Here is a 72,089-nt window from a genome sequence, read left to right as displayed (position 1 = left end):
ATATGTGGTTAGCATGGTGACAGACAATGGTATAAGACCGTGCAAGGTTGGTCATTGAATGGGAACTCACCGTTCCCACCGGAGAAGGCATCGGCGGAGGGGGCAACAAACCTTGCTTCTCACACATAGCCAGCAAATTAGTTTTCGAGGAGTCAAAGAAATAGCCTTGTTGCGTCTCACACATAGCCTTGCTTCTCACACAACTGACTTATCGCAACGAAGTCGTGCATGGCCTTCGCATGGGCATTATTGTGTGCCCTCTCCTCCTCAAGCAACCTCTACGTATTCCGGTCCCTCTCCTCCAACAAGAGCCTGGTGGCCTCCCTCTCCTTCATAAGTGCGGCCTGCAACCACTCCTCAAAAGGAATTTTCATCAACAAAAGAAATAATGAAGAAAACTAACCTCGATGGCAAGATCAACTGGCCTCGCGCATTGCCGTATTACAAGAGCGGAGCTCGTTTGCCTCGCCTTGATCTGAGATAGAGTCTCAGTGATAGGGACGAAGCCATCACACATGGCCAGCGTGCCATGACTCTTACCACCACCAGAGATCATCAACGCCTCTGGATCGATAGGATTCTGGCTCGGGTCGAAGTCAGGCCCGCGCAGCTGTTTGACCACCTCAGAATAAGACGTCATCTTGTTGTAGGCGGACAGGCTTGTGTACGCCGACGGCCCGTCCCCCTCAGAATATGCCTTCGCCGTCTTGTACGAGGCCTTATGGGCCATGCTAAACGCGGCGTATCCCTGAGGCTCGGGCTGGTTATTGTGTTTGGCCTACACGAAAAGACAAAGAATTAGTACGACAAAAATCATGAACGAATGAATTATTGATGAAACAAAACAAGGCACACATATCCATTTTTTTGGCGTATTGCTTGATGTTCGCATTGCCTTGGTGGTGTGGCACACCAACCAATTGGGCACGACAGTCCTTGGCCATAGTGTGGGTGCTCAACCAAGCCTCTGTGCACCACCTGTCCACTATCATCTCCCAACAATCCATCTTATCGGCCAACCATCTCGGGGGCACCTATGACTGTAAGTTAATGAAGAATGAAACTAAGTATTATAACTAAATAGACCTAACTAGCCCTAAGAATTGATCTTTGGAATGTACATACCTCCATGTACTCGGTCTTATCAAGGTAAATCCTTTGACATTCAGTCTTTGTCTTCGGCTCCCCTTGCTTGGCGTACCAATCTCGAACAGCCTGAACACGCAGCTCGTGCCTCGTGTTATTCAATAAACTCTTGCACTCTTTCACGAGGTTCTTCTTGGCCGCCTCCTCCGTCCCCTCCTCGACCCTAAAGTAACTCTGCAATTATGCCAAGTAGATGCACAGATGAATAGTGAAATGATTTGGAAGGAAATAACAATATATAACATTGTATACTTTTTATTGGGTAAAATAATAGTTACCCAAAAATCAGCCAACACCTTGTCGGCCACGCTCACGCAAACAAAACCATTGACATGTGTGTTTTCCGGGAGCAGAGCGGCTTGGTAGTGCTCCCACTTGAGTCCTGGCTCGGGAACCATACCCGCACCGGGCAACTGCACTATCCCGGGGAAGTGCTCCCTAAGTAAAGCACCAAGGAGGCAGTTTGGATTCTGGGTATTCTTCGGGTAATCCCACCCCCTACATAATGATAAGGCAAAGTCATTAGCTACTTGGTGAAATATAATGATATAAGGTACACAATATATATCAACTTACTTCTGGCCATCTGGCTTAATGAACGCCCTGTGCTGCAACTCCAATCGGTCTGGAACTCGTGTCATACCACGTTGGTAGACCGACTTGCTAGCAGCCCCCTCAGCCTCCGCCTTAGCCCCCTCCGCCTCAGCCTCCACCTCAGCACCGTCCGCCTCAGCCTCCTCCTCAGCCTCCGCCTCAGCCTTCGCCTTAGCCTCCGCCTCAGCCCCCTGCATCGGTGTTTGCTCCTGGATGGGAGGATCCCGCACTGGTGACACCCTCGTCTGCAAGGGTGAAGTGGCTGAAACAGAAGTAGCCGAGGGTGGTGGCGACTGGCTCCTATCATGCAGCCTCCCTCTCCCACGACCACGTCCTCTGCCTCTCTTCTTTCCTCCGCCTCTCCCACGGGGCTCCTCGGCAAAGTTCTGCAACAAAGTTCTCCGTAGCTACCGAGGTCCTATCCTCAACTTATCCCCGCCTGCCATGTCTCACCACCTGTAACGATAAATAGTTAAATAATTAGTACAAATTCAAGGACAATAATTAAATGAACAATAATAAATACATGAATAATTCAACTAATAATTGAATAATTAAACAACAATGTTTGGATGCATACAAAGTACTAATAGTCTGGATCATCTGTCTCTTCTCCATGGTCAATTGAAGCAAAATCATCATCAGTATCACACGTGTCGTCATAACTGATATCGTCATCGGGTTCAGGGACATCATGTGGAAGGCCTTTTTGTAACTGATCAAGCATTGATAGCTCATCGGCATTGGTAACTTCTTCTACTTCCACTTCTTCCTCATCATCACGCGAGTCTTGTTCCTCCGTGTTCAGGGTGGACGTAGAGCAGTTTCGGGTACGACGTCTCACGCCACGTGATTCTTGGAAGAATTCTCCATCATATGTTATTGGGTCAATTTGAGGTTCATAATCGTCTTCATTTGGGGGAGGTGGTCTAAGATGTGGCGGCACATCGAACACGACATACCAACCTTCCAGGTTCTTAACACTTAGACGACAGTATGGCAGATAGAAAACTTGGGTGGCCTGTTGAGCCACAATATAGACATCGGCACCACTTAATTGTCTGTCTTGTCGAATTTCGACAATCCCAAGATGTTCATGAGTCCGTCTTGTCTTAGTAGGATCGAACCAATGACATTTGAACACAACAACGTTCGGAGGATTTTCACCATAATAATGAAGTTCGTAGACTTCTTCAAGTCTTCCATAATACTCGACACCTCCCTCGCCTATAGCAGAGACACCGGAATTGTTTGTTTTTCGACCGGGCATTGAAAGCTCTTTGCTAGCAGTACGAAAGCGATACCCGTTGATGTCGTACTTCTGAAATGTACGGACCTTAAAGTCAAAACCATTAGCTATTTGTCTCAATTCATCGTCGACTTGCTCATCTGAATTAGCCTAGAAGTTAAGAAAAGATAGAATTTGGTGTGTTACTCATGAGTAATAGCAACAAAGGAAATCACCTATTATATATAAGGGAGGTACCATTTTTTTTGAACCAAGAGATGAAACCGGGATAGCCGCCTCATGTCTTTTCAAGAGGTTCATACTCGAGAATGGATTCTTTTTCGATTGCAACACCATTCGAGAATTGTTCGACGTATCGACTGTATCAATTAATAATAGTTGTTAGACACAAAACTTGCTAAAAGTTGTGAAACAATGTACAGAGCACTTACTCGATGTATGGCCGAACTTCTGTTAAGTTGTTCAATATATACATCGTTAGTGTGCGCCACTCCTCGACGCACAACAACGTTGGTTTTCCCACACCAGAAGGTGCGAGCTTCCCTTTGAAGAGGCTGAGATTGGATTCACGTCGTTTGGGGTCGCCCAGATTGTACCGAAGCTTTGGATTATGCAAGCTGTGCATAGTGGCATCATAGTGTGCTGTTACGAAGTTTGCCGCCTCCTCGGTAATGAACGCCTCGGCCATCGATGCTTCAATTCTACGTTTATTTTTACATTTTCCTCGAAGTGTCTTCTGCATTCTTTCAGTTGCGTAGCACCAACGATTTTGCACAGGGCCACCCAATCTTGCCTCGGTTGGGAGATGCAAAATCATGTGTTGCACAGATTAAAGAAGGCCGGTGGAAAAATCTTCTCTAACTTGCAGAGCAACTCAGGCGCCAACTCTTCCATGTCATCTATCAAGGCATGTGACAACTCTTTAGCACAAAGAACACGGAAGAAATAGCTCAACTCGGCCAATACTAGCCATTCAGCCTCGGGGATATAGCCGCGCAACATCACCGGCATTATCTGCTCAAGCCATATGTGCCAATCATGACTCTTGAGCCCAAAATTTTTCATTTTTTCAATGCTCGCTGCCCTCGCTAGATTCGCAGCATACCCATCGGGGAACAACAACTTTTTTTGCACCCACAAGAGGATTTCCCTTATTGCTCCCTTCTCAAGATTGTACCAGGTAGGTGGTTTGGACCAATTTTTTCTTCCTTTCGGTTCTCGCATGTTTAGTGATGGCCTATCACAAAGAGTCTCCTGGTCAACTCTAGCCTTTGTATTATCTTTGCCCTTATTAGTGCCGAAAAATGTGCCAAGAAGGGCCTCGGCGATATTCTTTTCAGTGTGCATCATGTCAATGTTGTGTGGAAATAAGAGGTCTTTGAAGTAGGGGAGATCCCAGTTGCATGGCCTGTGGGTCTAGGCGTGTTCCTCATTATAACCCAACAAATACCCTGGACGGTTTGGATCTGGCTCCATAGATTTTAACTGTTCATTAATTTGTGCCCTCGTCAATGGAGGTGGTGTCGAGTGTTTGACAACTTTACCTTTCATGAAATTCTTCTTTTCTTTTCCGAATGGATGGTCCATAGGCAAGAACTGTCTATGCAAGTCAAAGCAGGAATACTTCCCACCCACCGGCAACCAATGAAACTTAAGAGCTGCCTTGCATTGTGGGCATGGGAACCTTCCATGCACACACCAGGCAACGAAAAGCGCAAATGCCGGCAGATCATGCAACGAGTATTGGTACCAAACATACATTTGAAAGTTCTCTTTCTTAGCTGCATCGTATGTGTTGACCCCATTCACCCAAGCTTCTTTCAAGTCATCCATCAGCGGTTGCATGTACACACTCATATTCTTCCCCGGGTAGTTTGGCCCTGGAACTATCAACGTCAGAAATATGTGCTTTCTTTGCATAATGGATGATGGTGGAAGATTGAGGGGAATGACAAATACATGCCAGCAACTATATTGGGTAGCCGTCATACCAAAAGGATTGAACCCATCGAGGCTGATGGCGATTCGACAATTCCTTGGTTCTTTAGCTTTTTTCCTTATGTATACTATCGAATGCCTTCCATGCGTCACCATATGAAGGGTGTACCAACATCGGAACTCCGTGTTCATCTAATTCTTTCCTAATTCCATGTTTGTGCCATGTCATCTGTTTTGCTGTTTCTTCGAGCACGTAAAGTCGTTGAAGTCTTGGTAGGATCGACAGATACCGTAGGACACTCACGGGGATTTTGCTCTGCTTCTTCTCACCTTCACCGTTTTCTACCTCAACATATTTGGAGGACTTGCAATATGGACAATATGTTTCGTCCGCATACTCTTTCCTAAATAAGGCACATCCTTTCTCACAAGCATGTATCTGCTCATGCGGCATCTTGAGTGCACTAAGGATTTTGTCTGACTCATATAGGTTTGAAGGCATAATATGACCTTCTGGTAGAAAGCGCCCAAATAGGGTCATCACTGAGTCAAACAGGTCTCTTCCAATGTTGAATTGGGCTTTCAGAGCCATTACTTGTGCGATGGCATCTAGCTGAGAAATCTTAGTGTTCTCGTGAAGAGGACGTTTTGAAGACTCCAACATGGCATAGAAGGCTTTCGTGGATTCCTTCATCTCTTCGTCCTTGTTCCGAGCATCATCAAAGTCATTCACCATGTCTTCAATCCCTGTACCATAATCATCGGTGCGCCGACGCAACACCTCGTCTCTGTTACGTTGGGCCGACTCACCATGAAATGTCCACAAGGTATAGCCGGGAGTAAAACCACGCATCTGCAGGTGTTTACCCATTACATCCTTTGTCTGTCGCGAATAATTCTTGCACTTAGTGCAGGGGCACCATGTTTTTGGCTGGCCTTTAGAAAATGTCGTTTCCACGAATTCGTAGGTTTTGCTCAACCATTCATCGGTCATATCTCTCTGACTATGGTGATCGGTGTACATCCATTCACAATCAGTCATTCTGGCAAGCTAGCTACATAGTATCCACATATAAAACAATATGAATTATCAGTTCATCAAGTATGTTAAATTAACTATGGCCATTTTTTAATCATGATTAATACATTGGGATGCACGACATGCACACCTACCAGCTACTAGGTAAAGATGGGTCCTAATCCCACCCGAGTATGTGTAGATTGGGTCATTTCCCCATGCTCTGCTCCCGACCCAACACAAAATTTCGTCAGCACCTCCCCGTTGTTCTCCTGATACACGTCTCGGCAACTAACCGAGAGGATGTGTACCCGGAGAACAACAAGGAGGAGCTGTCGAAACTCCGCATGGGATCCGGAGCAAAGCGTGGAAAACTACCCAATCTACACATACCCGGGCTGTCCATGGATAAGTTGGACAATTCGAAAGAATCACCGTTATAAATATGCAAATGCATGCATATTTATGACAGGAACCCTTTCGAATGGGAGACGCATATTGGTTACGCAACAACTTTGCATTTTAATACTAAAAATACCTAGCTAGATAGTGTCATCAGCACGAAGGCCGGAACAGAGCAAAATAAAGGGGGTGGAGGAGGAGTTAACAAATGTGCTCACTTTCGAATGTAGGGGAGGTCGTCAAAAACCAAACCCTCACGGAGAAGCTACTGCACATTTAAATGCACTCAATCAACACAAATACGCACTCGCGGTAATTAAATAATTGCTAACTAAATTTAACTTGTCCCCCTTCTACTTTCTCTTTTTTCCTTTTCTTCTTCTTCTTTCTCTTTTTCTACTCGCAGTAATTAAATAATTGCTAACTAAATAATTCCCCCCCTTCTTCTTTCTCTTTTTCCTTTTCTTCTTCTTCTTCTTTTCTTAATCTCCTTCCAATTGTTAACTAAATTTAACTAAAAATCTACCATTAAGTAATTGCTAACTAAATTTAACTAAAAATATACTACTAACAAATCTAACTAACATAGAAAAATAAACTAAAAAAGAAAAAAAAGGGGAGGAGGAGCTCACCAGCGAGTCGGGCGGGGCTGGCGCGGGGTAGCGGCGGGGCGGGGTTGGTGCGGGGTGGGGCTTGGCTGGGCTGGCGCGGGGCGGCGCGGCGGGGCTGGCACGGGGCGATGCGGGGCGGCGGCGCGGCGGGGCGGGGCTGGCACGGGGTGGCGCGGCGCGGGGCGGTGCTGGCGTGGGGCAAAGCTGGCGTGGGGCAGAGGCGGGGTGGGTCAGGGTGGGCGGCGCGGGGCAGAGGTGGGCAGGGCGGGGCGACGGCGGGTGGTCGGGGCGGGGCTGGCGCGCGGCGGCGCCGGCGAGTAGGGGCTGGCATGGGGCGGGCGTGGGTCGACGATGGCGGTGGGTCGGGAGAGCAGGGAGAGAGAAGAGGATAGGGCATGCAATTAGGTCGTGTGTACGGGGGAAAACACCGAGCTATGCCGTCAGCTAGCTGTCGGCAAAGACAACCGTTAGGCTTTGCTGTCAGCTGGCTGTCGGCAAAGCGGTGCCCCGTTAAGCCATGGTCAGACGTGGGACCGGGGAGCTCCCTATGCCGTCAGCCTCCCTATGCCGTCAGTGTTTTTCTCCTTTGCTGTTAGCTGGCTGACGGCTTAGACAAAGCGGACGGCATAGATTAGCTATGCCGTCAGCCTCTCCTATGCCGTTAGCATTTATTTTGGCTGAGGGCAACCGTTAGCATTTATTTTGGCTGAGGGCAAAGTCTCTTTGCCGTCAGCCCCGTGAAATTGCTGACGGCAAAGCTGAAAGCTCTCGGCAAATTATGTTTTTCCAGTAGTGTCTCTTAAAGTTTTTAGGTGTGGAATCCCTCAAGGTGTGTCTTCCTCTTTCTATGGCTTTTCTCAGTCACCTTGGGACTTCCCCACCATACTCCCTTGCCTGCTCTTTGTCAAACCATCTCCATTCCCTTGTACGCTTTGTTTCTCTATGGTGGAGACTCAGGGAGGGTGGTACAACCGGTGGCTCAAGCGGTACACCCGCTAATCCCCGTTGCCTCCCTACAAACGTGACATTTAGCGGTTCTACCGCTCACCTCCAGGCTGTACTGAACCGGTACAACCGCTCCTCGGAGCGGTACAACCGGTGCGGCAACCGACGCTTAAAAGGAAGAGTCAGACCGAAGGGGTATTCAGTCTCCCCTTCGTGCCCAACCTCTCCCCTCGGTGCCCTCGTCGCCTGCCGCCGTATCCACCACCCCGGTCTGTCTCCGGCGCCCCGGATCTGATGCCCCTGGATTCACTCCGTGGAGGCCCTCCCTTCCCTAATCTCCTCCAGTCGATGCCGGTAATGCCCTTCCTCCTTCTGGTTTTTGCATCCTCCTCATTGGATCCCCTTCTTCTTAGGGCATTGCTAGGTTCCCGCGTTTGTGATGGATAGACTATTGGTAGGAGGAGATCATCTACATAATTCCTATTAGTTATGCTATTTGAACCTAGAATCACTGGCATTGGTCACAGATCCGAATGAACCGGTCTCCCTCAGCCAACGGTACAACCACCTTCATTAGAGGTACAATCGCTGCCGCGGTCCAACCGCCCCTGTGACTGGTACAACCAGCGTGCCTGGTTCCAATGCCACTACTTGTTTGTTTTACTTTGCATACCTAATATATTCTTGCTTTTGCGTACAATCCTCTCCTCTTTTCTGGGTTTCTTTGTGTGTGTTTTTCTGGTATGTGTTTGCAGAAGGCTCTGGTTCTCGCTCTGCTCCTCAGAAGAACATCAAGAAGCGTGCTCGCAGGTGTAGGCTCGCGGATGACTCTGAGCAAGAGGATTTGGTGATACCTACCAATCCCTCTCACCGTGCAAAAGCCCTGGCCACCAAGCAGAAATCTGCCAAGCCAATTAACAAATGGAAGCTAGCTGAGTGGGAGCAGGTTCACTTTCCGAATCCAAATGTGGTTCCCATTGTTCCCTCTTGGACAACCCCCCAGTTCCGGAATGCACTTAGGATGTGCATTGTGCGTGAGCTCTATGACTATCACAAGAACAAGTTTGTCAAGCAGTGGACTATTGACATTGAGCACTGGAAGAACAAGATGGAATACTTTGGAGATGCTTATACTCTATGTGAGGAATTTGACCTGATCAAGCTCATGAAACTCAATTGTCCCTTTGAAGTGCAGCTAATTCACTAGTTCTATGACACTTTTCACTTTGGCACTGATGATGCTCGCACCCTTACCTTCATGTGATGTGATGAGCTTTTCGAGGTCCCATGGCGTGCCTTCTGCAATGCTCTTGGGTATGATGATACTGGTCTCATTGGAGATGGTGGCATTCGGCCTCATGATCGGCCTCATCCAATGGCTAAGGTCATGCTTGCCCCCTTATACATTCCCGAGCGTGGGATTGCTGGCTCCTATAAGGACCTATTGCCAGTATATGATATTTTGCACCGTGTTTTCCGGAATGTTCTCCTACCCAAGGTGGGCAACCAAGATGAGATTCATGGTTACTTTGTGGATCTGCTTGTTGCTATGAAGGAGATGGCTGGCACTTGTGCCACATTTGATGCTTCAAAATGGTTACGGGAGGAGCTCTACTCCACAGTTCAATACAAATTGGTCCCCAAGTATGCTCTGTTCATTATGTGCTTCCTCAACTCTATGTGGGCAGTTCGGAGGCCTGGCGAGCCTCTCTCTTCTCCTGAGAATCTCACTGAGCATGAGGTCAAGCAACTCTGGAGGAAGAAGCATGTTGTTCCTTGTTTCCCCGATGATGCTCCTTAGGATGTCTCTACTTCCAGTGACAATGACTTTGAGCTTCCTGCGGTTGCCAAGCCCTCTTGGGTATCCAAGTTCTCAGATAAGTTGAAGAAGATCTTCTGCCTCCAAGCTCATGTTCAGCAGAAGCTATATGAATCCATGTCAACGAGAAGCTTGCTCGACGCCGACAGATTCAGATTATGAGGGCTCTCAAGCTTGAGGCTGCCAGCGGTTCCGAGAAGTCCATCACCCCTGAGGAGAAGTGGATCTATGATCATAGCTCTTGGACAGATGATGACGTCTCGAGTCAGCCTGCTACCTCCTCTGCTACTCTATTCCAGAGGAGTTTGATAGTGATGATGGTGCTGATGAGGAGTCTGCTAGTGGTGATAATGATGATGATTCCGAGGAGTCTGACTGATCTGATGAGCTTTACTGAGCACTGGGGCGCTAGCATCACCCTAGGTAAGTACCCGAACATCATCTTTCCCATGACGATACTAGCAAAGAGTCCACTCATAGGTGATGATCCCTCGCGATGTACATCACACGTATCATCCATGAGGGCATGCAACGGTGTGCTCGGTGTCTGTGAAAACAGACCATGGTCGCCCTTTTCTTGGCACGAGCCCGTATCGAGAGTGAGTACATCACTCCCGCCACCAGTAATGTGGGCACTCTACTAGCACCGACCATAGTAATCAGCAAAGCCCCGTCCCATAAGGGGTATTGTGGTCGTACATGTAAGGTTGGGACGGTCGACAAATCTTAAATCTAATCTGGTTTTCGAAAACCACTCACACAACTGGCCTCAATATACCACCCCCTCATCAAGTGGTTACCTAGCTCAACACATCACCCTCGGGCATTAGTGGCACCCGACGGGGTTTTCGTACAACATTTGAAGTCATCTTCTTTACCGATTCCATGCATGTGCCCAATCCCATGCGTAGCACTACTAGCAACCTAACTACATCACACCCATACAACCCTCATAGGTAGCTAGGGTTATGCCCAAGTGCAAGTGTCATCGAGGAACTATTGGGAACACCTAACCGAGGTAGTTACCGATTCAACATGGCCTTATGCATCGGAGTAAAATGCTAAATATGGCATGCATGAAAGTATTCTCTTAGACATGGTCAAAGGGATGCTTACCTTGCTCAATGAAGTCTCCGGGGTCTACAAAGTCTTCTGGTCCAAGTCCCTCGTCAGCGACTCAATCTATTGTAAAAAATAATTACTCAACCAAAAACAAAGAAAATAATCTACTCAGAAAAATGTCACATCATTTTTGTAAAATACTAGGATGAGTATAGGTTATGTAAAAATTATTGGATCTTGTCTTTGGACGGTAAAAAGTTGCAGAAACCATTTTAACAGAGTGTTAAAATGCTTAGAATAGCGTTTTAAAATAAAGCAGTGCATGCAACCTTTTGTAAAAGTTGCACAAGTGGCACCCTAAAATACTACATATTACGACAAGATTTATGGTGGAGGAATATTTGAATTTGGATAAATATTCACTCATGTGGGATTTTTGCAAAACAGAAGTAAAAATAAAAAGAAAAAGGCCACAATTCCTGGGCCAGAAGCTGCTGGCCGAATCGGCCCACCAGCGGACCAGCTTAGACGGGCCATGCGCGCACACCTACCAGGGTTTAAATCTTACAGGCGGGGCCCAGCCGCTAGTGGTAGCGAGGGGAGGCAAGGGAGAGGTGAGGATGACACGTGGCCCCCACCTGTCATCTTCAACCTCAGGACAGGGAGGACGGCGAGCTCACCGACGACAGAAAGGGCACAGTGAGGGCTGCTAGGGGTGGAAAGGGGTCCAGGGGCGAGTCGCCAGTGGAGAAAGGAGCCAGGGTGCAGGGAGTCATCGGCGACGAGGTCCCATGGCGGAGGCGCTTCAGGACGATGGTTGCCCGGGTCGAATCTTGCACTAAAAGAACATGGGAGAGAGGGGGAGTATCAGGAAGCTGTTGCGGTTCCAACAGAAAAGAAATGAGGGCCAAAACATCTTTTACCCGGGGATTGCAAGAATCCCGATGCGGCGGATCTGGAGCTCAATCACGGGCTCGTGGGCTTCCGGTGATGCGAGGGTGGCTCACGGGTGCGATTAGGAGTAGCAGGACGTCAAAGGGAGGGAGAGGAAGGCCCGGGGTGGCGTTATATAGAGGGGGCATGGTTCATCGAAAGCATGTGTCCGTGGTGATGGCCAGGGGAGGAGAGGGGACTTGGGGGGTGCGTGTGCGGTCTTCATGGATGCGGTTTGGGGTAGGAAAGGGAACGAGGAGGAGCGAGAGCTAGCTCTTGGCGTGCAGCGGTGGCGGACGCCATCTGACCGAATCGACCGGCCGGGGGCATGCGTCATAGGGGGTAGGAGTAGGGGAGAAAGGAGGGGCACAACGTGGCACAGGGTTCCTGCCGTCGAGCGGCCCTCGAGGGATAGCCAGAGGGGTCCAAAGCTGGCCGGGGCCGGCCTCCGATAGTGCGGGTGCACACTTTCGTGCATCTAGAGCATAGTTTTGGCATGCCACGACATGCTGGCGCGTTCTGGCGCATACCACCTTGTCCTCTAGTGTCTCAGGTATATGGGGATGCCCCTTGGATGCTTTGGAGCTGAGGAGGGAGGGTGTGGTCAAAGGAAGAGGGGGAAAAGGCTTCTGCCAGGGTGGACCAAAGGGGTAATTAGGGTTTTTGTCTATCTCCACGGTTGAACCAGAGCTCGATCCTGCTACTCCACATGAAGAGTAACTCTGTGGGCTTGTGGTAATAAATTGGAGTGAAGGAGAATAGTGTAAGGGGTGAAAGTAGCAGTTTTACCAAATCACCAAAAGATGTTTGATGCTGGTTTGAGCAAAATAAACCTCACCACTTGCGGTGAGATTTAACAGGATTAAAAGATAGGCTAAATCATTAGGATTCACCAGGTTTAGGCTCATTTGAGCAAAGTTGTCAATGTAAACATGGAAAACCCTAGAAATGGACATAATCATATTTCTATGGACCAAGGTGATCAAATCAACTCCCACAAATGCACAACTTAGTGTAGCATCCTTATTTAGGGGCTGGGCCGCCCTTGCAAAATTTGGGATCAATTGGATAAACTTGGCAATGTAAACTTGATCAAATTTTGTTCTGGACAGAAAGAGTTTTGGGATTAATAGTTGGATCAAACCAACTTGGATTGAGATGAGACTTTGGAGTATCACCACATTTATCATGTATGACTTGCTAGAATTTTTCTGGAGTTTATTGAGAAAATTTCTATGGAAATATTTCAAAAGCTTGAAATAGGCACAAAGGGTTTTGAGGGGTTTGTCCAATAATTTGAACATGACCATGTGTTGAAACTTTTATGTATGGAAAATATATGTCCATTGAGTTTCCCTAATTTTTCTCAAATATTTTTGAAGCAAGAAAATATTTTTTCTCTACAAAATACCATTTCTGGCCTTAGAAAAAGGTATTTAAACAAAATAGGAAAATAACTTTAAAAATAGTTATTTTGTGGTTTTGGGAAGTCTTTTGAACAATAGGATTCGAATAAAGTCTTTGGTGTAAAACATGCTTCCTAAATCGGGGACTTGTAGTGCATATCAGGACTTTTAGAGAACTTGAAATGATTAAATGCCTTTTGTAAAAATAATAATTTATAAAAATGGTTTTCTGGTTTCATTCACATGGTATGATCATTGGGCAAGGGCTTCGGGTCAAGGAGGTAGGTTTTAGAGAGAAGAACTGTAGTGATTCAAAAACTCAATCAGTCACACAAGCAAGTTGCAACAAAAATCAATCATCACAAACATGCAAAACGTTTTAATTGATTTCAATTTTTATAAAAAAAACAACAACATGTGGCAAAAGTGGTAGATACACAGGGTGTGACAGCGTATAAGCTCTCCATCCCTGGGAGACTTACCATGCGTCATCTCCTCTGCTAATCACCGGCGAGCAGCCCCGCCGGCTGCCTCCCCCCTCCTTTCTCAGCCCACCTCGATCAACCCTCACCTGATCCCCTTCTCATATAGAAACACACAGACTAAATAGAGAATTCAAAAGTCACCTGATGCTTCACGGGCCAAAAAATAACTCTGCCCGTTACAGATCCGTGAACCCGGAAACTCGAAAGAACCACTCCACGAGACGCGATAAGAAGGACAAACGAGACGCTGAGATTCGAACTAATCGGATGAACAAAAAAGGACCCAAGACGAATTCAAATTCAGAAGACTGAAAAATAGTAAAACTGTATTTATATGATGTTAAAGAACAATAAAATAAATTTAGGAAAGAAGCTCCATATAGCTGAACCAGAGAGAGTCCCTTAGAAGTGAACGAGATAAGGAAAGAAGAGGCACGCATCTCAATAAGTATTACACATCAAATGCAAGAAAAAGTCGTAAGTCGATCTTGATCAACTTTTTGTACACCGCTTATTTATCTGGGACAAGCTAATACTCCCTCCGTTTTTAATATAAGTCTTTTTAGGGATTTCACTAAAGGGCTACATACGAAGCAAAATAAATGAATCTATATCCTAAAATATGTCTATATACATCCGTATATAGTCCCTCTAGTGAAACGTCTTAAAAGACTTATATTTAGGAACGGAGGGAGTAGATTATTATAATGTATAATAACTATATATTGAAGAAGTTGTATTTTGATGGAAAGATGTTATGAAGGTGTAAATTTGTTCTGTGTGAAAAAGACATGACTTATTCTGGTGTGATCATTTTTTTACGGAGAGGTGTGATCAGATTATGAACAGATTAGTACTCCCTCCGTCCGGAATTACTTGTCGCAAAAATAAATATAAATGGATGTATCTAGAACTAAAATACATCTAGATACATTCATTCCTTGAACAAGTATTTTCGGACGGAGGGAGTAGTTAGAAAAGGGCAAGGCCTCATGCAAGAACTGGAGGTTCACGGGATCATTAAATCATCAAATGCTACTCCCTCCGTTCCTAAATATAAGACCTTTTAGAGATTGAACTATGAACTACATACGGATGTACATAGACATATTTTAGAGTATAGATTCATTCATTTTGCTCCGAATGTAGTCTCCTAGTAGAATTTTTAAAAGGTCTTATATTTTGGAATGGAGGGAGTAGTAGTATTGCTCTACCACCTGCGCAGTATGCGTGCCCGCCATAATCACGCACCTCTCCGGGCGGGAAGGAGATGATCGGCACCTCCGCGGGTAGAAGCTACGGTGGATCGACAGGGAACGAGGGACGCGGAGGAAGGAAGGGAGCCAATAGCCATGGGGTATACCGGGTGGGGAGACATCATGGAGCGGGGCGGCGCCGACGATCGGAGCTTAGAGCAACTCTAGCAGACCCCGCATACCGCCGGTCTGCAAAAGACGCGTGCAGTTTTCGCAAAACCACTTTTGCGGGCCGGCGCGGGCTGGCACACATGCAGACCCCCAAACGGATCCGTAAAAAAGTATATTCACGGAATATGCTTTTTTACGGGTCGACTTCTGCGGGTTCTGCTCGGGCTCCACCGCGATGACCCGCAAACAGAAAACTGCAAATCTCGCATTTTACATAGGGTTTGGCAAACAAGTTCAAATTCAAACGACATAAACAGTTTGCGCGCGAATAAAAGCGAAGTTCATTATGTAAAAGAGGGCATGCAAAGGTTTGCGCCCATGTCCGGCATCATCTTGGGGGGTCGATCTTCACTCCGCGCCATGGAGTCCATATTGAAGTTCATCGGTGCCATCGAATCCACCTCCGTTGCTTGTTCCAACTCCCGCACCCATCCACATTGGCACCATATGGAGCAGAGAAAACATCACCGGAACTGGAATACGGACCGGCCGAGGCGATCATTCTCCAATACAAGATCTCTCTCCTTGACATATCATGCCATGTTTTGGTGAGGTCGTCCATGTCATTGCGGTTCATTGACATGATCTTGTTCTCCTCGGCGAGCAACAATGACATCGATTTTGTTTCAGAGGCACGTGCTTTTCTCTCCACAATGGCAGCTTTGCGGAGCCCCTCTTCCTTGAGCATTTGCAATTTTTCTTGCTTCTCTTTTGCCTTCTTCTCGGTCAACTCTTTCTTGATCTCCAACGACTTCAAGAACATCAACTCGTTTGATTGCACCATGTCATCAATCTTCTCCCTCAAGCTCGCCGCTTCTTGCTCTCTCTTCATCTTCTCTTTAGTCTTCTTGTCGCCATCGGGCTTGTGCAAATTTCCTGGCCCATCATCATCCTCATCTTCATCCATGTTTATAAGTGAGCCTCTTCTTGGTGGGGATTCTTTGTCGATCAACTTCCACTTCTCGCACTTTTGGAGCAACTCCCAACAATGCTCTAATTTAAAGAATTTGCCTTCCGAAGCTTCCATGTCCTTGTATCTATGTTGAGCAATCTTGTCCTACAAAATGTGAACAAAGTGATGCAATCATTTCCCATGATACATTGTGATGATGCACAAATTGAACAAAGGAAAAACAGACTCATATAGTCGGACTCCACGGTGCCACTTGGAGGTGCATTGCGTACTTGCTCCAAGCAAGCTGCCCAACGGCTGTACATAGGCTTGATATTCTCCCAACACCCTTGAAGTGACCGAAATGTGCGTGCAGTCCTATTAGAATACTTTTTGATAATGCGGAAGTATTGATCTTCGATCCTTTGCCAATATCTCTTGGCGGTTTGAGAAACACCCATGCATGCATCAAGAGACACCGCACTCCATGCTTGGATCAAAGCTTGATCTTCCAAGATCGTGTAGTTCTTCGATCTTTGGCTTTTCCCACCCTTTGCTTGCTCAAACGCTTTCGCTTCGATCTCCTCCAATTCGTCCGCAACACCATGATCATCCATGCCGCCGTCCATTTCATTGTAGTTGAATGGTTCGAAAGAGGCTTGATCAATGTCAACTGCGTTCGTGTCCAACATGTTCATGAACTCGGTTGTTGCATTCTCCTAACCACCGCTATAGCGAATGATAACAAGTCACGAGCTGTCGAGACTAATGGCGAAAAATGACAATGAATCGCCAAAATGGGAGAGGCATACCTTCCGGCCATTTCGTCGAACACCTCGGCCGCGGGGGGAGCAGCATCATTCAACGGCATCGCCAGAGCACCTCCTTGCGGGGGGGGGGGGGGGGGGTGAAGTCAGAGGCTGAATAAGGTGGCTTCCTAGAAGCCGGAACCTTCCTCCGCTTTACGCCCGCGGCCTTTCCGGCCTTCTACGTCGCCGGCCGGGATCACACTGCGGCGTTGGCGCCCAGAGCGCGGGCCGTCGCGGCGGGAGCAGCCGAATTCCCGCCCTGCACAAACACGTTGTCCTACCTCTTTCGGGAAGGCGCGACATGTGCTTGGGTGACGGCGGCAGGGGCAACATGGCCGGCGACGAGATCCGCCCGAGGGGAAGGAGCATGCGCGACCTCGACGGTGACAGGGGACAACATGGGGTCCTCCATGGCGGCGAGGAACGACCGGGTAGGAGGAACCGAAGCTTGCGGAGGGGGGGGGCAATGGTGGCGGAGGGTGCAGGGAGCGGGGAAAGGGCTCGCAGAAATGTCCCTCCTGCCAAATCTCGTGCCGGATAGGAGTTCAGCTTAGGTCGGCCTCCCAGCCCGTGAAGATGAAGGTTGGGGAAAAAGATTTGCCGCGCCCCGCAAAAAAAATTGCGGGTCGGCGCGGGATGTGGGGGTCTGATCGTGCGGATTTTCCAGCCCCGACCCGCAATTTGGCGGTTATTTTGCGGGCCGAGGCGGGATGCGGGGTCTGCTAGAGTTGCTCTTAAAGGGTTGGAGGAGAGTGGAGAGTTGCGGACTCCCGGGGTGGCAGCAGTCCGATATACGCTACTTGCGGATCTGCCATTCTGCCCATCTGGTCTGGTTCCCACAGAAAGACGGCAACGCGAATCAAACCCCTGTTTTATTATAGGGCAGTGCTCTATGTCGGCGCGCCGGTCAAAACTTTCAGCTGGCCGTGCGCGGGCCGTTCGATCCGTCAGCTGCACGCGGGCCGCACCGTTAGATCTTCATACAGCAAAATTTCCCGATGCAGTAAATATCCTTCACAATACAGTAATTTTTGTCCACGGTTGCAACAAAAATATAGTTGTAGCAAAAAAATATCAACGTGGTTGTAACAAAAAAATGAACCTGATGATGTGTGGTAGCAAAACAAAATAAGGGTTGTAGCAAAATAATCCAGTGAACTCGGGTTGCAACTCTGACGAACGTGTATGCAACTTTTTTAGTGAACGGTTGTAGCAAAAAATGTTGGAAATATGCCCTAGAGGCAATGATAAAATAATAATTATTATATTTCCCGTTTCAAGATAATCGTTTATTATCCATGCTATAATTGTATTGAATGAAAGCATAGATACAAGTGTGGATATATAGACAAAACAATGTCCCTAGTAAGTCTCTAGTTGGCTAGCCAGTTGATCAAGGATGGTTAAGGTTTTCTGGCCATATGCAAGTGTTGTCACTTGATAATTGGATCACTTCATTAGGAGAATGATGTGATGGACAAGACCCAAATTATAAACGTAGCATGTGATCGTGTCATTTTGTTGCTATTGTTTTCTGCGTGTCAAGTATTCATTCCTATGACCATGAGATCATGTAACTCACTGACACCGGAGGAATACCTTGTGTGTATCAAACGTCACAACGTTACTGGGTGACTATAAAGGTGCTCTACAGGTATCTCCGAAGGTGTCCGTTGAGTTAGCATGGATCAAGACTGGGATTTGTCACTCCGTGTGACGGAGAGGTATCTCGGGGCCCACTCGGTAATACAACATCACATATAAGCCTTGCAAGCAATGTGACTCAAGTGTAAGTCACGGGATCTTGTATTACGGAACGAGTAAAGAGACTTGCCGGTAACGAGATTGAAATAGGTATTGAGATACCGACGATCAAACCTCGGGCAAGTAACATACCGAAGGACAAAGGGAATGTTATACGAGATTATATGAATCCTTGGCACAGAGGTTCAACCGATAAGATCTTCGTAGAATATGTAGGATCCAATATGGACATACAGGTCCCGCTATTGGATATTGACCGAGGAGTGTCTCGGGTCATGTCTGCGTAGTTCTCGAACCCGCAGGGTCTGCACACTTAAGGTTCGATGACGTTTTAGTATAGTTGAGTTATATGTGTTGGTGACCGAGGGTTGTTTGGAGTCCCGGATGAGATCATGGACGTCAAGAGGGTTTTCGGAATGGTCCAAAAACGAAGATTGATATATAGGATGGTTTAATTTGGTCATCGGAAAGATTTCGGGCATTACCAGGAGTGTACCGGTTGTGACGAATGGGTTCCGGGTTTTCACCGGGAGGAGCCCACCCACCCGGGAGTGAGCCCAATAGCCCTAGGGTGGTGCACCAGCCCTTAGTGGGCTGGTGAGGCCAGCCCAAGTGGGCTATGGCACCACAAGAAGAAAAACCAAAGGAAAAAAAGGAAAGAGGGAGGTGGGAAGGAAGGAGTTGACTCCTCCTTCCCCAAATCGAATTGGGGTGGGAGTCCACCTCCTCCTCTCTCGGCCGGCACCCTTGGGGCTCAAGGGGCCCCAAGGCTAGCCCCTCCCCTCCTCCTATATATACTGGTGGTTTTAGGGTTTTTGAGACACAGCTTTGCCACGTTCAAATCAAACCTATACCACGTAGTTCTTCCTCGAGATCGGATTTCTGTGGAGCTCGGGCGGAGCCCTGCAGGAATAGATCATCACCATCACCGGCGCGCCGTCACGCTGCCGGAGAACTCATCTACTTCCCCGTCTCTCTTGCTGGATCAAGAAGGCGGAGATCGTCATCGAGCTGTACGTGTGTTGAACGCGGAGGTGCCGTCCGTTCGGTGCTAGATCAGGACGGATCATGGGACGACGGTGATTTGAATCACGAAGTTGTACCACTACATCAACCGCGTTTCTTAATGCTTCCCACTTAGCGATCTACATGGGTATGTGGATCCGATCTCCCTCTCTTAGATGAACATCACCATGATAGGTCTTCGTGTGCGTAGGAATTTTTTTGTTTCCCATGCAACGTTCCCCAACAAAAATGATACCGGTTGTAGCAAAAATTAATACGGTTGTAGCAAAAAGAAACACCGGTTGTAGAAAAAAAATTCGACGAACTGAGGCTGCGACCAAACGTATGTGTAGCTTTTTTAGTGAAAAAATGTAGCAAATTTAAACACCGGATGTAGCAAATTTAAACGATCATCATAGGGAAAAATATTGCATGGTCATACGCGCGGGTCGCGCGTGAGCGAGCGACCGACGCGTTGCTTCCGCCGGCGCGTCGAAGGTACACGTCTCCCTTTATTTTACTCGCGTTGCGGGAAAGCTAATTCTCTTTTGGCCTTTTTTCCATCCATCGACAGGCAGCAACAAATTCATGTCATGTCATGGTTTCTTCAATCTAGCAAGGAAAAAAAATACACGCGTAGTTTGCCAGCATTGCTCTTTTGAAGCTTCAATAGAAATTCTGCAAGCACAATTCGGTTTTGTTTTGTTTTTACAACGTACGCGCTGCAGTTTTTTCTGTAACTTAGTTATGAATTGTACTGGTTTTTAGAATTTACAGCGATTTTCAGATGTTTTATTTTTGAGTGTGTGTGTGACTCGAAGGGAACGGATTGCTTGCTACCCGAGGTTTTTGGAAGGAGAGTGTCTGCATAGAAAGCTAACAAAGCAAATTATCATCTGCCAAGCGTAAGAAATCACGTTTTTTTTTTCTGCTTTTCCATTAAGTTCCATTTTCTGAAGCACTGTAACCTTTTTTATTACTAGCAAACATGTCGGTGTGTTACAACAAGAGAGTAAATATTTTTTCTCTAAGCCACTATCATTTCGATTCAATTTTGATTGTGTATGTTGATGACGTGTATCTACCATTACACCCAGGCAACATCTTTGTGGTGCCGTTAGAGACTGAGGAGACCTCGTCTATAAATTAAGTTTATTCAAGAAAGTCTATATGTATGACCATCACATGCAACCTATGAAACACATCTTAAAATTGTTCATGACTATCACACAAGTAGTTCGGATATTTTTAAAATATTTTTTCATGTACTTTTGATGTTCATGAATTTTATAAATGTATGTATATGCTATAAAAATTGTTTATGTATTCACTACAAACAATTGTGTAATCCCTTGGTAAGTACGCGTGTGGATTTTTACAAGAAATTGTATGTGTGTACCGTCTTAGATCATGAAACATGTATAAAGAGAGAACCTGATGCAAGTACAACATGCACAAGGATTATGATCTTTCCCAAATATTAACGTTCAATTTTACATGTTACAATACAGATCGCCGGTATGAAATAAAGATGGATCATGCACTATTGACTAACATAGCACCCGAAATAGCATCTAAAAAATATTTAATATGTAAAATAGCATCATATTTAAATTCTATATATTTTTTTAATAAAATATTATATATAACATGTTAAAATTAGAGTTACGGTTTAAAATACATGGTTATTTGAAAAAAATAGAGCACTACGAGGTAATTAACGTATATACCAGGGGGGTTTATGTAAAATTGTAAAATAACGATTCACTATTTCTTACATATGGATCTCGGGTTAATTAACATAAAAGGCAGATGATTTTATGTAAAAGGCAAGAAAATGATTTGTTCTCACTTAAAATAAGATTGCAGGTTGAATTCTTAGAAATAAAAGGACTTTTCTGCAAAAATGACGACGACTTTCGGCAAGAAGCATTAGCCGCTTTATTATTATTAGGTAAAGATTCTTTTAATCAAATTTTATATATAACATGTTAAAATTAAAGTTGTGATTTAAAAAATATGATTATTTTTAAAAATATATTTATTCTCTTAATAGACAGCAGGGTGATTGGGGTTATGTAAAACTGCAAAATGACGATTCACTGTGACTTACATACATATTTTGTGTTAATTAGCATAAAAGGCTGGATGTTTTATGTAAAAGGCAAAAAATGATTCATTCTAATTTAAATTAGGACTGCGGGTTGAATTCTTAAAATAAAAAAATGATTTTCTGTAAAACTGACGTTGGCCGCTTTATTATTAGATAGAGATTGCAGTTTGTGCCATCCCGGTATCATGTTCCTTCCAAATATCTGAAAAGATCGCGTTCCACACACGCTGCTGCGATGACTTTCGAAATTTGGAAGATGGTATCTGTTGGTAGTGAAGCTCTTTTCTTTTTGCTCAACATGCATAAATGAGGAGCTACTGAATCTTTGCCTAAAAACTTTGACTGACGACCCATCGACGATATTGGAATGATAGAGAGGAAACTTTGACTGACCATATCAGTATATCACATCATCATGCCATACTACATGAAATGCTTAAAGGGTTCAAGCAGTAGATGAATCAGAAGCTGCTTTCAGTAAGGAAAAGGCTGCAAGTTATTGTAGGATCATGCAACACAAGAACTTCCTTTGTTTTCTGCAGCTTCTCAGCATCCTGCACTTCGTCTCCACACTTTCACAAGTTGAGAAGAGCAAAAGGCTTTATCATACGCCTCACCGGAATCAGAGCAAGAACAAGAGGGGGATAAGCGTGATGCAGATGATGGACAAGGTTGCAACTATCGCTCCACGGTCCAAGGCCTTCCTCAAGTCTCCGGCCCCGGTGAAATGCTGAAACGCGAGATAAGCTGCTATTGCCAAGGACATTATTACAGACTCTTGAGTGCCCCTGTCCAGTGATAAAACAAGCTATGTGAGAAACCGCATGTTCCTTGGCGAGAAGCAGCTCAACTAGTATATACTACTATGTTGTACAGAAAAATGGTAACGGTAATTCCACGCATCAGGATTATGTATTTCTTTGTAAACTAGTCATGAACTCATGAAAACAGAATTACCATCTAAAAAAAATACTTTGGAAGTAGGTACAATCGTACTTTTTTGTACCTCAAGTTCAGAGCCTTGGCTCACTGGTTGGGCATGCGGTTGTGCAGCCCAACGATCCGAGTTCAATTCCTAGAATTGACAGGTGATGCACAGGGAGTTTTCTCCCATTTATTGAGGATCAAGTTTGACGTGTGGTGAAACCACTCATCAAAAAAATCTTGATACTCATTTAAAAAATTCTGAGGACCATGTTTATCTTGGTACTCATACTAAAATGGTTGTATGCATCCCTAGTTGGTTCAGAGGCCGGGAAGTGAAATTCTCCCCATTTTTTAAGACTGATGTAGAGCGACACACAACCGCGATGTTCTGGCCAATCGGTTCGCCTATCGCCTCGGAACCTCCTCCAGATGATGGCCGGACGTTGGCCCGGATGGTGGTCGGGATGTCCGAGGCGACAGGAGGGGCGATTTCGAGGGTGATCGGAGGGCCGATCAGGGGGGGCGGCAAGGTGGATGCCGCCTGAGGCGATTGGCGACGCGAGCGGAGGGGCGAGAGAAGAGGAGCGCCGAGCGGCTTCTACGTCTGCTGATCTACGACCCGCCGGCGGCTCGGCCGGAGATCTCGACGGAACAGCCTGCGCCGCCACATCTCATCGGAAGTGGGCGGTGTCTTTCGAAGACACCTCCTCTACAGATCGCGTGCAGCGTTTTGGCTCAATCAACCTTCATCAGGTATCTCGTTGGATTACAGTTCGGGATGAAGATAACGATATATTGGCAGGAAGATACATGCAGGAAGATGAAACTCCGCAGATCGGGCATAGCATGGAGATAGATGTTTTTCAGGTCATCGTTCGAGACGTGTGTGAGGAGAATCACGTCGATCATGAGAAGAGTCAGGTATGTATTGATCTTACTTCTGATTCTCCTCGGTTTGGAGGTCGGTTATGGGTTCTTGCAGATCAGGAATCAGATGAAGAAGTAGAGGAGATGAACTATGTAGATGAACATAGTCCACGACTCGACGATATTGCAGAACGAATGCAGCCGGTTTCCATTGGAAGCAGGGTCAATCGTGTTGTTCGAGTTCAGAAGGCAAAGTCGACACAGAGAGTGCGACCGTGGATCGGTCCATTGCCTAAAGGGATTTTACCTCCGGTTCAGTTATCGGATTTCTTCCCTTCCGGTGCTTGGTGTGTGGTCAAGAACAACAGGAGGAAGAAGAAAACGGTAAGATCGATGAACCCGGCGTTTCCCATCGCGCAGTCAGGGCCGGTGTTAGCGCCTGATTCAGCGGCGCACAGAGTAGCGTTTTTGGAATCGGTTTGTGTTGACGCTGGTTGCGTGAAGGTTTCCAATTCCAACGGGGTGGGCTGGCCAAACTCTGGGTATACGGCCCAGGAGTTACCGCTTATGAGGTCCCAGATCCAAATGGACTCCAGAAGCCTTGGGTATATGGCCCACGACTTATCTGATGCGACCGATTCTATCGTGATCACAACTAGTATCGGCGGGGATTCAACAACGTTTTCTCACGTACGACATACCCCATGCACGCAGATGCCGGAGGCTAGGGTTCATAGACTTCCTACGTGTGGCTTCCCACGGTTGGGACCAGGGAGGGCACTCCGGGTGCCGCCTCCTTCTGGTGTGGCCTCGCAAGCTATGGCGGGTCGGGGCAACTCCAAGCAATCGGTGCTACCTCCACGGCAGCCAGGGTAGGGGAATCCACCCGTAGCTAAAGCTTTGGCGCCGGCTTCCGCGCAGGTGGGGAAGTCTCACGCTACTGCACAGGCCGGAAGGCCGCCAAGTGGTGCTGTCGGGCAGGCGAAGGACCATGGGGCTGCTCAGGCTAACCGTCCTCAACCGCGCTGCCGGTGGGGCGATGACAGAATTAACGTGTATGGCGACGGGCAGAATCGTGGGTCATCTTCCTCTGGAGGTGGTCGAGGGTATGCATGGCAAAATAATGGGGCTGCTGGTAATGGTTTTATTGCACCTCTGGGCAAGTTTGTTCCGGGGTCTTCTGGACCTTCGCATCCGAAGAGAGGTGACTTTAGGCAGAATTGGGTTGGAAGAGGGGGCGGAAGGAAGCCGAGGCCTCCTGTTCTTACTGATGAGCAGCCCGCATATTTCAATGAGTCTTCCAGGGTGACTATGGCGGAACCAGTAAAGGATGTGGCTAATTCGTCTCTGACTGATCAGAGCCTTGTGAGTGCCAAGGGAGACGGAGCAGATAGACCTTCTAAGTGGGCACGCAAGAAAGAGAAAATGATGTGCTATCGCTGCAGTGAAGCAGGGCATTTTGTCTCTGAGTGTAAGGCCGAGCTCTGCATGTATTGCTTGAAGCCTACGCGTGGTGCAGCTAAGTGTCCTCTTACGATTGGGCCAATGCCGGCCGTGACCATCTATGGTGTTTCAAGTCAATATTTAATGTTCTTTGAGTCACCGGCTGCTACAGCAACTATTCATGCACCAGATGCTGGCTTCACGGGCACAGTGACGGTGACTCGGGGGGTGTTGACTGTGGAGCAGATAGTGCAGCAGCTTAAGGAGCTAGTTTCCTCAACATTCAGATGGGAACCGATTGATAGCGGATAATGTTTTTAAGGTCGTTTTCCCTACCAAGGAGGATTTAGCCCGCCTGCTTAAGTTTGGAATGTGTAGAGTTGCTAGCACGAGTTGTGTGCTTGAGTTCGACGCGTGGAAATGTGAAGAGCCTAAGGGGAGACCTCTCCCCCAGATTTGGGTGCACTTTGCAGGAGCTCCATCCAGGGCGACTAATGATTTTCAGGTTACATGGAGTTTGGGATCGCTTATTGGCAAAACTGAGGAGGTGGACATGGTGTTCACTAGAGCCAAAGGCGTTGCGAGGATGTTGGTTAGTGTTCGTGATATTGAACTCGTTCCAGATGAGGTTATTTGGACTTTTGAGGGGATGCGGTACACTCTCCAGCTGAAAATTGAGAGCCCTACACTGTTTGATGTACCCGACACAGATAAAGATACACACATGACTGATGGTGATGATGCGAGTGGCTCCAAAGATAATGCAGAGGGGTCAAAGGACACAGGTCCTGATTTCTCCTCTCAGCAGACTACCAATACGCAGCAAAATCAGCCTAAACATAGCTCAGGTAATGGCCCAAACAACTTGGTTTCTGCACAATACCATGATTTGCGGTTTGGTTCTTTTGAACCCGCTTCCGCGCCGGCAAAAATTGGTTTTCGATCGTCGCGCAATGAGACACATATACGGTCTAGTTTGCCGCGATTTTTGGGGAAGAATCCCCGGAGCAACAAGGGAATTGTGCAGTCTCAATCTATGTTGCAACCACTCTCTTTGGAGGAGTATTTAGCGGGAGCAAAGGCAGCAAGCTATCAGCCTGGTTCTCTCGAGTCTGTGCATGATATCAACGTCAAGGGCGATTCTGTGCTGGATATAGCTATACCGATCACGTCCGGTGGCGTGGGTCAGCTAGTTGATGGTGTTATGACTGTGCGCTCTATAGTGTTGGATGCTGAGGATGTACCAGTGGCAGCACAGCCATTACGGGATGACGTCGGCAGTTTACTTGTTGGCAACGACACTGGCATGGGGGGAGGAACTGCTGCTGGGCTGGGTTCCTATAGTGCACCGAAACCTACCTCTACTAGCCGTCCAATGCATGCTGCCGCTACTACCCAGGCCATGCATGAGTGCGCTACTACCCAGGCCATGCATGAGGGTGCTACGGCTGCTGCTGATGGTCTCCCTACGACAACTAATGCGATGCAGGTTGGCGCTATTAGCCGAGCAATGCATGATGGTATTATTGCGGCTGATCCAGCGGCAGCAGCAGAAGCTTGCGGCAGGTCGCCCGCCAGCACAGTTGGTGCCAAGCTAGGTGTGAATTTTTGCACTGCCGGACCGGAGGACAACAGTGAGGATGCGGTCATCTCTATGGCTGAACCAGCTTCTATGCCCAAGGTGCGTAGGGAGTTTGTTCCTGTCGCTGATTCTCTACCAGAGTCTGTACCGATCTCGGTTGACGAAGTCATAGCATTTGGAGGCATTCCCAATTCGATGGGTCCGGATAGACGAGCTAGTCTACGGGTACAGTCTCAGCCAGATGCGGATGACCTACAGATTGGACGGGCTATGCGAGCTGCTAAAATGAAGGACATTCAGAATTCAACAGGTATGCCTATAAATACAGAGCATTCCATTCTTCATTTTACACCGCAAGAAATTTTAGATAATGCTACGGCAGTGGGGGTGACCTTGGTAAGACTAGCAAACAAGTTTCAAAATCTACCAATGACTTATTAGACTTAGAGGTTGATAGGGCTTTGGATATTATACGAAACATAGATGCGGTTAAACCTATGAATGATGCGGAGATATCTGATATGGGGGGTGTGAATTTACTTTGTGAAAACTTAGTCCCACATGAGGATATTCAACAGTCACGGGTGGTACTGGATGATTATCAACAACCTAATGATCATCTTAATGATATTGGCAAAGATACTCATGGTTATATGGACGAGGAGTATGCTTCTCAAAAGCCAAAACGAACTTCGAAACGGAGGGTTTATACAGTTTCTGTAATACGCAGGAGTGCTAGATTCAGGACTGCTAATTTTTTTTATGATGAAATATGAAAGGGTTATTTTGGAATAGCAGAGGTCTGAGAGACTTGGCTAAAATTAGGTTCCTTGCAGAAACAACGTTACATCATAGTCTTGACTTCATCGCGTTGATGGAGACGGGGCGGGATAACTTCACGTCGCAATTTCTTAACTCCCTTTCAGGAGGGGTGGAATTTGACTGGCATTGCCTCCCTCCAAGAGGAAGGTCCGGAGGGATCTTACTTGGTGTCTGATGCAATACCCTTCAAGTGCGAGAAGTAGTATTAGGGGACTTCTCGGTCAAATTTCGGATTAGAAACAAGGAAAGACGGGTTTCAATGGGCTCTAGTCGCGGTGTATGGTGCCGCTCAGACGGAGAAAAAGCCAGCCTTTCTTGTTGATCTGGTTAGAATTTGCGATGACAATCTACCACTGGTGGTAGGTGGTGACTTCAATATCATCAGGAGAGCTAATGAGAAAAGCAACGACAATTTTGATGGCAGATGGCCCTTTATGTTCAATACAATTATAGAGAGCCTAAACCTATGGGAGATTGAACTCTCAGGTAGGAAATATACTTGGGCCAACTCTCTACAAACTCAGACTTTTGAAAAATTGGACAGGGTACTTAATAGTGTTGACTGGGAACAGAAGTTCCCATTAGTCACAGTTTGTGCTATGCAGAGGGCTATATCTGATCATACTCCACTTTTGCTAGATTCTGGCAATGCCACTCACAAAGGAAAAAAAGATGCTTTCTCCTTTGAATCAAGTTGGTTCACACGGGAGGGCTTTATGGACATGATTGCTAGAGAATGGAGCAAGGATACGGGTGGGAAGTCTAGTGTAGACATGTGGCAAAATAAAATCTGACACCTTAGACAATTCTTGAGAGGTTGGGCTAAGAATGTTTCGGGGATTTATAAGGATGAGCAAGACCGACTGCTCCAATTCATAGATGCTCTGGATCGTAAGGCAGAGACCTGTATGTTGGATGAACATGAAAGGTCGTCAAAGTATGAGGCCGAACAAAGAGTGCGTGTCCTCCTTCGAGAGGAGGACATTAAATGGGCTGTCAGAGCCAAGGTTAGGGCAATTGTCCACGGGGATAACAACACAAAGTTTTTCCACTTGATTGCAAATGGCAAGCATAGGAAAAAGAGAATCTTACAGCTTGAGCAAGACGAGGGTACAATAGTAGGTCATGAGAATCTTAAATTGTATATCACAAACTATTACAAACGGTTGTTCGGTGCTCCAGATCATAGCTTTGTGTCTATGGACGAGCATCAGATTGCGGATATTCCTCAAGTTGGACAAGCCGACAATGAGAGTCTTTCTGCCCCATTTCTAGAGAAAGAGGTGTTACACGCGATTGAGGGTATGAAAAACGGTAAAGCTCCTGGGCCGGACGGGTTCCGAGTTGAGTTTTATAAGAAATGTTGGCATATTATTAAGGTGGAACTTATGTCTATGTTCCATGATTTGTTCTCTGGACACCTACAACTCTTTCATCTTAATTTTGGTACGATAGCGTTACTACCAAAGAAAGAGGGTGCTTCCAGAATTGAACAATTTTGTCCTATCTGTTTGCTGAATGTTAGCTTTAAAATTTTCACAAAGGTGGGAACTGACAGGCTAACTAAGATGGCACACTCAGTGGTGCAATCTTCGCAGACGGCTTTCATGCCTGGTCGGAATATTCTTGAAGGGGTTGTCGTACTGCATGAGACCCTTCATGAATTGCACTCCAAGAAGCTCAATGGAGTTTTATTTAAGGTTGATTTCGAAAAGGCATAAGACAAAGTCAAATGGTCTTTCCTGCAACAAACTCTACGTATGAAAGGGTTTGGCGACATTTGGCGAAAACATGTAGATTGTTTTATAAAAAAAGGTAGTGTCGGTATTAAAGTAAATGATGATGTCGGTCATTTCTTTCAGACACTTAAGGGACTTAGACAAGGAGATCCTATGTCACCTATTTTATTTAACATTGTTGCGGATATGTTGGCGCTAATGATCAGGAGGGCTAATGACAAAGACTTAGTAGGGGGACTAGTACCTCATCTAGTTGATGGGGGTGTCTCGATCCTACAATATGCGGACGACACGATCCTTTTCATGGAACATGACCTCAAAAAGCTAGAAACTTGAAACTCATATTATGCTTATTTGAACAGCTATCTGGGTTGAAGATTAATTTTCATAAAAGTGAGATCTTCTGCTTTGGGGATGCACAAGCAGAACAACTCACTTATAATCAACTTTTTGGTTGTGAGGGTGGTAAGTTACCGTTTACATACTTAGGAATCCCCATTCATTACCGGGAGTTGACCATCAAGGAGTGGAGATGTATTGAGGATTGTTTTGAAAAAAAACTAAGCTGCTGGAATGGCAAGCTATTATCCTACGGAGGACGATTGGTTCTTGTCAACTCAGTGTTGACAAGTATACCAATGTTTCTTCTATCCTTTTTCGAAGTGCCTGTTGGGGTGCGCAAAAGTTTGGATTTTTATCGATCTCGATTTTTCTCGCTGAGTGACGAGGCAAAGACTAAATATAGACTGGCTAGATGGGATATTATTTGTAGACCCAAGGATCAGGGAGGTTTGGGGATTGAAAATTTAGAGGTTAAGAACAGGTGTCTGCTTAGCAAGTGGCTATTCAGACTATCTGTCGAATCACAAGGCATGTGGATACACATTCTAAAGAACAAGTATCTACAACAAAAGACCTTAGCTCAGGTCACTGTGAGACCTGGCGATTCACCTTTCTGGAAGGGTCTCATGAGGACAAAGGCTGCTTTCTTTAACAGGACTAGATTCATCATAGGCAATGATGAAAATACTAGATTCTGGGAGGATAGTTGGTTAGGAGAAGAGCCCTTGGCTCTCCAGTATCCGCAACTCTATAATATTGCACAGCGCAAACAGACATCTGTTGCGGCAATGTTACGACAGACTCCTCTCAACATTCACTTTCGTAGAGCCTTGATCGGTAATAGATGGGTTAGATGGCTACATCTAGTCAGAAGGCTAATGGATATTACCCTGTCTGATTATCCTGATAGTATTCGTTGGAGGTTGACCACCAATGGTACTTTCTCAGTGAAATCGATGTATGACCATATTATTGATACGTCACCTATTCCAAAGTCCATGAATATATGGAAGGTCAAAGTTCCCCTTAAGATAAAAATCTTCATGTGGTTTGTTCACAAATGAGTTGTTTTAACTAAGGATAACTTGGCTAAAAGACACTGGAAAGGAAATAAAAGATGTAGCTTCTGTCAGACGCATGAGACGATTAAGCACCTCTTTCTAGACTGCCCTATGGCTAAACTCTTATGGCGCTCAATCCAAATTACTTTTAACATTGCCCCGCTTACTAGCATTAACATGTTATTTGGGACGTGGCTTGACGGGTTAATGTACTTTTACGCCAAACTTATTCGAGTTGGAACTTGTGCTCTGCTGTGGGCTATATGGAACTGCAGAAATGATCTAGTTTTTAACAGACTACACTATATTAATTTTTTGCAGGTCATCTTCAGGGCTACCGCCTTGATCCGCATGTGGTCCTTACTCACTCCTGTGGAAACGAGGGAGCCTTTGGTTACTGGGTGTGTCCGATGAAAGATGGTAGCTCAGGTTATCTTCAACCGATATGGATGGCGGCATGCTCATAGGATAGGACCATAGTCATTTATACCGATTGGTATCATTGGTGTGGGCGTTATGATCGCCTTGTAACTCTTTCATGTTATTTTTCTTCGGCTTTTCGAACTTCTTTGTATTTCTTTCAGACTACTTCGTATTTAATAAAATGGCTGCATGCATAACTCGATGCAGAGGCCGGGGCGATGCCTCCTTTTCGAAAAAAATAAATTGGTAAGGAGCAATGCTAACAAACAACATCGTTGACAAGGGAAGCTCCAGTTCACCTGCAACAGTACAGATGCAGGCAGTGTAACGAAGTCAACTATCTGAATTTTGTCTAAGTAAAGGAAATGTCGAATAATATATGCACGAGTAACTTTGTTACTCTACCTGGAAGGAAGGATAGCAGGCACAGAAGAAGACCGAGGAAAGCGGTCCACTGACCATAATCACCTCTGAAAAGAAGGTTGATGTCATGTCACCGATTAAACACATACAAGATACGATATGATGTACTCCCTCTGAGATTCCACTAGTAGACTACATACGGATACATATAGACATATTTTAGAGTGTAGATTCACTTATTTTACTTCGTATGTAGACTTCTAGTGAAATTTCTTTAAAGACTTATATTTAGGAACTGAGGGAGTAGTACGTAGGTGAAATGGTTCTTATTATCTTATGCCAAATGTTGGTATCTTACTTTATCCATGAGATGACGTCTTGAGGTGCTTGTAGAGCAATGAGAGGGACAAGGAACGATTTGTGTATGGTTGTGCCTTTAGCAAGCATCAATATACTGCATATAACAAAAATAACACACCTATTCTTAGACTTATAGAGCTGTACAGATTGCATCCTTACCACTGTTTTTCATCTGAATTGCATCCTTACCACTGTTTTTCATAATCCCAACCCGTAACCTAACATGAACAACTCTTATAAGTAGTACTCTTTAGTTTCTAAATATAAGACCTTTTAGAGATTTCACTATGGATTACATACGGATGTATATAGACATATCTTAGAACGTAGATTCATTCATTTAGCTTTATATGTAGTTCATAGTGCATAATCTTTAAAAGGTCTTATATTTAGAAACGAAGGGAGTATAACTCTGCTAGCAAACAGATATACAAAAATAGTAGCACATATTGAAAGAAGAAAGAAAGGCTACAATTGATTTTATTGGATTATACTCACGCGGCGGCCCCAACGGACACCCATCGCATGGTCTCGGCGCTGACGTGCGTCGACACGCAGCACACGGCGGTGTCTCCCCGGCGGCGCCGCCACACGCCCGACGGCCTGGGCACAGCTCCCTCGCAGATCGCGAGAAAACCCATGAAACCGTAAGACAAGCTGTCTTGCGAGACACCCCTCGGGCGGTGCTAGCTATGTGGCTTTTCTTAATTTGTTCACGAGCCGCACGACACGACGAAACTCGTGCCACCGACAGGACCTGATTTTCAAAATAAAAATAAAGATCCCCTCAAAAAAGTAAACACGGAGATCTCTTTCGGTCTTTATTCTCTACAGACCAAATGTCATGCCCTTCAGTCGACAAGAGGAAGATGCCACAAAAACTAGACAAAAGAACGATGAATGCCAGCATGATTCTCTAACAATTTCGAACCATTGTCCAAGATCGGAGGGATTCCCCCTGATCCAGCAAATCAAGGAAGGTCTATCGTCCTGCCTCATTTGTGTTGTCGACGTCGCCATAGAGATGCAAGAGCAAACCGCCAAAGTCAAGGACAAAGAAGGCATAGTCATTACTGTAAAGATCATCCTCCTCCTGATTGCCACAAGAAGAAGGCCAATATTGACATGTTGAGACGGGGGTCTCAGTGGCATGTCTGTTCAACATTTCAAACATTTGAAACCAGCACGAAAGCAGGGGGAAATCTCGCGTTGTTGAAAGAGTGGGGTATTACAAATGCCGCCCATAATTGAGCCATGGTGGATACGGAAGATGGTTAAAATACCTAACTCAAATAAACAAAAATTTATCTATAAACTCTAGCCAGCAAATCAGTTTTCTTTTCCCTCCTAGCATCGAACGAGACTGAATGAAGTAGGGAACCATAGTGGCTAATTCCTTTTAAATATTGCATTTTTTATTGATTTTGAAAATATTGTATCATTAGATTTTTTTTCAAAAATGTGATCCTGTCGGCCTAGCCAATACCAATTAGTCCCTGTCGGCTATGGCTATGGCTAGGCCGACAGGCCTGTCAGCTTTGCATGCGGGCTCCTATTGGCCTTGGTTAGGCCGATTAGTACCGTGATCAATTAGTACTAATCGGCCTAGCCATGACCAATTAGTACTAATTAGTGTTGGCAAAGCCAATAATTGTATGATTTTTTTTTGCCACGTAGTGCACATTTTTTTATGTCCATGATATGAAAATTGCCCTTCTATAATTTTTCTCGTCCTTTCTTTCCCGCCCAAATTTCCCGCCAGGCTTTGCCGCCTTGTTTTCCGACACTTCTTTCCCGCCAATTTCTTTCCCGCCTCGTTTTCGGCCATTTCTTTCCCGTCAATTTTTTTCCCGCCTCGGTTCCCGCCATTTCTTTCCCGTCAATTTATTTCCCGCCTCGTTTTCCCGCCATTGCCTTTGTCATGTGAGTCTATAAAAGGAGACATTGGACTTCTTCCTCCATCATCCAGCCACACTTGAAAACACAAACGCTCTAGTCATTATGAGTTTGCCTTCCTCGGATCAAAGCATTATGCCTAGGAAAATGAAGAGTGCGAGTTTGCCTGGGGGGTGGAATTAGTGCGTCGTTGGTGCGGTGATCTCTGCAAGGTGAAGGAGGTGACAAATTTTTTAAATTGGTTGGGCATGATGTTTTTCATGTGCGCCAATTATGAGGAAGATCCACCCGTTTCTATTTCTCCGTACATCATGTCTCCGGTATGCTCATGTCATCAAGAATAAACACTTTGTTGATATTATTGTTTACTTGATATTTATCTTTATCTTCTATTGTAGTCTCCTCCTCCTTTGTGGATGTACAATCGTTGGATTGACACAGAAATGCCGGACTTCATTTCCAATGGCGATAACACCGTGTGACCGGGCTTTCTTCATCTTTTCATCCAAGTACTTCATAACCCTTTCACAGTAACGTGTGTTCGGATTGTTAATGATATGCAACACATCACTTTGATGTCTTTCTCTAAAATACTTCACTATACCATAGAAAATTCCCTCCATGATCGGTGTAAGTGGCAAAGCCCTGTTTCCTCTAAGGACAAAGTTATATGTTTCACCCAGATTGGTAGTCATGACACCGTACCTTGCTCCATGCATGTCATGCAATAGAGACCACCTCTCCAACGCTCATGCTCTATCCACTAATCAAAAGTTTTAATCTTCCTCACAAGCCTCCTCCTTGTACCAGGAGGGTCAAATCTTGGCAAGTCACAAAGACCAATCGGCTCTTCCTCTAGGGTAGCAAATCATGTTGCTAGCTGTGCAGCTACTGCTTCAACATGTGCCCTCACAGCTGCATCTCTTGCAGCTCTCCTGTCCCTAACATGTTTCTGTGTGCAAACATTAGTCTGTTACATATCAGCTCGTACTTCCATTGTTGGTTCTGCTTGCAGATTTTCTTGAATAGATTCATGAGGTTCTTATTTCTGAACTGCAAGAAGAAATTTGCCCCAAGATGGCGCATGCACCAACGTCTCTGCATGTCTTACCATGGAGTTTGTTCATTCGGACCAGGGTTTGACAATGTCTTGATCGCTCTGAGTATACCTGCATGTCTGTCATGAAGGATGCACACATTCGGCTTATCATGCACAACTGCTATTTTCAACTACGTGAAAACCATGTCCAACTCTCGATGTTCTCGCTCTCCACAAAAGCAAATGCAAGTGGGACTACTTGATTTTGGCCATCTTGACCTATGGCGGCGAGGATCTGACCCTTGTACTTGCCAGTGAGAAAAGTGCCATCTACACATATCACCGGTCGACAATGTGTGAAAGCTTCGATGCAGACACCGAAAGAGAAGAAAAACCGATGCAAAACCCTCACTGTTGGGAACTCTGGCAGGTACAAGTCTTGGATGTCGACATAGGTGCCAGGATTCCGGTTCTGCAGTGTGTGGAGGAGCCGCACAACAGAGTCACATGCATCAAAATATGAACCCAGTCTGGTCTCAAGTGCCTTCTTCTTAGCCCTCCAAGCCTTACCATAAGAAATGTTTTACTTCACCCGACGAAGACTTTTGTCTGTATAGCCTAGACTTCCATCGCTTTGCTCTCCACTATCTCGCTGTAAAGCAAGCGAGCAATGATCGGAATTAAGGTTAGGATGATCTTGAGGGATACATGGAATAACACAAGTATGATGAACTATGTCACTTATGACATAGCTTGTGCCATACTTAGGGAGATAGCCATGCACCCTTGCGGGACAACCCTGCTTTCTGCATACCATTGTCAAATTTTTCGGACTTGAAACATTAGCTACAAAAACCCTTTGTGTGGACATTGCCCAATCAATGATTGCATCTTTCACAGCTTGTTTGTTTGGGTACATGGCACCTGTTACAATGTTGTTCTGGTGATACTGCCAGGCAGAATCATGACCATCGTTCATCAACATTGCAGATGAGAAGTCCTGATTGCATGATGCACGAATAGGCGCTTGATGTGCATTCTCTTCTTCATCTGACTCCGTGGAATCATCGGAAATATCACCTTTTCTATCTTCTTCATGCATCTGGTTTTGCATGTACCCATCTATCTCGTCAGCATCTGCCTCGCGGGGGACATAATCATTTGCATCTCCTCCTTCTGCTTGACTGCTCTAGCCTGCTTCGTATACATCATCTCTAGCATGGAACGCATAATTTGATTGTGAATCATGCATCCCTTCACTCCTCTGGCCATAATCGTAACTACATTCGGCTTTAGGTGCAGTCACCGGCTTTAGCACGAGGAGAAGTAAGGTGACGGGATTACACCCCCTACGCTCGCAAGCTTTTAACTAGTGCACCCACTGGTCGTCCCGCTCTATACGCTTCAAATAAAAGTAAATATTTGAACTGGACCGGGGTCCATAATGCATGAATACCGACGGTGTGTGTTTTAATATTAAAACCAAACATCCGGCCAACCATTCTGTTAACTCACTAACCGACCATGTTTCAGGGGAACTCACTGGCACCTCAATGTACTGAAATTCACTAGGATCATATCCCATCTCATTTGTTTGAAAAGTACGAGGACCATAGTGAAAACCTAACTTCACTAAATCAGACATCTCTGCTGACCTAAAAAATTATTCAACAAAGACAAATTTTATAAGAAGGACATACCTAAATTTTCTCCAAATCAACTAAAAATTAGAAGACCTAAATATATTTCCCAAATCTACCTGAGCAGCTAAAGATAATTAAACAACTTAATTGACATTTCCGGAATCAACTAAAAATTATAAGACCTAAATATATTTCTGGAGCACCTAAAAATTATTCAACAACCTAGGGAAACAAATGTTGAATTTTACCCTTGAAGCGTGCGAAGAAACGATGAACTACGACCACCACCACCTCCAACTCCACCACAACCACAACCTTCACCCACACTCCACCACCACCCCCACCACCACCACCTCCACCTCCACCTCAATCTCCACCACCACCACCTCCACCTCAACCTCCACCAACAACACCTCAACCTCAACCTCCACCAACACCATCAAAAAAATGGTCAACACAACCACCACAAACTACCCCATAACAAGTGAGACGGATGGCTTGGCTTCCCTAACCCTATACAATACAACTACGTTGGAAAATGTGAGAAAAAACGGCTAGGATTTAGTGTAGAGAGGAGAGAGTTTTCGGGTGGCGAGAGAAGAAAGAGGAGAAGGAGAGAAATAAAGAGATAAGGAGGTGGAGGAGGAAGAAGGGGAGGGAGGTGGCTGGCTCAGACCGGCCACCTATCGGCCTCGCTAAGGCCGAAAGGCCTATCGGCCACGCCAAGGCCGACTGGCCACCCTCCAGGCCAAGTGGGCGCGAGCGACGTGGCCCGGCCAATAGTCGGCTACCACGTGGCTGACTGGGGGCTAATCGGCCACACCAAGGCTGATAGGACGCACTCGGCTAATGCTAGGCCGACTGAAGCCAGTCGGCTTCGGTTAGGCCGAGGCCGTTATATTTAAAAAAATTTCAAGTGACGCAACATTTTTCGAAATCAACAAAAAATGCAATATTTTAAAAAAATTAGCACCATAGTGAGAGCCGCGTTGCAAAGACCCGTCACCCGCTTCTTCCGCGATGATGGAATCTCCAGGATCGCGAGTGCCTCATGAATCCGTTTGAGCGCTTGCACTAGGTCATAGCCTTCCTTGTCACGGGTCCAACAGTTGCGGGAAGACCAGATACTGTGCATGACCGTGATGACCTTGCACTAATTGCATGCTACACAAAAAGCATAAATACTGGCCCAAATACAAACAAAGAAAACGCCTGTTCTAATCTTTGTATTTCTCTTTTTTGTGTACATCACATATGAATATATATGTGCATGAAATGTTATACCTGTATACTACAACTATATGTCTACATGTACACTCTTTTTAACATATTTTTAGGCATGAAAAAGGTAGTTTCTCTGGAAAAATAATAAAGAGCTCTGAATTTTTTTGTAGAAAAGGCTATCAACGATAATAGTACTAGATAACTATAATACAACAATATTTATGTGAGTCAAATGACACAAAATTAGTATTTCAGTTCTAGATCGTTTTTTCTACACTTGTGGTCAACTTTTGCACCGGCTTGACTTCAACCAATATTTATAAGCCTTATTTTCAAGCATGGAGATGTTAGAAAATCCAAGGCAACATTGACCCATTGAAGATCAAGCAATTACATATGACACTAAGATATACTCCCTCCGTTCCTAAATATAAGTCTTTAAAGAAGTTTCATTAGAGGACTACATACGGATGTCCGTATGTAGTCCTCTAATGAAACTTCTTTAAAGACTTATATTTAGGAACGGAGGGAGTATATCTTAATGAGGTTCAACGAAGACCAGACCCCATCCCAGGGGAATGAATACGGGGCTTATTGCCATGTATCATTAAATCAACATAGTAAAACCGAGAGTAAAAAAACACAAAACAACCACCTTTGTGGCACAATTAATAGAAAACCATCACTTTAGAAGTAGGCACACTTTGCACCGCGCCCTATTTTTTACAGTGGCAAAAACACTCAGCCATATTTTGAACACAATTTGACGTGCCTACACATGCATGTGGACGGAGCGGCGTCTAATAGTCGCCCGACCGATGCGGTCGGAACCAGTTTCCCTAAAGGGAAATAGAGGGCGAACTCACTCCCTCAACCAACTCTCTCTCTCCCCTCTTCAGCGATGCATACCCTCGCCATGGACTCATAATGTCGTTTCGGAAAGATGGGGAGGGGAGAGCTGCAAGGAGTACTTGAGCCACATTGGCATGGACATAGATCTGTGGGTAAGAGTTACTGGTTTGGATTTGTGTTAAGGTTTGAATTGGTGCAGTTATCATCTCATACCTGATTTAAGCTCTCATGATGGTTCTTGTCCAAGCAGGAAAACCTAGGAAACACTATTGATGGTTCCTTTTGTGGATCAGTGGTTGATCCGGCCATGAAATGCAAACTTCAATAGTTTAGGGCCAAGAAATGTCTTTCCTTTGACGACATAGAAAGTGGAGAAGATTTTATGGTTGTGCTAAATAGGTAATGTGTTGTGGATGCTTAGTTGCAAAGCAGATAACTGAATTTAGCCATACATTGTATTGAATTCATGCTCGAGCCAAGTCATCCAAGAGTCTGAACTGATGGATGGAGATGGGCAATAAATTTCAGCACCCCCATCACGTCTAGGCTATTCTAGTCGTTTGACGTGGGATCGATGTAGGTCACATAATCTTTTGTTTTTAATATTGCGTTGGATCTAAAGTATGTCTAGAGGGGGGTGATTAGACTACTTGACAAGATTTTTTTTGCCTTTTCCCAATTCTACTCGAGAAACATTTACGACAGTTATAGCAGGTGAAGTACACCCTACACATGCAATTCTAATAGTATAGCAGCGAAAAGTAAAATATGCAAGTGTAAAGTAGAGGAGTAAGGTAGGGAGATCAAATGCATGAGGTTCACACGGCGATTTTTGGCATGGTTCTGATAGGTGACACTATCGCACGTCCATATTAGTGGAGACTTCAACCCATGGAGGGTAACGGCTGTGAGAATCCACGGAAGGCTCCACCTACGGAGGGTCCACAAAGAAGCGACCTTGTCTATTCCACCACAACTTCCATCCATGAAGGACTAGCCTTACTCACGGTAGATCTTCACGAAGTAGGCGATCTCCTTGCCATTACAAACATCTTGGTTCAATTGCACAACACGAAGTATGAGGCTCCCAAGCGATACCTAACCAATCTAGGAGGCACCACCCTCTAAAAGGTAATAGATGTGGTAGATCAATGAACTCCTTGCTCTTGTGCTTCTAAATATAGTATCCTCAACACAAATCACTCTCTCACAGAATATGCATGGATATCAGAGGTTGATTTGGTGGAAAGCAGTTTGGGGAGGCTAGAGATCAAGTTTCAAAAGATAGGATTGGAATACCTTGGTCTCAACACATGAGTAGGTGGTTCTCTCTCAGAAAATGGATCTTGTAGTGAAGTGTGTGTTCTTAGTGCTGCTTCCACAAATGAGAGGTGGTGAAGGGGTATATATAGGCAGCAGCCAAAATCCAAGTGTTACACACAAAAGGGCAAACTCGGTGACACCGAAGTTGACAACTCAGTGGTACCGATTAGCACTAAAGGTGTGAACTTTTGAATCTCGGTAAGACCGATATATGAAACTCGGTGGGACCGAAAAGGTGATTAACGGTCAGATGGCCAAACTCGGTGGCACCGATACTAAAACTCAGGAATTCGGATTTTGTGTATCTTGGCAACATAATGTTGGTCACACTAAACTCGGTAGCACCGACTTGGTTTCAGTTGCACCAATTTGGTTGGAATGGCTAGGGTTACTATATGAGGTCAAACTCAGTGGGTCCGATATGGAAATGTTGGTGACACCGAATTTGTGAGTGTGGATCTTAACAGAGTGGATATGTTTGAAAAATGACTGAGTATTTTGGTGGCTAACTTTGAGCATTTGAGCAATCAGTTCATTTTACTACCTCACCCCCTTTTAATAGTATTGGCTTTCCTATGGACTAAAAAGTGATTTGTCACAAATATAAAATGAAGAGTCTTATAGCTTGAAGTTTGAGCCAACATTATTCCTTTCTTGCATCCAGGGGCATATCCACATAAACCTTAAGCCATAACTTCTTTTGGACTTTTTCTGAAATATACTTGGAAAACATATTAGTCCAATGATGGATATGTTGTGATCAATTATTAAAACCACCCTAGGGAGCAATTGTGCTTTCAATCTCCCCCTTTTTGGTAATTTATGACAACATATAGATCAAAGCTTCGGCAACAGACATAATCAATGATTAACATCAATGCTTTGAGAAGTATGTGAAAAGCAAGAGCTCCCCCTAAATTTGTGCATTATTTAAAATTTGCATTTGAATGCAAATGCACAATCGATTAGGATCATGGGTCACTCTTCCATGTCACATACATCTTGGTGGTGCATAAACAAGATAGGAATGAATAACAATACACATGGCACCAACAAGATAAGTGAATGATCATCACAAGGATAGTTAAAAGATAATAGGGTAGCATCAAACAAGATAAGGCGTATGATCAATCACACAGATAGGATAAAGTCATCCAAAAGACCATAGTTTTTAAAAAAAAACAAGAGCAAATAAGGTCAAAAGCTCTCTCTCACACGAAGTCTATGATCTATACATTACTCCCCCTTTGGCAACAAGTTACCAAAAAGTTCAAAAGTATAGAACTACTCGTCTCTCTGGGCAGCTGATGACGGAGTCGACAGAAGAGCGTCTGCGAAGGCTTCTGTTGAATGTCCTGGAGCTGGAGGAGTTGATACTGAAGGTGCTTGAGCTGGAGTTGGTGCTGAAGGTGCTCAAGCTTGTGCTGAAGATGTATATCTTGTCTCCTGAGCAGGTACAACAACTGACCTAGGCCTGGTGCTGAACTGAGTAGTAGTGGGAGGAGGAGACTCTTTCTCCTCTTCCTCATCATCATCTTCATCTTCATCTTCTCAGCGTGGGATCTCCACTGATTCAACCAAATGTTGAAGATGTTTGACTATAGTTGTCAACTTAGAAACCTTCACATCACATGAAACTTGGTTTCCACGACTCTCTCAAGGCTTTTCTGACTTTGCAGTATCTCCTGAATGTTCTTCTGCATGCCTTGGACAGAGCTAACTAGAAATTCCATTTGCTCAGCTTGAGTTCTGAGCTGGGGAACTGGAGGTGGTCTATTTCTAGTAGCCTCAGCTTCTGCCGCCTCTGCTGCCATTCTTACTGCAGCTGAGTTAGGATCACTGTCGTCCATTACCACTTCATTGTCTTCAAACTCTGGCTGAAGAGGTAGATGGGGACGATCAAGTAGATATGCATGGTTTCCTAGCTTGGCATTAATAAGCATTTGAATGGAAGGATCATATTCACATGATCTCTTCAGATCCGCAACAGTTCTCCGGATAGTCTCTACTATCAAATCCATCACTCTGAATCTGGTATGATTGTCTAGCAGGTGCAGTAGGTTGATGGAATGTCCTCTAATCATATTTTCATATCTTGATTTAGACATCAGGGTGTATCTTAGAATAGTGTTTGTTGTAGGAATGCCTGCTTGCAGAAAGTACACTGAACCCATCTTGTGACTAGCCAAGTACTTGTGTGGAATTGTCTTGTACATATTGGCCATTGAGTTGTGACTCTGCTTTGCTTCTGCATACACATCTACATCTCGATCTTCCTACTTGGGGGCACCAATGATAGCAGCCCATTCAACAATTGTGGCTTCATACTTGTGACCATCAGTCATCCAGACTAAAGAATCATCATAGAAATGAATAGTTGCATAGAATTGCATGATCAGCTCGTCATTCCATGGGGTCATCTCTTTGCCAACAAACTTTTCAATATCCACTAACCTGAAGTTCTCTTGGACATGGGGAAAGAAATTCTCATTTTCTTTGATATATGCCCAGTCAATATACCTCATATCACTGACAGCAGGACTCTTGTCAAGCAAGATAGTCTCATAAAAATCTTGTTGTTCCTTGGTGTGAAACCTTCGATTAACAAGAGTTCTTCTTCTGACAGCATATGGATAATTGTTTATCCACTTTCTTAGTCCAGCATCCTTCCTCTTCTTCATATCTTCTACTATTAGATGAGCAACATTGTGAATTGGAAGGGTTAGTATGAGCTTGAGGAGAATTGGTACATTCTCATCTTCTTCCTCCTCAGCAGCATGGGCACTGGATGCACGGCTTTTGCTCTTGGCAGCTGCAGGTATGTCATTGGTAGTCCTTCTAGGAGCTACAACCTTCTTTGCTTTGGCAGGAGGCTTAGGAGCAGATTTCATAGCATTAGCCATCAACTTCTTTTCTTGGGAGGAACTGGGATCTCCTCAGGATCTTCTTCCTCAGCATCTTTTGGGTCTTCATACATTGAAGTCTTTCTCCCAACAAGATGAACAGTTCTTTTTCCCGGGCCTCTTCATACCAGCCTTATTGGCAGGTACATCCTTGGAAGTGCTGTGCTCTTCCTAGCATATTCAGGTGTTCTCAGATCAGCAAGGGTAGCAGTTACTTTCCTAACATTCTTCCTTGGAGCCTTCGAAGGAGCTGAAGTTTCCTCTAGCACAAAGTCTGAGTCCTCTTCATCAGAATTCAACTTCTTCCTCTGCCTGGTGGCTGCCTTGGGAAAACCATGGGAACTGTAGGATCCAGGGTTAGAGTCAGACTTCTCTGGAGTAGTGCGCGAGTCCATCTCAACACTCTGCTCTCTAATGTCATTTTGACTATCTTCTGAACCAGACATATCTGACAGGCAAGCACAAACTCAGCAGCAAATAGCAAAACCTATGAAGTGGATATAGGAAAGATAGAAAGGACAAGCATCACAAAATTCAAATATTTTTTTGAAATTTTGAACAGAGAAATCCTTAGTTTTAACTTTCTGCAGAACACATATCGGTGGAACCAAGTTTGAACTTTTGGAGTCACCGAGACACACGAACTCCTTAATAGAAACTTGGTCATCATTTCGGTGGAACCAAAAATGACAACTCGGTCTCACCGAGTCCATTCTCAGGAACCCTTTGTTCAAAATCGGTAGCACCGAGTTTTGCAACTCAGAGTCACCGAGCTGGGGTCTGCGGACTGTTAACCCTAAAAACTTCCTAGTTCTCTAATCTACGGATTCATCTGGTGGATAGAGAGGATGCACATGATGGCTTGTGGATAAAAGTTTCCCATTGCGTATGAATCAGATTGAGAAACACAGAGGGGTCCGAACCATACCCTAGCTTGGCGGTTGTCCGGCTACGGCAGCGACGATGGTGAGGATCCCCTCGGTGGCGGCTATTCCCAGCGGAGGAGAAGCATGGGGACTCAATGGCGATGACCAGGGGTCCAGGAGGCAACTCAGGGTTTGAGGCAAAACGGCTTTGACGATTGGAAATCAAAGAATCGGTTCACCGGAATATATACCCATTCTTTGACGGTGTCACCGAGATTACGAAGTCAGTGTCACCGAGTTCCTCTACTGTTAGCTGACAGAGATGGAGCCGAGTTCGTGATTTTGGTGGTAGCGAGATGGAAAACCTAGATCAACTCTGGAATTTGGTGGAACCGAGTTTGTGAAGTTGATTTCACCGAGTTCATTCACAGAGAGGTTTTGTAGGTGAGCCATTGACGATAAGGAACTCCGAGTGCTGCTTCACACAGAGGGATCGACAAGTGCTTGTTCAAGTTTTGTGATGAAGCATGAATAGAACTTCAGATGAGATATCATAGATATCTAGAGAAGGGTCCTAGGCATTCTTGTCCATCCAATTGGCAAAAGATAAATCAAGAGCCAAATAACAACAATTGTATGTCCTCGAATGATCAAACACATGCACACCAACATGCTCACACAGTAAGAATGATAGAGAAAAACATGGTGAACATGCACAAAAATCCTAGCAACTATCAAGCACTTGGGCGATGACAAAATCATCTATATATGACTATATTGACATAGGAGCCAAGTAAGAATACCTGATCATAGGTCATACTCATTGTTAAGCACAAGTGGGGTTACCACTTTTACATAAGCTTTAATGTGTTCATATCCTTAGGAGATGCTTATACTCAAGTCTTAGAGTAAAGCTCCCCCTTGATATGACATCCCCACTAAGAGGGATCAACTAACCTTCAGTTTTTTCAGAGAAGACTTCAAGTAGGTGATGTAGTTGTGGATGCTCAATGTTGATGAAGATCATCTTGAGTTGGGAGCAATCCTTGTTGTTTTCGTACTCTTCTCACCTACATGGGTTAGTCCTAAAGCACGAGGAACATATGCAAGAATATCTATGGACATGGAGTGAGACACAAATGGGATGATGTCCAAAGATCCATTAATTACCTTGTTCCTTGCTTAATTTTGAGGGAATGTGTGACTCCTTGAACTAATGCATATGACTGAGGTTTATTGCAAATAGTTCTTGCCAAAATGAATAAGAGTGAATTTCATTGGCGAAGCCACCCCTCAAGAACTTCCCTAGTTCTTATTCTTGGGGATCCACATCAAATTGATGGAAACCCTTGGATTTGTGGTAGCACTTGTTGAGGTAGATCTAGTAGTGTACTTGGGAACCCACTTGACCTTGGCTTGGGGTTCTTCTTCAAATAGGTCAATGTCATCTTGAAGCTTTCCCTTGCCTTTGTGGTCTTGTGGTAGAAGGCCATCTTGTGAGCTTGTTCCTTTGGGAGGAGTGTGATCACACTTCTCCTCTTGGGGAAAAAACTTAGGAGTGGGATATGGACCTTCTTCCCAAACATCTCTGTTGACATTGAAGTAGCCAACACCTTGTTTCTTCCAATGTCCTCCTTGTTTGTTGCACAATTTCCTCGAATTGTCTACTTCCGGCAAGGCTCTTGAAAACACCTTTCTCTATAATCCCTTCCAGTAGATCATTTTCTTGATCAAGTGTAACCTAGCTGAGAGAATCGTTAGTGGAATCAATAAAGCTACTAGCAACAACATTATTGGTTTTAGCATTAGCATGGTTGTTACTAGATAAAGAAACCTTCTGGCCTTTGTTACTAGTGTTCCTATGTTTAAATTGTGGAACAAAGTTGGACAAGAGTAATCGTTTGGCTAGATAAGAAGAACTCTCCTTTCGAAGATCATCATTGATCGCTTTTAAGAACTCATGCTCTTGATCCAAGTTGAGCTTCGCGAAGCGTCACTTCTCATGGGTTGTTGCAAGCTCTCTATGATTTTCTAGAGTAGTCTCATGAGCTAACTTAAGAGTTTTTAATTCTTGAGTTAGTCGTTCAGTTTCTTTCTTATCATCATCATTCGATTTCTCTTGACTAGCATGATAATTAGCAAGTATATTTTCAGTGCAATCACTAGTTTTATCAAGAAGCAAGTCATGTTCTCCTAACAAGTCATCCTCATCACTATTAAAATCAAGATACTCTGGATGTGATACCTTGGGGCCTTTAGCCATGAAGCAGTTTTCGACTACCTCATTTGGTGAATCAAATAAGTCGTAAGAGTTGGTGGGAACAAGTGCGATCCCGACAACACCTTCATATTGATAATAATCAGAGTGGGAGTGACAGCTTCTCTCGGAGTGGTGATCAGACTCAGAACCAGACACCCATTCACCAACATGAGCTTGATGTCTTCTTCTTGAATTGCTCTTGGTGTATTTGTCCTTCTTCTTCGATTCCTTGCCTCTTTGTGAGTGTCTTCGTTCATAGTGATCTTCTCTACTCCTTCTCTTTGTGCAAGGAGACTCATCTCTTGAGCTTCGTCTTCGAGGTGACTCTTCCCTTCTTTTGTAGGGAGCCGAGAACTCATTTGAGTAGTGTCCGGGCTTCCCACAATTGTAGCAGTTTTGGTCACGACTGGACGAACTCTTCTCTTCATGTCTCGAGCTTGAGCTTCCCTCTTTGCCTCTACTCTTATATAACTTGTTGAATTTTCTGAAAAATGAGGGTTATCTCTTCATCAATGACAAGATTGTACTTTGAAGTAGCGGGAGCATCACATGAAGCTTTAGAAGCATCGCTTGACTTGTGCAGCTCATCTTTGTCCTTGAGTGACATCTCATGAGCAACAATCCTACCAATGACTTTAGTTGGCTTGAGATCTTTGTAATTTGGCATCATTTGGATCAATGTGCACATTGTCTCATACTTGCCATCAAGAGCTCTAAGTATCTTCTTGATGATGAATTTGCCGGTCATCTCTTTGCTTCCTAAGCCGACAATCTCATTGTTGATGAGAGCTGGCCTAGAGTACATTTCAGTGACACCTTCACCATCCTTCATCTCGAACTTGTCAAGCTGACTTTGAAGCACATCCAACTTAGATTCTGTGAAAAAATCAGTACCTTCGTGCATATCAACCAAAGTATCCCAAATTTCTTTTGCATTCTCAAGATGACTCATTTTGTTGAATTCTTTGGGGCATAGGCAGTTGAAGATGATGTTGCAGGCTTGAGTAATAAGTTGCAACATGTTCAGTTCATTAGTTGTCGCATCACGATCTGGCTCATGCCCTTCTCCAAATAAGTTACCTTGCACATCAACACGAATAATATACCAAATATGAGGATTAAAGCCAAGAATATGCATTTTCATTTTATGCTTCCAACTAGAAAAATTAGTGCCAACGAAATATGGACCTCTACGATGATAGTTTCCCTCACTTGATGCATTACTCTCCTAGGTTGTTAAACCAATGAAATGGAGACCAAAGCTTTGATACCACTTGTAGAATGGAAAGTATGTCTAGGGGGGGGGGGCGATTAGACTACCTGACAAGATATTTTTTTGCCTTTTCACAGTTCTACTTGAGAAATAGCTACGAAAGTTATAACAGGTCAGGTACACCCTACACATGCAAATCTAATAGTATAGAAGTGGAAAGTAAAACATGCAAGTGTAAAGTAGAGGAGTAAGGTCAGGAGATCAAATGCATGAGGTTGACACGATGATTTTTGGCATGGTTCCGATAGGTGGCGCTATCGTACGTCCATGTTATTAGAGACTTCAACCCACAGAGGGTAACGACTGCGAGAGTCCATGGAGGGTTCTACCCACAAGGGGTCCACAAAGAAGCAGCCTTGTCTATTCCACCACGGCTTCCGTCCATGGAGGACTAGCCTTACTCACAGTAGATCTTCACGAAGTAGGCGATCTCCTTGCGCTTACAAACATCTTGGTTCAACTCCACAACACGAAGTAGGAGGCTCCCAAGCGACACCTAACCAATCTAGGAGGCACCACCCTTGAAAAGGTGATAGATGTGGTAGATCAATGAACTCCTTGCTCTTGTGCTTCTAAAGATAGTCTCCTCAACACAAATCACTCTCTCACAAAATATGCATAAGTAGGAGAGGTTGATTTGGTGGAAAGTAGTTTGGGGAGGCTAGAGATGAAGTTTCAAATGATAGGATTGGAATATCTTGGTCTCAACACATGACTAGGTGGTTCTCTCTAAGAAAATGGATATGCCATTGAAGTGTGTGTTCTGAGTGCTTCTCCCACGAATGAGAGATGTGTGAAGGGGTATATATAGCCACCAACCAAAATCCAACCGTTACACACAAAAGAGTAAACTCGGTGACACCAAAGTTGACAACTCACTAGTACTGATTAGCACTAAAGGTGTGAACAATTGAATCTCAATGAGACCGATATATGAAACTAGGTGGCGCCGAAAAGGTGACTAACGGTCACATGGCTAAACTCGGTGGCACCGATACTCAAACTCAGAAATTCCGATTTTGTATATCTTGGCAACAGAATGTTGGTCACACTGAACTCGGTAGCACTGACTTGGTTTCGGTTGCACCGATTTGGTGGGAATGGCTAGGGTTACTGTGTGAGGTCAAACTCGGTGGGTCCGATATGGAAATGTTGGTGACACCGAATTTGTGAATGTGGATCTTGACAGAGTGGATATGTGGGAAAAATGACCGAGTGTTTTGGTGGCTAACTTTGATGAACAAGAAAGGTAGAGATAAACATACATGTTGTTAGAGATTACATCTTGATGACCAAGAATGGTAGAGATAAACCAAACCGAATATAACTAGAATATCCGGCTAATCTATCTAACAAGTTTGGTACAAACACCAACCAAAACTCTAACTATATCGTATGTCTAACACCCTCTCATAATCACAACTTCTTTAAGTTGGGATTACGTCTGAACTCTTTGAAGCTCTTTGTAGGTAAGGCCTTGGTGAAAACATCAACAACTTGCTCTTGGGAATGGATGAAGCGAATATCCAGCTTCTTCGCACCAACTCTTTCTGTGATAAAGCGGAAATCTGTTTCGATATGTTTTGTCCTTGCATGAAACACCGGGTTAGCAGACAAATATGTAGCACCAATATTGTCACACCACAAACATGGAACCTGTTTACAATGTATTCCAAGTTCCTTTAGCAAGGACTCAATCGATATAATTTCTGCTGTAGCATTAGCGAGTGCTTTGTATTCTACTTTAGTACTGGATCTTGAGATATCTGCCTATTTCTTTACACACCAGGAGATGAGATTTGGTCTAAAGAACACTGCAAACCTCTTGTGGAGCTCCTATCATCTAGGCAGCGTGCCTAGTCAGAATCAGTGAATACACCGACAAGAGTTGATGATGTCTTGCTGAATGTTAGTCCAACACCCAAAGTATTTTTTAACATATCTAAGTATGCGTTTTGCAGCTGTCAAATGGATTGTAGTACGTGCATGAAGAAACTGGCATAGTTTGTTGACAACAAAAGAAATATCAGGTCTAGTTAGAGTTAAGTATTGCAATTCACCAACCATACTTCTGTACCTGATGCTATCCTCTTGGCTCAAAAGTGTTCCCTCTGACAAAGACAACTTATCTATGCCGGAAAGTGCTGTTGAGGATGGCTTACACCCTTTCAACCCAGCTCTAGCTATAAGATCTGTTGCATACTTTTCTTGAGATAAATGAAGCTCATTTCCATTTCTCTTTACTTCAATACGAAGAAAGTAATGCAAGTCTCCTAGATCCTTGAGAGCAAATTCAGAATTTAAGTCCTTTAACAATGTTGTGGCAGCTTCATTTGGTGAGCTTGTAACGATGATATCATCCACATATATAAGGACAAATATGCAGGTATTGGACTTATTATAAATAAATAATGAAGTGTCACACATGGAAGGAGCAAACCCAAGCGTTTGAAGTTTTGAGCTTAAATGAGAGTACCATGCCCGAGGAGCTTGCTTCTGTACATAAAGAGCCTTATTAAGCTTGCATAGATGGAGGGGTGTATTCTTGTTTTCAAACCCAGGAGGTTGTCTCATGAACACTTCCTCTTCTAGAATGCCATGATGAAGCGCATTCTGTACATCTAGCTCTCTGAGGCACCATCCCCTGGATACAGCAATAGAGAGAACAAGACGAATAGTGACAGCCTTTACCACGGGACTAAAAGTGTCCTCATAGTCTATGAGATACCTTTGCTTAAAGCCTTTTGCAACCAATATAGCTTTATATCAATCTATGGTGCCACCAAACTTCTTTTTAATCCAAAACACCCATTTGCAATCTATCACATTTTTACCTTGACTAGAGGGGGCTAAGTGCCAGGTGTTGTTTTTATGGAGGGCCATAAACTCTTCCTCCATGGCCTTCTTCCATAGGGGATCACTCAAGGCTTCTGCAATAGTGTTTGGTTCAGTTTTGTCACAAGAAAGACCAAATTTTGCTACATATTTGTAAATTTTCGATTGAGTTACTCCCCTTTGAAGCCTTCTCCGTTGTGGTGAAGAAGTTGGCACCGAAGATCCGGTAGAAGGTGCAACACTCAATCCCAGAGTTGCTCTGGTGATCGGCGGCTGATGAGGCAGATCCTCTGCGGATGGAGAAGGCACCACAGATGAGTCAGGAGAAAGAAAAGATACATCGCCGCCAACCGGCTCATCACGAGCCAATGATGAAGTGGCCCCAGGTGCCGTGGCACAGGACACCGATCTAGGGTCCTCTCGCGACGTACGTCGTGTGTACTGGAGCGGTTTGCCAAAGAACGAGACACGCGCGTGCTGAGCTCCATGTGGCCACCTGGCCCCATTGGATTGAAGCGGGCCATCGTGGTCGGAGGGCCCGCGTGTTGGAAATATGCCCTAGAGGCAATAATAAATTAGTATTATTATATTTCTTTGTTCATGATAATCGTTTATTATCCATGCTATAATTGTATTGATTGGAAACACAATACTTGTGTGGGTACATAGACAAAACGATGTCCCTAGTAAGCCTCTAGTTGACTAGTTCATTGATCAAAGATGGTCAAGGTTTCCTGACCATAGGCAAGTGTTGTCACTTGATAACGGGATCACATCATTAGGAGAATCATGTGATGGACTAGACCCAAACTAATGAACGTAGCATGTTGATCGTGTCATTTTGTTGCTACTATTTTTCTGCGTGTCAAGTATTTATTCCTATGACCATGAGATCATATAACTCAATGGCACCAGGAGGAATTCCTTGTGTGTATCAAACGTCACAACGTAACTGGGTGACTATAAAATGCTCTACAGGTATCTCCAAAGGTGTCCGTTGAGTTAGTATGGATCAAGACTGGGATTTTTCACTCCGTGTAACGGAGAGGTATCTCGGGGCCCACTCGATAATACAACATCATACACAAGCCTTGCAAGAAATGTGACTTAGTGTAAGTCACGGGATCTTGTATTAGGGAACGAGTAAAGAGACTTGCCGGTAAACGAGATTGAAGTAGGTATGCGGATACCGACGATCAAATCTCGGGAAAGTAACATACCGAAGGACAAAGGGAATGACATACGAGATTATATGAATCCTTGGCACTGAGGTTGGACAGATAAGATCTTCGGAGAATATGTAGGATCCAATACGGGCATCCATGTCCCGCTATTGGATATTGACCGAGGAGTCCCTCGGGTCATGTCTACATAGTTCTCGAACCCGCAGGGTCTGCACACTTAAGGTTCGACATTGTTTTATGCGTATTTGAGTTATATGGTTGGTTACCGAATGTTGTTCTGAGTCCCGTATGAGATCATGGACGTCATGAGGGTTTCCGGAATGGTCCAGAGACGAAGATTGATATATAGGATGACCTCATTTGATTACCGGAAAGTTTTCGGCATTACCCGGAATGTACCGGGAGTGACGAATGGGTTTCGGATATTCGACGGGAGGGGGGGGGGGGGAGGGCAGCCCACCCCGGGGAAGCCCATAGGCCTTAGGGGTACCGCACCAGCCCTTAGTGGGCTGGTGGGCAAGCCCAAGAAGGCCCCTACGCAGGAGAGAAAGAAAATCAAAGAGAAAAAAAGAAGAAGGGGGAAGTGGGAAAATAGAGAAGGACTCCTCCTTCCAATCCTAGTTGGACTAGGATTGGAGAAGGAAACCTCCCCCCCACTTCGGCCGACCCCTTGGGGCTCCTTGAGCTTCAAGGAAAGGTCCCCCTCCCTCCTATATATACTGAGGTATTAGGGCTGATTTGGGACAACTTTGCCACGGCAGCTCGACCACATACCTCCACGGTTTTTGCTCTAGATCGTATTTCTACGGAGCTTGGGCGGAGCCCTGCTGAGATAGATCATCACCAACCTCCGGAGCGCCGTCACGCTGCCGGAGAACTCATCTACCTCTCCGTCTCTCTTGCTGGATCAAGAAGGCCGAGATCATCGTCGAGCTGTACGTGTGCTGAACGCGGAGGTGCCGTCCGTTCGACACTAGATGGGAGCGGATCGTGGGACGGATCGCGGGACGGTTCGTGGGACGGTTCTCGGGGCGGATCGAGGGACGTGAGGATGTTCCACTACATCAACCGCGTTTCTTAACGCTTCCTGCTGTGCGATCTACAAGGGTACGTAGATCGGAAATCCCCTCTCGTAGATGGACATCACCATGATAGGTCTTCGTGCGCGTAGGAATTTTTTTGTTTCCCATGCGAATTTCCCCAACAGTGGCGTCATGAGCTAGGTTCATGCGTAGATGTTATCTCGAGTAGAACACAAAAGTTTTTGTGGGTGGTGATGTGCAATTTTCTGCCCTCCTTAGTCTTTTCTTGATTCCGCGGTATTGTTGGATGGATGCGGCTTGGACCGACATTACTCGTACGCTTACGAGAGACTGGTTTCATCGCTACGAGCAACCCCGTTGCTCAAAGATGACTAGCGAGTGTCGGTTTCTCCAACTTCAGTTGAATTGGATTTGACCGAGGAGGTCCTTGGAGAGAGGTTAAATAGCAATTCATACATCTCCGTTGTGGTGTTTGCGTAAGTAAGATGCGATCCTACTAGATACCCATGGCAACCACGTAAAACATGCAACAACAATTAGAGGATGTCTAACTTGTTTTTGCAGGGTATGCTTGTGATGTGATATGGCCAACGACGTGATGTGATATATTGGATGTATGATATGATCATGTTGTAATAGTTAATATCGACTTGCACGTCGATGGTACGGCAACCGACAGGAGCCATAGGGTTGTTTTTAAACTAACGTGTGTGCTTGTAGATGCGTTTACTATATTGCTAGGACATAGCTTTAGTAGTAATAGCATGAGTAGCACGACAACCCCGATGGCGACTCATTGATGGAGATCATGATGATGGAGATCATGGTGTGGTGCCGGTGACAAGAAGATCGTGCCGGTGCTTTGATGGTGGAGATCAAGAAGCACATGATGATGGCCATATCATGTCACTTATGAATTGCATGTGATGTTAATCCTTTGTGCACCTTATCTTGCTTAGAACGACGGTAGCATTATGAGGTGATCTCTCACTAAAATTTCAAGACGAAATTGTGTTCTCCCCGACTGTGCACCGTTGGGATAGTTCATCGTTTCGAGACACCACGTGATGATCGGGTGTGATAGACTCAACGTTCACATACAATGGGTGCAAAATAGTTGCACACGCGGAACACTCGGGTTAAGCTTGACGAGCCTAGCATGTGCAGACATGGCCTCGGAACACATGAGACCGAAAGCTCGAGCATGAATCGTATAGTTGATATGATTAGCATAGAGATGCTTACCACTGAAACTATTCTCGACTCACGTGATGATCAGACTTGAGATAGTGGATTTGGATCATGTACCACTCAAATGACTAGAGAGATGTACTTTTTGAGTGGGAGTTCTTAAGTAATATGATTAATTGAACTAATTATCATGAACATAGTCTAATGTTCTTTGCGACTTACGATGTGGCTTGCGCTATAGCTCTATAGTTTTTATATGTTCCTAGGGAAAATTTAGTTGAAAGTTGATAGTAGCAACTTTGCGGACTAAGTCTGTAAAACTGAGGATTGTCCTCATTGCTGCGCAGAAGGCTTATATCCTTAATGCACCACTCGGTGTGCTGCACCTCGAGCGTCGTCTGTGGATGTTGTGAAAATCCAACATACACGTTTCTGATGACTACGCGATAGTTCAGTGCAAAATACTTAATGGCTTAGGAGCAAGGCGCCAAAGACGTTTTGAAACGTCACGGAACATAAGAGATGTTCTAAAGAGATGAAATGGTGATTTCATGCTCGTGCCCTTGTTAATAGGTATGAGACCTCCGACAAGATTCTTTGTCCATGATGTAAAGGAGAAAAGCTCAATCGTTGAGCATGTGCTCAGATTGTCTGTGTATGAAAATCGCTTGAATCAAGTGGGAGTTAATCTTCGAGATGAGATAGTGATGGTTCTCCAAAGTCACTGCCACCAAGCTGTGAGAGCTTCGTGATGAACTATAACATATCAAGGATAGATACAATGATCCTTGAGCGATTCGCGATGTTTGACACTGCGAAAGTAGAAATCAAGAAGGAGCATCAATAGTTGATGGTTAGTAAAACCACTAAGTTTCAAGAAAGGCAAGGGCTAAAAGGAATACTTCGTGAAACGGCAAAACAGTTGCTGCACTAATGAAGAGACCCAAACCCAAACCCAAGACTAAGTGCTTTTGTTATGAGGGGAACGGTCACTGAGGCGGAGCTACCCTAGATGCTTGGTAGATAAGAAGGCTGGCAAAGTCGATAGAAGTATATTTGATATACATGATATTGATGTGTACTTTACTAGTACTCCTAGTAGCACGAGGGTATTGGATACTGGTTCGGTTGCTAAGTGATTAGTAACTCGAAATGGAAGCTACGGAATAAAAGGAGACTAGCTAAAGGTGAGGTGACGATACGTGTTGGAAGTGTTTCCAAGGTTGATATGATCAAACGTCGCACGCTCCCTCTATCATCGGGATTGGTGGTAAAACCTAAATAATTGTTATTTGGTGTTTGCGTTGAGCATGAACATGATTGGATCGTGTTTATTGCAATACGATTATTCATTTAAAGAGAATAATAGTTATTCTGTTTGCTTGAATAATTACCCTCAATGGTTTATTGAATCTCGATCGTAGTGTTACACATGTTCATAATATTGGTGCCAAAAGATACAAGGTAATGATGATAGTACCACTTACTTGTGGCACTGCCGCTTGAGTCATGTTGGTATAAATTGCATGTAGAGGCTCCATGCTGATGGATCTTTATCCTCACTTGATTTTGAATCACTTGTGACATGCAAATCATACCACATGAGAAAGGCCTTGTTTTCATTGAGATGAAACAAGATAGTAACTTGTTGGAAGTAATACATTTTAATGTATGCAGTCCAATGAAGTGCCGAGGCACGCAGTGGATATCATTATGTTCTTACTTCAATGACGATTTGAGTAGATACAGGAGTATTTACTTAATGAATCACAAAGTCTGAAATATTGAAAAGTTCAATTCTGTTTCAGAGTGAAGTTCGTTGTAACAAGAGGATAGACTGTCTATGATATGATCATAGAAATGAATATCTGAGTTGCGAGTTTTAGTACACAGTTAAGACAATGTGGAAGTTGTTTCGCAATTCATGCCACCAAGAACACCATGGTGTGATGGTGTGTCCGAACGTCATAGCCGCAACTTATTGGATATGGTGCATACTATGATGTCTCCTATCAAATTACCACAATCATTTATGGGTTATGCATTGGAGACAACCGCATTCACTTTAAATATGGCACCGCGTAATTCCGTTGAGATGACACAGTGTAGACTGAGGTTTAGAGAAATCTGAGCTGTGTTTCCTGAAAGTTTGGGGCTACGATGCTTATGTGAAAAGTTTTAGTCTGATAAGTTCGAACTCAAAGCGGATAAATGCATCTTCATAGGATATCCAAAACAATTGGATACATCTCCTATCTCAGATCCGGAAGCAAAGTGTTTGTTTGTAGAAATGGATCCTTTCTCAAGGAAAGGTTTCTCTCGAAAGAATTGAGTGGGAGGGTGGTACAAACTTGATGAGGTTATTGAACCATCACTTCAACCAGTGTGTAGCAGGGCAGAGGAAGTTGTTCCTATGGCACCTACACCAATTGAGGTGAAAGCTGATGATGGTGATCATTAAGCGTCGGATCAAATTACTAGAAACCTCGTAGGTCGACAAGGTCACATACTACTATAGTGTGGTACGGTAACCCTGTCTTGGAGGTCATGTTGTTGAACAACAATGAACCTACGAGTTATGGAGAAGCAATGGTGGGCCCGGATTCCGACAAATGGCTGGAGGCCATGAAATCCGAGAGAGGATCCATGTATGAAACAAAGTGTAGATTTTGGAAGAACTGCTTGATGGTAGTAAGACTATTAAGTAAAGATGGATCTTTACAAGGAAGACAGACGATGATGGTGATAAGTCACTATTAAGAAAAGCTCGACTTGTCGCAAAGATGTTTTCGACAAGATCAAAGAGTTGACTATGATGTGACTTTCTCACTCATAGCGATGCTAAAAGTCTGTTGGAATTATGTTAGTAGTTGCTGCATTATTTGTGAATATTGCACTTAGGAAGTCATAACAGTGTTTGCTCGACGGTTTCCTTGAGGAAAGATTGTATGTGATACAATCAGAATGTTTTATCGATCCTAAGGATACTAAAAAGTATGCAAACTCCAGCGATCCTTTAATGGACTGGTGCAAGCATCTCGGAGTTGGAATATACACTTTGATGAGATGATCAAAGATTTTGGGTTTGTACAAGGTTTATGAGAAACTTGTATTTCCAAAGAAGTGAGTGGGAGGACTATAGAATTTCTGATAAGTATATGTGGTTGACATATTGTTGATCAGAAGTAATGTAGAATTTCTGTGAAGCATAAAAGGTTGTTTGAAAGGAGGTTTTCAAAGAAATACCTGGATTGAGCTACTTGAACGTTGAGCATCAAGATCTATGGAGATAGATCGAAACACTTAATAGAAGTTTCAACAAGATGCATGCCTTGACAAGTTTTTGAAGGAGTTCAAAATAGATCAGCAAAGAAGGAGTTCTTGGTTGTATTGTAAGGTGTGAATATGAGTAAGACTCAAAAACCCGACCACGGCAGAATAAAGAGAATAGACGAAGGTCGTCTTCTATGCCTTAGCCATAGACTCTAAAGTATGCCATGCTGAGTACCGCACGTGATGTGTGCCTTGCAGCAAGTCTGTTAAGAGGTATAGAGAGTGATCCACGATTGAATCACTGATCAGCAGTCAAAGTTATCCTTAGTAACTAATGTTCTAAGGAATTTTTCTCGATTATGGAGGTGGTTAAAGAGTTCATCGTCAAGGGTTACGTCGATGCAAGCTTTGACACTAATCCGAATAACTATGAGGAGTGAAACGGATTCGTACAGTAGAGTAGATATTTGGAGTATTTCCAAATAGCACGTAGTAGCAGCATCTATAAGATGACATAAATATTTGTAAAGAACACACGGATCTGAAAGTTTCAGAACCGTTGACTAAAACCTCTCTCACGAGCAAGACGTGATCAGACCCCAGAATTATATGGGTGTTGGATTCGTTGAAATCACATGGTGATGTGAACTAGATTATTGACTCTAGTGCAAGTGGGAGACTGTTGGAAATATGCCCTGGAGGCAATAATAAATTAGTTATTATTATATTTATTTGTTCATGATAATCGTTTATTATCCATGCTATAACTGTATTTATTGGAAACACCATACATGTGTGGATACATAGACAAAACACTGTCCCTAGTAAGCCTCTAGTTGACTAGCTCGTTGATCAAAGATGGTCAAGGTTTCCTGACCATAGGCAAGTGTTGTCACTTGATAACGGGATCACATCATTAGGAGAATCATGTGATGGTATAGACCCAAACTAATGAACGTAGCATCTTGATCGTGTCATTTTGTTGCTACTGTTTTTCTGCGTGTCAAGTATTTATTCCTATGACCATGAGATCATATAACTCACTGGCACCGGAGGAATGCCTTGTGTGTATCAAATGTCACAACGTAACTGGGTGACTATAAAGATGCTCTACAGGTATCTCCGAAGGTGTCCGTTGAGTTAGTATGGATCAAGACTGGGATTTGTCACTCCGTGTGAGGGAGAGGTATCTCGGGGTCCACTCGGTAATACAACATCACACACAAGCCTTGCAAGCAATGTGACTTAGTGTAAGTCACGGGATCTTGTATTACGGAACGAGTAAAGAGACTTGCCGGTAAACGAGATTGAAATAGGTATGCGGATACCGACGATCGAATCTCGGGCAAGTAACATACCGAAGGACAAAGGGAATGACATACGGGATTATATAAATCCTTGGCACTGAGGTTCAACCGATAAGATCTTCGGAGAATATGTAGGATCCAATACGGGCATCCAGGTCCCGCTATTGGATATTGACCGAGGAGTCCCTCGGGTCATGTCTACATAGGTCTCGAACCCGCAGGGTCTGCACACTTAAGGTTCGATGTTGTTTTATGCGTATTTGAGTTATATGGTTGGTTACTGAATGTTGTTAGGAGTCCCGGATGAGATCACAGATGTCACGAGGGTTTCCGGAATGCTCCAGAGACGAAGATTGATATACAGGATGACCTCATTTGATTACCGGAAGTTTTCGGCATTACCGGGAATGTACCGGGAGTGACGAATGGGTTCTGGATGTTCATCGGGGGGGGGGGGGGAAGCCCACCCCGGGGAAGCCCATAGGTCTTAGGGGTGCCGCACCAGCCCTTAGTGGGCTGGTGGGCAAGCCCGAGAAGGCCCCTGCGCAGGAGAGAAAGAAAATCAAAGAGAAAAAAGGGGAAGTGGGAAAATAGAGAAGGACTCCACCTTCCAATCCTAGTTGAACTAGGATTGGAGGAGGAATCCTCCTCCCCCCACTTCGGCCGACCCCTTGGGGATCCTTGAGCCTCAAGGCAAGGTCCCCCCCTCCCTCCTATATATACTGAGGTATTAGGGCTGATTTGAGACAACTTTGCCACGGCAGCCCGACCACATACCTCCACGGTTTTTCCTCTAGATCGTATTTCTGCGGAGCTTGGGCGGAGCCCTGCTGAGATAGATCATCACTAACCTCCGGAGCACCGTCACGCTGCTGGAGAACTCATCTACCTCTCCGTCTCTCTTGTCGGATCAAGAAGGCCGAGATCATCGTCGAGCTGTACGTGTGTTGAACGCGGAGGTGCCGTCCGTTCGGCACTAGATCGGAGCGGATCGTGGGACAGATCGCGGGATGGTTCGTGGGACGGTTCGCGGGGCGGATCGAGGGACATGAGGACCTTCCACTACATCAACCGCGTTTCTTAATGCTTCCTGCTATGCGATTTACAAGGGTACGTAGATTGGAAATCCCCTCTCGTAGATGGACATCACCATGATAAGTCTTCGTGCGCGTAGGAAATTTTTTGTTTCCCATGCGATGTTCCCCGACACCGCGGTTGGCATCCTGACGCGGCACAAACTCTGGAGGAGATCGGTCGGTCACGTGCAGCGTGGATCTTGAAGGAGATCGACGCGGCAAGGACCTGCAGGGGAAGGACCACGAGGCAGATTCGCCACGTTCGTGAGGAGGATTTGTTGTAGTGCGTGTACTTTGGTCAATGGACATAAAATGATGATTTTGATCATTTCCTTCATTGTTCTTTTCTGCTGCATCACAAGACTCATGTGCATCATAAGGAGGAGGATTAGTCAACAATAAATCATCAGTAATAAAAGATTCCCCTTGAGATCCACCGACAAGATTTGGACGTAGAAGGAGGATTTCTTGTTTAAGAAGGGCACCGACATTAGGGTGAAGTTTGGCAAAGGGAAAAATAGTCTCATCAAACAAAACATCCCGGGAAATATAGACACGACCAGTGGATACATCAAGGCACTTTACAACTTTGTGTTGTGGACTACATCCCAGAAAAACACATCGCTTTGATCGAAACATGAGCTTGCGATTATTGTAGGGGTGAAGATTTGGCCAACAGGCACACCCAAAGGCTCGTAGAATTTTATAATCAGGTTTTGTGTGGAAGAGACGTTCTACCAGAGTTTCATTAGGAATGACTTTGCTAGGCAATATGTTGATAAGATGAACTGCAGAGAGAAAGGCTTCATCCGACAAGTAACGGTAATCCTGCCTCAACTATGTGCCTATGCTTACGTTTAGCAGATCCATTCTGCTAATGAGCGTGAGGGCAGGACACATGATGTGAAATGCCAATTTATTGGAAGAAAGAATTTAGATTTATGTATTTTCCTCCTCAATCTGATTGTTGAGCTATAATTTTACAATCAAATTGTCTCTCAACAAGGGCTTGGATTTTTTTGACCGGTTACTGTATGGATCACCCCACAGTCTTTTCTATTAATTCTATAAAGAGTTTGTATGTAAAAAGGAGGGAAAGAATATACAAAATATAGAGGTGAGGGGAGGTACAGACCTCAAGGAGCTAAAAATGCTATCCATGTAAGGAGATCATCCCTAAAACTAGGTTTAATCCTGTGAGCTAGGAGAGAAATATCATGAATAAAGCTAGACCTCCATTTTCTGAACCTGGGTTGCTGATGATGGAAAACTTTGGCATTTCTCATAGTCCAGATGTTCCAGCAAGAAATGAAGACAACTTCAGGGAAGAAGGGGTGATGAAAGTCTCTTCTTGCAGCTAAAGAAGTAGTCCACATGGAATTTCCCTGCCATGATATCTGAAGATAATTCCAAATCCTGGTAATAAAAAGACAGTTGAAAAAGAAATGATCTCTGTCCTCCTTGGTCCTGGCATGGCATAGAACACATAGATTTGAATCAGACACATTCCAGTGACGCCTCTCGAACATATCTTGAGTGTTGAGTCTGTCCATGATCAGCAACCAGGCAAACATCTTAATTTTCATAGTGCAACAGCTCTTCCAAATCCAGCTAAGCAAGGGGTTTGGTGTGATGGGTTGGTGGATATGGAGGTAATACTTATTGGTAGTGTATGCTTTAGAATCTTAACTCCAGAGCCATACATCATCAACATTCTGGTTTATAACAATGTCCTGAAGCAGAGTGTTTACAATATTCAGCTCTTGGTATGCTTGTTCAGAGGGAGGTAAGTGGAACATGGAGAGCATATTGTTCTCTTGGAAAGCATGGAAAATTTCCTCAGTAGTGCAAAAAGAATCAATAACAAAAGAGAATAGTCTCTGGAACCTAGAAGCCAGTGGTCTGATAGAATCTCCAATCAACCAGGAATCAGACCAAAACAAGAATGTATCACCTCTATTTGGTTTAACATAAGTCACAGTTCTGAAATTATCCAGACGTTTGCAGATGTCTTTCCACTAAAAGGAACCACAAAGTGAGGTACCTTGGGGAACTGTGTTATGGTAGTATGTGTTCCAAATCAGCTTGACCCAGGGAATATCAGCTTTGTTCAAAAACTTGTCTACATGTTTGAGTAGCAGGGCCTCATTCTGGACAACAAGATTCATGATCCCCAACCCACCCTTCATCTTAGGTCTGCATACAAGGTCCCAGGCCGCAAGAGAGGGGGCATGATCTTGACCATTCTTTCTCCATAAACATTGTCGTTGGATTCGCTCTAGCTGCTTAAGGATCCCTCGAGGAACATCTAAGCTGCAGAGAAATAAGATAGGGACCGAAGACAGAGCTGAGTTTAAATATTGCAAACGCCCCCCCCCCCTGAGCCAGGAAGGATGAACTAGCACACAATCTTCTTTCCATGTTATCCACTAAGGGCATGAGATCAATTATCCTTGGTTTGGTTGTTCCTACAAGTAAACCAAGATAGATGAATGGCAAGGAACCCACCTTGCAACCAATAGCATCTGCCAACCTTTGGAGCTGTCCTTGATCTATGTTGATGGGGAGGATAGCACACTTGTGATAATTCACTTGAAGATCAGTAGATTGGGAGAACAGAAGTAGCATTTTTTTTGAATTCAAGCAACTGATATTCTTCTGCAGGTAGAATGATGAGAGTATCATCAGCATACTGTACTATGGGGAAGTCTCTGTCATGACAAGGAATTGGCAAATAATGAGGCCATCCTCCAAGAGCTTATTGACCAAAGGGTGCAATAAATCTGCAGCAATTGCGAAAAGAAGAGGGGACATGGGGTCTCCCTATCAGACCCCTTTCCTACACATGAACTTTCTTAGAGAAACTCCATTTAGAAGTATAGAGGAGGAGCCAGAAGTTAGCAGCTGTTGCACCCATAGGAGCCGTCTATCATTAAAACCCTTATATTTGAGAATCTGAAAAATGAACTCATGTTCCAGAGAATCAAAAGCCTTTTCAAAATCCAGTTTGAGGATGACAATAGGTTTCTTAGACTGATGACATTGGTGCAAATACTCTAGTGTCCAACCCACACAATCTTGGATGGTTCTGGACTTGATAAAGCCATAATGATTTTTGTGTATGCATTTCATAACTTGCAGTTGTAGTTTGTTGGCCACCATTTTAGACAAAAACTTAAGTCCCATCCCTGTGAGAGAGATAGGCCTAAAGTCACCAACCTGCTCAGGGGAGCTCTTTTTGGGTATCAAAGTTAGATAGGATGAGTTCATGTTTTCAAGCTTGGCAATGCCAGCATGGAAATAAGCTGCAAGATGATAAAATTCAGGGCAGATAACAGACCAGCATTTCTTGAAAAAAGGCCATTGAAACCATGAGGACCACGGGCTTTGTCAGTGGGCATTTCTTTCACTGTCTGATCCATTTCTGACTTGGTAAAATGTTCTGTTAGCATATCCAGCCCATCCATCTTATGAAGTAGGGACTGTAGGTAATGAAATTGTGAAAAAGGGCATGGAAATTGTGAAAGACTTGAAATATATCAGCTATTTTTTTCAAAAGATAGATCCATGTATACTTACTATAGTCATAAAAAAACTCACATGATAGGAATGTCTACTGGCAAAAGTTGGAGCAGGGCCCCAAACATGAGAGAAAATAAGTTGGAGTTGTTTGGTAGAAACACTTGTAGAAACGGGATATGGTAATTGATGACTTTTAGCACGCTGACATGAATCACAAATTGTTTCACAATTTCGCTCACCAACAAATAGGAGGTTATTCTTTCAAAGCAATTTCTCAACTAAAGGAAAAGATGCATGACCTAATCTATCATGCCACCGTGTTAAAGAGACTTTGGTGACACCATAGGCTTTTTATTTGACATCCTAAGATCCGAAATTAATGCGTAAAGCCCTCAAACACATCTACCGCGATAGAGAATTTTCCTCATGGCTTGATCCTTGATCAAAAAGAAGAAAGGGTGGAACTCAACGAAGACACGGTTATCAATAGCAATGCAATGAACATAAAGGAGATTTTTAGAGGCCCTAGGCACATGCAAGATTTTACTAAGGTGAATTTTTCTATGAGGGTTTTTTATTACCGAATGACCAACGTGACTAATGACCATACCTTCTCCATTTACAGCATGGATCTAGTCCTGGCCACGGTACTTGTCACGTATGGTCACCTTCTCAAGCTCACTAGTGATGTGGTTTGTAGCACCACTGTGGACATACCAGTTGGTGTTGACGCCCTAGGAGCCATCTGCTGTGACTGCCACTTTTTCGTCCTGGGAGGAGTCCTCGTCCTCCTCAAAATGGTACCAGCAGTCACGCGTCGGGTAACCCATCTTGGCACAGATGTGACAGCTGGTTGAATCGGTGCGATACTTGCTAGAATTGCGGCGACCCTTGTTGTTGTTGTAGGAGGGCCGTCCGACACCACCATCGTTGCTGCCGCGACCACGAGGGGTGTTGCCACCACCAGTGCCGTTTCCTTCGTTCGCCAGCTTCCCTTTGTTCCATGGAGGACCGCAGCACCAAGAGGAACCACCACCGCCTCGGCCGCAAAAAGCAGCATTGGCCGATGACTTGAACGCTCCGCTATAGCCAGCACCTTGGAAGAGAGCGAGGCGCTGATGAAAGTTGCTCATCTAAGCGAAGAGGTCATCGAGGCTGATGGTGTTGATGCGGGCGTAGTTGGCACAGACAAGGGGCTGGTATTCCATGTCCAGCCCGACGATGATGTAGGAGATCAGTTCATCATCGTCGATCGGTTTTCCAACGGCTACAAGCTCATCTGCGAGGGACCGCATGTGAGCAAAGTATGCCGCCATGGTCTACATCCCCTTCTATGCCGTGAAGAGCACGATCCGAATGTTGTTGACGCGTGCCTTGGACTGCGACGTGAACATGCTTACAAGAGAAGCCCAGAGCTCGTGTGGCGTGGCGATGGAGGTGACTTGCACAAGGACCTCCTTGGAAAGGTTATCCAACAAGTACCCAAGTACCTGATGCCCTTGTCTCACCCATATCGAGTGGAGAGGATTGATCAACTGCTCTTCTTTGCTATCTTTTTCCTTCATGGCGAAGATCTTGACAGGCTCCGATGTGGTACCATCGACATAGCCAAAGTACTCTGCTCCCCTCAGCTGCAACGTCACTTGTGCGTGCCATAGCACATAGTTGGTACGGGCGAGCTTGTGTGCAAGTTGCCAGGGAAGGACAGATCCGACATTGCCGGAGGAGGATGACATGGTGGGAGATTGGTTTTTCTAGATCAGACGGATAGAGGTGGCTCTAATTACCATATTGACTTCATGCTCCAGTCAACTCATCCAAAAGTCCGAACTGATGGAGGGTGGTGCGCAATATATTTCATCATATTGTTTCTTGTAGTTGTTGACTTGTAAAGTTGTCACCAAAATATATCCATGCACTGAATCTTATAGTTGTGGACTTGCAAAGATCTAAACCGAATCTTGAATTTTATTGAATGTTGTAGTTGCTCACTTGCAAAGTGCCTAACCGAACCTTGTGTTTTACTAGATGTTGTAGTTGCTGACTTGCAAAGATATTGTCCAAATCTTGTATTTTTACTGATTGTTGGTTTTGTTGTCTTACATAGTGGCTAAATGAATATAACCATATATTGAATCTTGTAGTTGCTCACTTGCAAAGTTTATAATTGAATGTTGTATTTTTACTTAATAGTCTTGTTGCTCACTTGCGAAGTGCCCAACTGAATACGACCATATATTGAATCTTGTAAGTTGCTCACTTGCAAACTATCTATCTGAATTTAGTACATTATTTAATTTTCTTGTTTCTAAGTTGCAAAGTGCCTAACTAAATTTAGTTATACTAGATGTTCTAGTTTCTCTCTCCCCCTCTCTATCCCTCTCTCTCTCTCTCTTCCTCTCCCTACCTCCCTCCCCCCTCCCTCCCTCTCCCTCTCCCTCTCCCTCTCCCTCTCCCTCTCCCTCTCCCTCTCCCCTGCCCCTCTCTTTCACTCTCTCCCCCTCTCCCTCTCTCTAACTCTCTCTCTCTCTCGCCCGATCTCTCCCCTCTACCTCTCCCCCTTTGTCTATCCCTCTCTCTTCCATTCTCTCTCTCTCCCCTATCTCTGTCCCCCTCTCTGCCACCCTCTCTATCTCCCCTTCTCTCTCTCTCTCTCTCTCTGGCAGCTAGGAGTACTTGAGCCACATCGGCATGGACATGGATTTGTGGGTACGTTTTACTGGTTTAGATTTCGGTTAAGTTTGGATTAGTGCAGTTATCATATCATACCCGATTTAAGCTACGATCAAGGTTCTTGTCCAAATAGGATTGGGAACACTATTGACGGTTCCTTTTGTGGATCAGTGGTTGACCCGGCCATAAAATAAAAACTTCAATAGTTTAGGGCCAAGAAATGTCTTTCCTTTGATGGCATAGACACCGGGAGAAGATTTTATGGATGTGCTAAACTGGTAATGTGTTGTGGATGCTTAGTTGCAAAGTAGATAACTTAATTTAGCCATGTATTGTTTCTTGTAGTTGCTGACTTCTAAAGTTGTTATCAAAATATATCCATGTGCTGAATGTTGCAGTTGAGGACTTGCAAAGATCTTAACCGAACCTTGAATTTTACTGAATGTTGTAGTTGCTCACTTGCAAAGTGCCTAACCGAACCATGTATTTTACTAGATGTTGTAGTTCACTAGTGGAAAACAGACCTTTCGTAGGGATCTTTGGTTCCAGTTGGGTCTGGGCCCGGGAGTAATGTGAGCATTAGTCCCGGCTCCAACGGCTAGGAGCAGACGGGGCCACGACCAACTTTATTCCTGATTGGTGATACCAACCGAGACTAAAGGGGTTGCGGCAGGTTGGGGCCCCTGCGAGACTCTTTAGTCATGGTTGGTATCACAAACCAGTACTAAATATAGACCTTTAGTACCGGTTGGTGATACAAACCGGGACTAAAGTCTTCCCTATATAAAGCTCTGCTTCTTCCAGCCCAAGTCGAAGCTTTCTCTCCTCTCTGTTTCCTTCCCCAAGCTAGAGTTCATCCTCCGTGTTTGGGAAGATTTGTCAAGATTGAAGGCACCCCATCTATCCAAGTGTTCTAGAAGGTTAGCAACTTCATCCTTTCATCTCTCATTGCTAGTTTAGCTCGTTGCATGCTCTATAAGTATAGTGATTTGTGGGTTTTAGTTTAGGAGTAATTATGTGAGAGTTTTATTTGATATATATGCCATTTGAGCTCAAATTAACTTCTTAGATTGCATATGTGTAGGTGTGGTTTACTTAGTGCCTTCCTGTCCCCATCTTCACTGCCGTCGATCGCCCGCACGGTCCTGTCGCCGGCATCACCTTGGTGCGCCTTTTGTTCTTATCATTTTTGTAAAAAAAAATCTAATTTGTATGATTTAGATAGTTAATTGTACAATTTTCTTACTTATATGATTTTTTTATATATATAGTGCCATGGTTTTAATATCCATCCCCATGGGCCCTCGTCCGGTTTATGATTCGGATGTGGTATATTATCTTTTATAACTATTTGTTTCATTTCGTGTTTATGACAATTATGCCCATCAAGTTGATATAGATATTTTTACCTAGGAGGTATGTGAATTAGAAATTGCAACCGACCCTCTTGTCGACAAGTTCAATTTAGTTGAAAAAGAAAACAATTATTTGAAATAAAAATTGAAAATAATTGAAGAAGAAAGATGAAATTGGAGTTGTATGTTGCCGATGTGATCGATGATCACAAGATCAAGATGGATGCGATGTGCTTGAAGATTACAAAGATGAAAAAACATGCCATTAATAAAGAGGCTTGTTATCATTATGTTGTTGGATCTATTATTACCTTAGTTGTGATTTTGATCGCATTTGTTGTTGCATTTAAATGCTTTAGATAGTTGTATGTTGTTTTATGAGAAGTATATATGTATATATGTATGAACTTTATGTATTGTTTTGCAGTAATAACATTTGGTCACCACTCTACTTTGGTTTTGATGTGATGAACTTGTATTAATCTGGTCACTTCGATGTTGTGTAATGAAGATTAGCCGACAATGGATGTATGATGACCTACGCTCTCTCGAGTTCATTAATGGTCTGCAAAATTTTATATGTGTGGCTAAGGAAAACAAGAGGAATGGTTTCATGTGTTGTCCATGTGGTGTCCGTAAGAATGATAAGGATTACTCTACCTCAAAAATCCTTCACAGCCATCTGCTTCAGTCCGGTTTCATGCCCGACTATAATTGTTGGACCAAGCACGGAGAAAAAGGGCTTATGATGGAAGACAATGAGGAAGAAGATGATGATTACAACTATCCTATGTTCCCTGAATACAGTGATACTACAACGGGGGAAGCTGAAGATCAAGAGGCACCAGATGAGCCCACTAATGATCTTGGTCGGGCCATTGCTAATGCACACAGAAAATGCAAAAGTGAAAAGGAGAGGTAGAAATTGGAGCGCATGTTAGAGGATCCCTGTCGGTGCAGGTGTGCACACAATCACCTATGGAACCTTTGGCCCCTTGTGGTTCGGCGGGGAGGTCATGTGGCACAAAGAGAAGAGACTACGAGGCAAAACGATGATGAGACTTGGGAATTTTACCCAGGTTCGGGCCGCTGTGAAGTGTAAAACCCTAATCCTGCTTTGGTGGATTGATTGGGGAAGATGAAGTTTGCACAGAGCTCTGCCCCGACAAGGGTTGCCGGGGAGAGCTATAACGTACATACACTTACAATTGGTTCTAATCCCCTGGGGACCTAATCTACCAATTGCGAATCTCCAAGTGTCTGAATCCTTTGCTAGGTTGTCTCAGGCCTCCTTTTATAGCTTCAGGGGCGTCCAAAGTGGCAAACAGTAATGATGAGATAGCTAACAATGCTATCATACCTAACTCTGGCATTTATGACAAGGCGCCATAAATGCGTCCTTAGGTGGTCATACGTCTCCAACGTATATAATTTTCTAAACTCTTTTGTCCTTGATTTGGACTCTAATTTGCATGATTTGAATGGAACTAACCCGGACTGGCGCTGTTTTCAGAAGAATTGCCTTGGTATTATTTTTGTGCAGAAATAAAAATTCTCGGATTGACCTTAAAATTTATGGAGAACATTTCTGGAATTAATAAAAAATACTAGCGGAAGAATCTACCGGAGAGGGGCCACCCCTGACCACAAGCCTTCACGGCACGACCCCCACCCTCCTAGGGCGCGGCCCCTTTATTTTGGGGTCCCTGAGTCTCCACCGACCTCGGTTCCACTTCTATATATTCCTATCCGGGGAGAAAAATAATCAAAGAGAACAGTTCATCCTATTTTATGATACGGAGACGCCGCCACCTCCTGTTCTTCCTCGGGAGGACATATCTGGAGTCTGATTTGGGCTCTAGAGAGGAGAAATTGACGCCGTTGGCATCACCAACCATCCTTCAACACCAATTTCATGATGCTCTCCATCGTAGGCTTGCTAGACGGTGATGGGTTGGATGATATCTATCATGTAATCGAGTTAGTTTTGTTAGGGTTTGATCTCTAGTATCCATTATGTTCTGAGATTGATGTTGCTACGACTTTGCTATGCTTAATGCTTGTCACTAGGGCCCAAGTGCCATGATTTCAGATCTGAACCTATTATGTTTTCATGAACATATATGTGTTCTTGATCCTATCTTGCAAGTTATAGACACCTATTACGAGTTACGATCCGCATCCCAGGGTGACAATAACTGGGATTCTTTCCGGTGATTACCGTACTTTGAGGAGTTCATGTATTCACTAACTGCTAATGGTTTGGTTTGGTTCTCTGTTAAATGGAGGCCTTAATATCCCTTAGTTTCCATTAGGACCCCACTGCCACGGGAGGGTAGGACAAAAGATGTCATGCAAGTTCTTTTCCATAAGCACGTATGACTATATATGGGATACATGCCTACATTACATTGATGAATTGGAGCTAGTTCTGTCTCACCATATGTTATGACTGTTTCATGATGAATGCCATCGACATAATTATCCTTCACCGATCCACTGCCTATGATCTTTCCACATATTGATCTTTGCTAAGTTACTTTTCCATTGCTACTGTTACAATCACTACAAAACTGCTACTGTCACGTTTCCCACCGTTACCGTTACTTCCATACTACTTCGCTACTAAATACCTTGCTACAGATATTAAGTCTTTCAGGTGTGGTTGAATTTACAACTCAGCTGCTAATACTCGAGAATATTCTTTGTCTCCCCTTGTGTCGAATCAATAAATTTGGGTTGAATATTCTACCCTCGAAAACTGTTGCGATCCCCTATACTTGTGTGTTATCAAGACCTTTTTTTGGCATCGTTGCCGAGGAGCATAACTTTATTCTCTGAGTCACTTGGAACTTATATCTATTGATCACAATGAAGAATCTGAAAGACGCTAAAACCAAGATCTACCCCTCAACTACTAGGGCAGGCCTCTCTCCTTTAACATATCGAAGGCCTCTTATTCGTCAACCGCACATTAATAGCTCAGACTTCCGAGCCTTGCTTAAGGAACTGCCATCTAGCTCTGCACTTGACTCACCGTTTGTTATGAGTAAATTTGCGACACCACCACCTGCTACTGAATCTAATATGTCGCAAGTAATTGATGATGCTATTTCTTCTATGCATGATGCTTATGATGATACTTTGCTTTATACTACTGGGCGACTTGGTGAATTTCTTGATGAACAAATTGCTAGAGTGAATGGTGAAACTGATGATATTGCTGAATCTGATGAAACCGAACACTATGATTCACGTGCTAGACCTAGCTCTCCTAGATATGAATTGCCTAATATACCTGATGGTTATGTTATGGAAGGATAAGTAGCTAGGGACTTTCTTGCTTCTACGGATAGAGATGATCTTAAGAAATTGCTATGCAAGTGGAAGGAAAAATATTTGAACGCTGGAATGCAATATGATCCCAAGTTTGCTACTTCACCTATATGTCTTACTGATAAGGATTATGAATTCTGTGTCGATCCTGAGTTAATTACTTTGGTGGAATCTGATCCTTTTCATGGTTATGAATCTGAAACTGTTGTGGCACACCTTACTAAATTTGATGATATAGCCACCCTATTTACTCATGAGAAAAAAAATCATTACTACTATATTCTTAAGCTATTTTCATTCTCATTAAAGGGTGATGCTAAGATATGATTTAATTCTCTTGCTCCTGGTTCTATGCGTAGTCCCCAGGATATGATTTACTACTTGTCTGAAAAATATTTTCCTGCCCATAAGAAACAAGCTGCCTAGCAGGAAATATTTAACTTTGTGCAAATTAAAGAAGAGAGTCTCCCACAAGCTGGGGGGGGGGCTTCTCCAGTTACTTAATGCTTTGCCTGATCACCCTCTCAAGAAAAATGAAATAATTGATATCTTTTATAATGGACTAACCGATGCTTCTAGGGAACACCTAGATAGTTGTGCTGGTTGTGTTTTGAGGGAACGAACTGTTGAACAAGCTGAACTTCTATTGAATAATATATTGAGCAATGATAATGATTGGACTATTTCTGAACCACCTCCAAAACCAACTCCGAAGAAAAGAGGTATTCTATTCCTTAGTCCTAAAGATATGCAAGAGGCAAAGAAATCTATGAAATAAAAAGGTATTAAAGGTGAAGATGTTAAGAATCTACCACCTATTGAAGAAATACATGGTCTTGATAACCCGACACACGTAGTAGAGGTAAATTCTTTTTGTAGATTTGATGAAGGTGACATTCCTTATAATAAGTTTGCTAGCCAATGCTTGGATGAATTTGATAACTCTGTTGTTATACAAGAAAATTTCAATGCTTATGTTAGTAGACAATTGAAACATAATGCTTACATGCTTGGCCGCTTGGGTGATTCTATGAGTAGAACTATCAAGTACCTTAGGATTATTTGTAAACATGCTTCCATGGTAACTACTCAAGTAGAACATGTACTTAAGGCAGAAAATGATTTGCTCAATGAGATGATTAGCAAGAACAATGATCATTCTATTATAGTTGTGGCTAGAGGTGGTAGAATGACCCAGGAACCTTTGTATCCTAAGGGCCATCCTAACAGAGTTGAGCAAGATTCTCACACAGTTAATATTGACGTACCTGGTCCTTCTAATAAAAATAAAAGTAATGATGATAGGAATTTGCATGCTGCTAGTGAACCTATTATAGAGTCACATGAAAACCCAAATGATATCTCTATCTTTGATGCTGAGACACAATCTGGTAATGAACATGAACCTAGGGATAATATTAATGATGATGTTACTATCGATGCTCAACCCAGTAATGACAATGATGTGCAGATTGAACCTGTTGTTGATCTTGATAACCCACAACCTAGGAATAAGAGATATGATAAAAGAGATTTTGTTGCTAGGAAGCATGGTAGAGAAAGAGAACCATGAGAAACCCATGCCGTTTCCTCCTGAACCATCCAAGAAGAAGGATGATGAGGATTTTGAGCGCTTTGCTGAAATGCTGAGACCTGTCTTTTTACGTATGCGGTTAACTGATATTCTAAAAATGTCTCCTTATGCTAAGTACATGAAAGAATTTTTACAAATAAAAGAAAGATACCTGAAGCTAAGATTTCCACCATGCTTGCTAATTATACTTTTAAGGGTGGAATACCAAAGAAATTACGAGATCCCGGAGTACCTACTATACCATGCTCTATTAAAGGAAATTACGTTAGAACTGCTTTATGTGACCTCGGAGCTGGTGTCAGTGTTATGCCTTTCTGTTTATATCATAGACTTGATTTGAATAAGTTCACACCTACTGAAATCTCTTTGCAAATGGCTGATAAATCAACTGCTTTACCCAATTTGTGAGGATGTGCCTGTTGTGGTTGTAAACGTTACTATCCTAACAGACTTTGCTATTCTAGATTCCCGATTACGATAGTTTGTTGATCATCCTTGGTAGACCCTTCCTGAATACTGCAGGGGCTGTTATTGAGTGCAACAAAGGCAATGTCACTCTTCATGCTAATGGTAAGGAGCATACGGTACACTTTCCGAGGAAACAACATAAAGTCCATAGTATCAACTCCATTGAACAAATTCCAACGTTTACTATTGGAGACTTTGAATTCCTCTCCCTACTGCCAAGAAGAAATATGATATACTTATTGTTGGGGACATGCATATCCCCATTGAGGTAACCTAGTGTTATTTAAAAATTCTCTCGTTCCATGTCATTAGATTTTTTTTGTCAATAAGACTTGATCAATCTTATTGATGGATTCTTTTTGACGGGCATGAGATGGATGAATTTAGAAAGCACAACCTTCTGTAC

General features: G+C 44.1%; 1 protein-coding gene and 1 non-coding gene across 2 annotated transcripts; both read right to left on the bottom strand.

Moving 5' to 3' along the window:
• Positions 1-22,240: 22,240 nt before the first annotated feature.
• LOC123441808 (cold-regulated 413 inner membrane protein 2, chloroplastic-like) lies at positions 22,241-32,188 on the bottom strand. Its single transcript, XM_045118030.1, has 6 exons — positions 32,046-32,188; positions 31,546-31,641; positions 31,230-31,294; positions 31,064-31,123; positions 22,625-22,634; positions 22,241-22,406 (listed from the first exon to the last, which is right to left on the bottom strand). Exons 1-6 carry the CDS (start codon positions 32,186-32,188, stop codon positions 22,241-22,243), a joined length of 540 nt encoding a protein of 179 aa, XP_044973965.1.
• Positions 32,189-63,374: 31,186 nt separating this feature from the next.
• On the bottom strand, positions 63,375-63,513 carry LOC123445820. The gene has a single exon (XR_006631189.1). It is a non-coding gene; the product is annotated as a small nucleolar RNA Z247 (small nucleolar RNA).
• Between the last annotated feature and the right edge of the window lie 8,576 nt (positions 63,514-72,089).

Source organism: Hordeum vulgare, chromosome 3H (genome assembly GCF_904849725.1).
Source record: "Hordeum vulgare subsp. vulgare chromosome 3H, MorexV3_pseudomolecules_assembly, whole genome shotgun sequence".
NCBI lineage: Eukaryota > Viridiplantae > Streptophyta > Magnoliopsida > Poales > Poaceae > Hordeum > Hordeum vulgare.
This window is presented reverse-complemented; position numbering and strand designations above follow the sequence as displayed.

What these genes read in the sequence shown, in the direction of transcription:
- LOC123441808 (XM_045118030.1), bottom strand. Translation starts at nt 32,188, where the DNA reads ATGGGTTTTCTCGCGATCTGCGAGGGAGCTGTGCCCAGGCCGTCGGGC. An exon ending in GTGTCCGTTGGGGCCGCCGC is followed by an intron (nt 31,642 to 32,045) that starts GTGAGTATAATC and finishes TGTTATATGCAG; the next exon opens with TATATTGATGCTTGCTAAAG. An exon ending in GACGTCATCTCATGGATAAA is followed by an intron (nt 31,295 to 31,545) that starts GTAAGATACCAA and finishes CCTTCTTTTCAG; the next exon opens with AGGTGATTATGGTCAGTGGA.